The sequence below is a fragment of the Sturnira hondurensis genome, unplaced genomic scaffold, assembly GCF_014824575.4.
Source record: "Sturnira hondurensis isolate 20B ecotype Veracruz unplaced genomic scaffold, ASM1482457v3 Scaffold0013931, whole genome shotgun sequence".
NCBI classification, from domain to species: Eukaryota; Metazoa; Chordata; class Mammalia; order Chiroptera; family Phyllostomidae; genus Sturnira; species Sturnira hondurensis.
Genome location: NW_028086562.1, coordinates 3,945,919 through 4,012,069, shown reverse-complemented (window position 1 = coordinate 4,012,069; position 66,151 = coordinate 3,945,919). Strand labels below are relative to the sequence as shown.

The 66,151-nt window shown below is 65.4% G+C and overlaps 3 protein-coding genes across 6 annotated transcripts; 1 reads left to right on the top strand and 2 right to left on the bottom strand.

Moving 5' to 3' along the window:
- Positions 1-9,085: 9,085 nt before the first annotated feature.
- MORN1 (MORN repeat containing 1) lies at positions 9,086-38,723 on the bottom strand. 3 transcript variants are annotated; one of them, XM_037062153.1, is made up of 14 exons: positions 38,544-38,723; positions 37,486-37,557; positions 36,075-36,173; positions 35,510-35,620; positions 34,326-34,416; positions 33,786-33,873; positions 31,295-31,391; positions 30,226-30,336; positions 26,111-26,234; positions 25,718-25,866; positions 18,784-18,917; positions 18,583-18,659; positions 11,670-11,716; positions 9,086-9,697 (listed from the first exon to the last, which is right to left on the bottom strand). In XM_037062153.1, exons 1-14 carry the CDS (start codon positions 38,605-38,607, stop codon positions 9,549-9,551), a joined length of 1,413 nt encoding a protein of 470 aa, XP_036918048.1. In that variant the 5' UTR covers positions 38,608-38,723; the 3' UTR covers positions 9,086-9,548. The 3 variants fall into 3 exon arrangements, with proteins under 3 accessions (XP_036918048.1, XP_036918046.1, XP_036918047.1); XM_037062151.1 differs by having other exon boundaries at positions 18,583-18,662; positions 38,544-38,722; XM_037062152.1 differs by having other exon boundaries at positions 9,087-9,697; positions 18,583-18,662; positions 18,784-18,914; positions 38,544-38,722.
- A 208-nt stretch (positions 38,724-38,931) lies between these two features.
- On the top strand, positions 38,932-49,014 carry RER1 (retention in endoplasmic reticulum sorting receptor 1). Of its 2 annotated transcripts, none has more exons than XM_037062157.1 (7): positions 38,932-39,014; positions 42,011-42,098; positions 43,378-43,482; positions 44,975-45,074; positions 46,205-46,283; positions 47,597-47,732; positions 48,177-49,013. In XM_037062157.1, exons 2-7 carry the CDS (start codon positions 42,018-42,020, stop codon positions 48,264-48,266), a joined length of 591 nt encoding a protein of 196 aa, XP_036918052.1. In that variant the 5' UTR covers positions 38,932-39,014; positions 42,011-42,017; the 3' UTR covers positions 48,267-49,013. The 2 variants fall into 2 exon arrangements, with proteins under 2 accessions (XP_036918052.1, XP_036918051.1); XM_037062156.1 differs by lacking the exon at positions 38,932-39,014 and having other exon boundaries at positions 48,177-48,303; positions 48,469-49,014.
- On the bottom strand, positions 48,969-54,684 carry PEX10 (peroxisomal biogenesis factor 10). The gene is made up of 6 exons (XM_037062155.1): positions 54,515-54,684; positions 53,593-53,673; positions 52,787-53,193; positions 51,473-51,648; positions 51,222-51,357; positions 48,969-50,359 (listed from the first exon to the last, which is right to left on the bottom strand). The coding sequence occupies exons 1-6, from the start codon at positions 54,624-54,626 to the stop codon at positions 50,291-50,293; spliced, it is 981 nt and encodes a 326-aa protein (XP_036918050.1). The 5' UTR covers positions 54,627-54,684; the 3' UTR covers positions 48,969-50,290.
- Between the last annotated feature and the right edge of the window lie 11,467 nt (positions 54,685-66,151).

The following is a 66,151-nucleotide window of genomic DNA, read 5'->3' as shown; positions in this document are numbered from 1 at the left end:
TCTCCCTGCCTGTCACAGGGCCACCTGTTCTTGCTGGCCAGGAGGAGACAGGCCAGAGGGCCTGCGGGCAGGCCTGGGCCAGACCTGGGGCTCAGTAAGAGTGCCAGGCTCTGCCTGACAGGTCTCCAGCCCTGCCCGGACTTGGGTGACCTGGGTGACCGTTGCCTGCAGAGAGGACAGGACCCTGTAGGGGAAATGGGGGCTGGCCCACCGCTCTAGCCTGTCCCTGAGGACAGTCTGTTCCCTCACTCGAGGGTGGGGTGGGTTCTTGCCCTGCTGGCCCTGTAGGATGTGAAACCAGGGGCTTGGGTGGGACCCTGTCCCCCCCCCACAGGTGCCCACTGCACTCTTGGGGGGGCAGTTCCACACCCTCCTGCCCGCCCTGCCCATGCCAGGCCCCAGAAGGGTGGGAACAGAACTTTGGGGGCATGGATGCCCGCCAGCCCCTGCCCCCCCCCCCGGATGACGTGAACCCTGCAGGCGCCACACACAGCCATCTGCACCCAGGCGTGTGCCAGGGGCTGGGGGCCTTGGGGGCTGAGACTCCCTGCCCTGGAGCAGGTGGCCCCACTGCGGGGGGCGGACAGGCAGGTGGGGCTGGCCCAGCTTGTCCTTGGAGCGTCCTGTGCTGGGATGGCGTCCGGTGCACAGGGTGGGGCCTTCCCGTGGCACACCGGCCTGGCAGCACTCACGGGCAGGAAGCTTGGCCCCGGCTCTCTCTCAGATCTCTCCTGCTGCCACAGAGGTCTGTTCCAGAAACCTCCAGGGACGGGGTACCTTGTGCAGGGGACAGCTTGGGGCTCGGGTCCCCATCCCCACGATCCCCTGATCAGAGGACACGTGTGTGGGGTTGCTGGAGTCCAGCTCCAGACCCAGGCCTGCACGGCGACCCTGGAGCCCAGCGTAATTCCCTTGGCCTGGAGTCTCGGCCCTGGGGACAGGTCCAGAGTGGTGGGGCTTCATCCTGGTCCCATGTCCCCTGGGAGGCTGTGGACTGGCCCTGGCACCAACATGCTGACGCGCATGAGAAACCCAGGTCGGCTTGCACAGAAGCCTGCGAGCATAGGTGTACCGTCCCCTGCCTCTGCCCTCCCCTGCTCCCCCACCCTCTCCATGACATCCTCCTGTCCCCTCCTCCCTGCCACAGGTCCCCCTCCCTTGCACGCAGAACTCTCTGGCCCCTCCTGCCAGTTGGCCCTGGCCAGGCTCCTTGGGGACGGGGACAAAGGAGCCCCAGCTCCCTGGCCAGCCCACCCCACAGGTCCTCCGGGCTCCACCCCCCATCTCAGCAGGGCCCGCAGGCCCACAGCAGGGGTGGGAGTGGGTGGCGGCACCATCCAAGACCCCATACGGAAGGCTGTACTTCATACCCTCCAAAGCCAAACCTGTCAGGCTCTGGCCAGGCGGGCACAGCGGGGTGACAGGGTGGGCCGGGCCTGGCACAAGGGCCTGGGAGGTGGTCAGGCGCTGCTCCTGTGCCCAAGTTCACACTCTGGTCTGTGTCAACAGGCACAGCTGCCGGCCCATGAGCATGAGAGGGCAGCACATTCGGGGCAGGAGCTGAGCAGGGTCCACACCCTCACCCTGCCCAGTGAGCGGGTGCAGGGACAGGGGCTCTGATGGACAGGAGGGAGGGGCCGAACCACGAGAGCCAGGAGGGGGCTCAGAAGGTCGGGGGCGGGGGCTGGCAGGAGGGGGCGGGCAGCCCAGGCACGGCCAGGCGAAGCCCCACCAAGGCAGACAAATGTCCTTCCCCACTCTGCTTTGGCACTGGGGGCTGCAGGGGGCTGCAGGGGACTGCACAGGGCGAGCTCCCACGGATCCCTGCCCTGCCCTCCGAGGGGCCTTGACCAGGTGGGCATGGGGCGTACCCCTGACCTCCTGTTTCTAGGTAGGAAGTCCCAGAAAGGGCCCTGCGGGTTTGGGGAGGAGGCTCCCTGCCCCGGAGTCTGGGCCTAGGTGGGCTGGGAGGGGCCGCTTCCAGAGGCCCTGGAAGAGAAGGGCTGTGGTGGGTGTGGCCAGCTGCTTCCCAGGCAGGAGGGCAGTGAGTAGCTCGCAGGGACAGGCCTGAGTGTTGGCCACCCGGACCCAGCTGGTTGGGGCTCCTCTGCTGTGCCCGGCCGACCTGGACCCAGTCTTCACAAGACTCCCTGGTGCTCTCCCCCCGGGCGTCTCCTCAGCAGGGAACCTGCCCCCGCCCCATCCTGCATACCCGTGCTTGGGGCTGGCAGTGGGCAAGGATGCCCAGAGCAGAGGCTCCGTGAGGCCCTGCCTGCCTCGCCCCCCCCCCCCGCCCCCCCGATCTCCGGGCGAAGGGCGGGGGCAGCCAGCCTCCAGGGAGTCACAGTGCTGGTTCGAAAACTTTCCAAATTCCTGCTCCTTCCGGCTTGGCTACAAGCCGGGCCAGGGCAGGAGAGGGCGTTTGGCCCCTTGCGGGCCCCGCAGGCCCGAGGGACCTCCCGGCAGCGCTTCTTTGGGGACCCTGAGCCCCTGTGCTACCCAGGACAGCGGAGCCCACACGCGTGCCCATGGGCTCGGGGCTGGCGCCTGAGTCTAGGGGAGAATGGGCGTCGCCGGGCGGTGAGTCACCGGACGCGGCCCTGCCCTCCGTGGGGGGCAGGGCAGCCCCTCTTCCCACGTCCGCCTCCGGGACCGCGGACCAGCCCGGCGAGTGGGGAGAGTCCCTCGAGGGGGGCTGGAGAGTCGTGTAGCTGCCGCCCTCGCTGCGCCCCTCGGAAAGCACGACTCAGCCTCACACCCCCGCCGCCCAGTTTCAGTTCCCCGCCCGCGCCAGGCCTCGGCCGTGGGGCTCCGTCCGAACACCCAGTCGCCCAGACCTCGACGGCCGGGCCCGCGGCTTCCGGCCGGGTAGCCTTAAGGGCCTGGGGCCGCCCCTCCGAGAGGGCCTGCCGCGCCCCACCGGGCCTCGGGTTCCACGCCTGCGCGGGCCGGACTAACAGCCACCTCCCCCGCGCGGGGCGGGGCCAGGGGACAGGGAGGGACCAGCCCGGGCTCCGGGACGGCGCCGCGGGGACCCAGCGCTGGGCACTCCGGAGGGAAGGGGGCACCTGAGCGCGGTGACCCCTTCTCACCGGGGTGCGGGCTGTGGGGCGGGGGACCCTGCAGTCAGGGCAGGGCCTGGGGAGCGCGTGGAGCTGGAGGCCCCGCCCCAGCCCTGCCGGTGGCTGGGCTCCGGGGGTCCCAGAGCTCTCCGAGAGCTTGCCCCTGTGGGCGGCGGGCACTGACGTGTCCAGATGTTCCTAGTCCGAGCGCCCCGATGCCTGGGATGGGGGGCCCGGTGCAATGCTCTGCGGCAGCAGAGGCGAGAACTGCAACTCTCGGCGATCGCGGGAAGGAGCGCGCGTCCCCAAGGCTCAGAAGGAGGCCTCGATCGGATCCTCTCTTCCCAGAACGTTCCCACTTGGCCTGTTTGGGTGCCCTTTATCTGGGGTCCTGCCCCCGTTTTATGCCATTGCCCGAGAAAAGCTCCAACCTCTAAGACCCTGGTCCCCGCTGCTCCCTGAGCCCTGGGAAGCCCGTTCCTGCTGGTGTCAAATAGCGCCCCCACGCCCAGATCCCTGCCAGGTTCCACGGGTGGCGCTGGGCCCAGCCCCTTCCTAGGGGCCCTCTTGTCCAGGTCGCCCTGGGCTCAGATCCAAGCCCAGTGGCTCCGAGGCCTCCAGGCCTCCTTGGGAACTCCAGGCCGGGAGCGGGAATGGGGGACGGCCCTTTGCGGCCACCGTGATCCCCAGCTGCTCTCTCTGAGCCCCATGGCCCTCCATCCCCCCCGTCTAGCTCCTGGGGATGCCAGCGGGTCCCTGTCTGGAAAGTGGGGTGGGGCCCTTGTAGGACGCAGCCACTGGAGACCCCAAGGCCACAGAATGCCTGGTGCCGCTGCTCTTCCTGTGCAGATGTCCTCCTCCAGGCCGTCCTCCGGGTGGTACCCCCTTCTCCCCCATTCACTGCTAGTGCCCACCCCCACCCTTGAGAACCCAGTGGCCCCACCACAGCCCACCTCCAAGTTTGGCCCTGCCTTGCCTCTGGCTCCTCCTGTGGGGCCCAGGCCTTCCCCACACCCCAACCACGCCCCAATCCCAGCCCCGGCTGCCTGGCTGCCTCCCTTCTGCTCTCTGGCTCTCCAGCAGGTGCTTTCCTGGGGCCCCAGCCAGGGCATCTGCCCGCAGCCTCCTGCCCGCAGCCTCCTGCCCTCCTCCCTGCTGGGGTCTTTGAGAGGCGCTCACGGAACCTTTGCAGCCGGGATGAGACACACCCTCAGGGCCAGGGCCCTGGGCCTGGCGCTCCGTCCCGGTGCCGCCGTGGCCTTTGGCCGGCACCTGTGCATGTGCTGGCCAAGGAGGGCTGAGGGTGTGTGGCACAACTCTCGTGCCCCTTCCCAGGCCACCCAGGAGCGGGGCCCACCAGCTGGGCTCCACCCCGCTCACCAGGCTCTGGAGTGTTTGTAGGGGCCCCTGTCCTGGTGTCTGGCTCTGCTTATAAGGTGGGGAGACAGCTCTCTGAGCCCCTGGGAGGAGTTCCAGGGAGGAGGGAGGTCCGGAGTTTGGGGAGTGTCGCTGTCTCGGGGCCACATGGGTGAGAGGGGCTGGCCTGGTGGCTGAGTCCCGCACACCTGGCAGGTGCTGTCCGGCTGGACGATGACAGTCCTGCTTCTCATCTCCATTGGCATGGCAGTGGGGAGGCCTGCCCACTCCCTCAGACCCGGGGCCTTGAGCCAGGAGCTGCAGCGTGGCTCACTGCCTGGCCCCTTGGCTCCGTGGCTGCTCCCAAGCTGGCCGAGGGACTGCAGCAGTACTGGGCCCGGGGCTTCGGGCCCCTGGGCTCCTCAGGGCCAATGGGATAGGGGCCCAGAGCAGCCCCTCCCCACCAGCTCGCCACCCCCCTCCGCTCCCAAGGTCCCCTGCGCCTGCCCAGGCTGGGTCTCTTCCATCGGAGACGGGGCAGGGACAAGAAGGGGCAGCCCTGGCGGCTGTGCCCGTGCCCGGTGCTGAGAGCCGTCAGCCCTGCAGCGGTCTTCCTGGACGGAACAGGCCTGGCCACCCGCCCCGACACCCCCAGGACTGAGGGCAGCCCAGCAGTGAGCAGTCGGCCACAGGAACCGGTCTGACGGGCTGGTCACCAGGACAGCCTCCAGGAAGCCCTGCCTGGGGGCTGCGCCACACAGCTGGCCTTCCCAGCCGCCTGGCACTGAGACCAGGCGGCCCACCCAGGCTGCGGGGAAGGGGGCCTCCGGGTGGCCTGTCCTGGGTGACCCGCCTGCCGGGAGGGGCTGCCTGTGCCAGGCAGGCTGGTGGGAGGTGGCCCAGACAGACAGGGCTCTGTGTGGTGCTGACCACAGGGTGGCCGCTGGGCAGTCTGGGAGGCCGTGCTCACCAAGGCCCTGGCCCTGCTGGGAGGGGGGCTGGGTGGAGGGCAGGTGGGCCGGCCTCGCTGTCGTCTTGTGTGTCTGTCTCTCCGGCACGCAGACTCCGCGTGAGGGGTTGGGGTGTCTCTCATCTGGGCAGCGCCTGCCAGGGGCTCCACGTGTGGCAGGGGCGCGGTGGGAACCTGCTGAGTGGACTGTCCCCTGGGCCGCCAGGACCAGTGGCCCCCTTCAGAGGTCAGGGAGCAGGGGGAGGCGCACAGGGAGCCAGGGCCGGGGCCTGGAGCCCCTCCCGAGCCTCCTCGGGGCTCGGTCGGTAGCTTCCCGTTGTGGAAGCTTTGCGGGGGTGGGGGCGGGGCAGCCTGATGCTGCCCCCTCTACCAGCCACTGCCCACTGGCCCCTCCTCAGCAGGCGGGGAGGGTGGCTTTGGGGCCTCAGGACCCGCCCGCCCTTCTGGTTCCCAGAGACTCCAGGAAGCCTGCCTTCCATCTGCAGGCCACAGGTGGACGTAGCATCACCGGGCAGGCCTGCTGGAGCCCCTGCCTGGCCTGGGAGGAGGGGTGGCCCCGAGCTGCCTGCCGCCCCCAGGCTCAGTGATCAAGACAAGGTCATCCCCTTCCCGGCCATGTAGCCCCACCTACCAGATGGGGGTGGGTGGGCAGGAGCCACAACAGGCCTCTGCCCTTCTGCCTGGCCCCTGGCCCAGGCTCTGGGCCACCCCTCACCCGTGAAGGGCCCTCTGCGACTGGTCACTGTGCCTCACCATTGTACCCCAGAGGCTGGCGGGACCAGAGGGCTGGACTTGTGCTCTGAGCCTTCTGGGGCCTCAGGGGCAGCCGCTGGCCAGGGGCTGAGCCCTGCTGCCTCTTGGTGGCAGTGGACCCGGAAGCCAGGCTGGGGGGACCACTTGGTCCTGTGGAGAGCCTGGGGCCACGCTGGGGAGCGCTGTGTGCCGACCGGGCCAGGGCCTGGCCCCGAGCCACCGGCTACTCTGGCTCCTCCTGTCTGGACGCTTCCCGGTAGACTTGGCCAGGCCAGCGACGGTGGCCGCTCAGGCCTCCGCTGATCCTTTTTTCTAAGAATTCAAATTTCTTAGGGGAGCATTTGAGATGTTGCTTCCTGGTATGTGTTGTTCGTTTGGTTCAGATGAACTCTCAGAAAATGTATCCAAAAAGTCTGTGAATGGATTTGCCTGTGGGACACAGTGTGCAGAGTGGGGTCCAGTGTAGGGGCCCTCTGGGTCCAGCGCTCCTGCAGTAGAAGTCCAGGCAAGTCCTGGGGCTGTGGCCTGCAAAAGGCCGGCTGTCCATCCACTGCGGTGCACTGGCCTGGGGAGCCCGCCATCTCTCTTCGTCCCTCAGGGGCCTGGCAGAGGCCGGGCAGCAGCTGGGGCAGGGGACCCAGTCCTGCCCAAACACAGCCCCCTGGGGTCTGAGCAGCCCTGCCCACACGGCTGCAGGGAACTGCCTGGTCAGCTCCTTGGGTTTCGGGTGCCAGGAGGCCCTGGACTGGCATCAGAGACGGGGGTTTCCCGTCACGTCTGCAGAGACTGCGCGGCCCCCAGCGCCCAGGGTGGCGGCCCCTGCCCCGAGCCGTGGCCGTGTGGGCCCACCACGGCGCTTCCTGTGGCCCTGGGTTTCGTGACTCAGAATTGGACGCCCAGGACCCCTCCCGACACTGAGAGACGCGCAGCTGCTTCTGTGCCCAGCGCTCCGTCTTTCCTCAGTGGAAACACCACGTCCGCTGCTTCTTTGGGCAGAAACATGGCCGCGTCTCCAGGAGACGGGAGGCTGCTGCTGCTGGGCTGGGTCTCAGGGCAGCTGCAGCACACGAGCGTTCGAGGGGCCTGTGGCCCGTCTGCCGGGGCCTCTGGTGGCTTCCCCTGCTGCTCCTCCACCACACCTTTGCAGGCGGCCTGTCCCGCCGCAGGCCCCTCGGCCCCCACCCGCTTCGGGCGGGACGGACACTCCGGTGCCCTTGGGCCCCGGAGTTGGCGGCTCCCACTGAGGCTGGGACGCAGCCCCTGGCCACTCCGCACGGAGCCACATAGAGGCCGGCAGATGCAGGGGCCCCAGCGGCCACCCCATGCCTCAGGCCCAGAATCACAGCACTGCCCCAGACACCTGTGGAAGCCCTGCAGAGGCTCCGGGCCGGAGTGGGATGGAGTCACCCAGGCCCGCAGCCCAGCTCCTCGGGTCCTGTGAGGGTGGGCCCCATCCCAGTGGCCCCGTCCACCAGCGGTCAGTTGGCTTTGAGGGAAAATTGGGTGAGAAACCTGCCCACATAAAAGCAGGAAGTCCGAGTGATGGGCTGGCTGTCAGGGCACGTGGGGAAGGGTGCTCTGGCGTCGGCTGGATGTTGGGCCCTGCCTTGCCTCCCGCCCTCCAAGCCAGAACAGCTGTTCCGTGGGGACCTGTCCTCTGAAGACAGATGAACCTCTACCCCACCTATAAGCACAGCCATCACCCATCCACCCAGTCACGCGACCCTCTGCCCGTCCTTTAACCCGTGCTTCTATCCACCCACCCACTCAGGCCCTCTGCCCCCTTCCATCTGCTCACCTGTGCCTCCACCGCCCCTCCGTCTCCCCGTCTGTCAGTCCTTCCTGCCTCGCCTCATCCGCCTTGTCATCTCCAGTGCCTCTTGGACTGCCTGGCACGGTCAGGCGCTGCAGGCCCACGTGGCCCCGGCACCGGTGTGCCGCGGCTGGCTCTCCGGCAGGCAGCACGCTGCGCTGGGTGCTGAGGCCTCGCTGGTGAGCAAAGCTGCCCAAACACCTCCCTTCGGCAGGCGGTGAACAACACGTGAGGGAAGTGTGGGGCCCACGCGTCTCCTGCTGGCCCGCAGTGCGGTGAAGGAGGGAAGAAGGACCCCGGGGTGAGTGGGAGGTGTCTCGGGGGTGGGTGAGGAGACCCCTGGGAGATGGTGGGCAGGCGCAGGGCAGGCGTGCAGACCGAAGCAGCGTGGCTGGACGGAGAGAACCAGTGCCAGGAGACGGGGCTGCAGCTCTGGGGGCCTTGCGATGCCGGGCATGGGTGCAGCCTGGCAGCACCTGCTGGGCTGGGGCGGGCTGGGCCTGGGCTTGGAAGACAGGGCCGGACTTGCTGGCCACAGAGCAGGAGAGAAGGCAGACGGTGCCACTGTCGGGGCTGGAGCTGGTCTGCGGGACCCACGGGGACTTCGTTTGGGATGTGTGTGGTCTGACGTGCCTTTGACGCTGCATGGAGTCCACCCCGTGTTGCTGGACCGGGCGTCTCACAGCCTGCGGTCCGGGTCTGGAGCTGGGGAGGGGCCCAGGCTGCAGAAAGGACCAGGAGGTAGGTGAGCAAGTGGGGACCAAGCCCGGCCCCAGTGCGGGGCAGCTGGGGAAGGCGAGGGAGCACCACGGCAGCCGTGGCCGCTGCAGCCACGTGGGGGGTTGTTGGGGAGACAGGCACGGACCGTGCACTCAGGCCAGAGGTGACTGTGCCAATGACCTGGGGGGCCGGTGCGGGGCCGTCCCTCCCCACTCCCGTTGCTCTGTGAAGGCCAGAGCAGGCGGTCAGCTGAGAGGATGGGGGGCAGGGCTTTCAGGGCAGGGAGAGTGGGGAGGAGGCCAAGGGCACAGGCCCTCTGGGCAGTCCCGCCTGCTCATCCCGAGTGCATTTTCGGCAGCTGAGGCCCAAAACCTGGAGAAGTGGCTCCTGCAGACGACAGCCGGTTCCCAGAAAACCAGTCGCCTGCTCAGCGCCTCCATCTCTTGCTCTCTCGTCTGGGAGCGGGTTCTGACTCCCCAGCCACTCACAGGGCCCTGCATCCCCACTGGGCAGGGGGCGTGGGGAGGAGGCCAAGGGCACAGACGCAGGGCTTCACCGTGGGACTGGGGGGAGTTGGGGGAGCACACGTGCCAGTCCGTGGGGGTGACTGGTGACCCCCACGGCGGCCCTGGGATGCCCCAAGGAGCCGCACGTGTCCAGGGTGTGGGGAGGGGCCATGCCACTCAGCAGTCAACGTTGAGTACTTTATTAAAGCCAGTGGCCCTGGGGTGGGTGTGGGGCTCGTTAGCCCCCAATTTGACCCACTACAGAGGGAGGCGGAAGGGGCAGTGCCCAGGGAAGCAGAGGCAGCCTCTGTCCTCCCAAAAAGGAGGGGTCTCCTGCAGGAATGCCATCCTCGTGGCTGGTGGCCCTCCTAGTTCTGGGCTTTGGGGCCTTCTCCAGGGACGGGGGACTGCTGACCAGGCCCCTTCGCAGAGACCCGAAGGTGCTGGAAGGCAGTGGGCAGCGTGTGGCCCAGGAACGGTGGAGCGGTGACATCTTGGACCATGATGACATACTCTCCTGCAGGAGAGGGAACTCTCTCACACTGGCCCCCGGGGTCTCCGACTGCGAGGCTGCCACCCACCCTCCACGAGAAACCCTCGGGTCTGCCCCTCCCTGCCCCCCCAACCTGGCTACCGTCTCTGCCCCAGCTGCTTGGGGCACAGCGAGCCCTCAGGGCACAGGCCTAGCTACAGCCCCGGGCTCTGGGGGGCAGAGTCGGGGTGGAGTGGGGTGGGGGGCAGCCTGGTGAGGTGGGCCGGACAAGGCTGGGGGGGGCGGGCAGGCGCAGAGCCCCCTTCTCATTGAGGGGCCGTGTGCCTGGGTGCCGGGACCCTTTTGAAAAGACTTTCCCATCTTTTAGGAGAAAAAAATTCGTTTCCTCTAAAATGTTTTTTTTTTGAATAATTAAGACGCGGAAGCCCTGCTTGTCTATTATGAAGCCCCTGCCTGCCCCAGTACTGCGGGGGGGGGGCTGTGGGGGGCTGTGGGGGGCTGTGGGGGGCTGTGCGGGCTGCTCTGCTGGGGACCCCGCTGGGGAGGAAAAGCACTTTTCCTCTTTGCTGTCTGTAAACTGTCTGGAGAGCTTCGAAGTGGGAGAAACCGTAAAAAAGAAAATAAGAAATAACAGAAAGTGAGGTTGCCATGGAAACCACCCTCCCCCTCCCCCGAGCCGCTGGGGCTGGCACCGGAGCGTGGAAAAAGCTCGCGAGCTGGCCTGGGCTCACACCAGGAATGCGGCCGCAGCTGCACCGGGGCGCGGGAGCCGGCTGCACCCCGGGGACGTTCCAGCGCCCTGTCTGGAAGACAGGCCGGGCAGCGACCCTCCCTCAGGCCAAGGAGCTGCCACGCTGCGTTCCTGGGGCAGCGCTGGAGGGGGCCTGCCGCGGGGTGCGGGGGGGCCGGGGGGGGGGGGGCTTGGCTTGAGTCAGCTCCTTCGGAAAACTGCCGCTGGGGGCTGGGCCGGGCGCCTGGGAGGGGCCGCATTCCGCAGCCGGGGGCACCGGGGCCTCCCTGGCCGCGGAGGAGCAGGCACACAGGGCAACACCCGCGTCTCCAAGCAGCCGGTCTCCAGGTGTTCCCGGGAACTCGGCTGCCCCGCCCGCGGCCAAGGGCGCTGCGGGGGCTGCGGGGGCTCCGCTGCGGGGGCTCCACGGCAGTGGCCCCGGAACCAGCCCCAGCCCTCGAATGACCCCGTCCTGAGGCCTCCCTCGGGCGGATGGGAAGGAGCCTGTGGAGGGCCACATTGGTGGCCTCAGAAACACCCGAGGCCCGACCCCGGCCGCCACGTGGTCCTGTCCCGGGCCTTTTCCCCAGTGTCCCCGCAGAGCCCAGCCCACCCCTCAGGGGTCAGGCTACCCATGGGCTTTGCCCCTAAAAGCCTGGAAGTTGCTTCTCTTCAGGGGCCCGTGAAGTCCAGGCGACCCCCTGCCCACCCCTCCACCCACCCACACTACTTCCGCTTCAGTCACACGTGGGGGTCCCGAGGGGGGTGACCATTGTCTCTGCCCTGGGGGCCGGTCAGCAGGCATGCTGTGCTTGAGGACAGGCCGTCTTGGCCCAGAGGGCAGGCGGGCGCTGCCCCGCACAGGGGCCTTTTGGGCTGTGCTGCCAGCGGCAAGGGGGCATGCCGTGGAGACAGGAGGCAGTGATGGTCACTGGGCTGAGGCGACGGAGAGGCTCCCAGGGCTGGCCAGCACCCTCCACTGCACGCCCTGCCTGGTGCCCACAGCCTTTAGCAGGGGCCAGGCCTCGGGGAGGGCCCTGGGACAGTCCACGGCCCTCCCTGCCCAGGGCCCTGAGGGCTGGCCTCCAGGCCGTCTGGAGAGCTTGTGTGGGGGCCGGCGGCCAGGCACCTGCCTGATCCGGGCCCGCCTGCAGCCACGCTCAGAGGGAGGGGGCCAGCACCCCTCCAGAGGTGATGGAGATGATCTATTCCGATCTGACCCCTGGAGAAGGTGCACCTGGTGGTGTCTTCCCACTGCCCGCCTACCTGGGAAGGCCGCCGTCCCTGGCACTGCCCCAGTTGCCCCGTCGGGCCTGCAGGGAGGAGAGAAGGATGGACCCTAATGTGCCTCCCAGGGAGCCAAGTGTTTGGTCCCCCCCCCCGAGCCACCCCCCAACAAGGAGCCATGCCAGAGGGCATGGGCGTGACTGTCCTGACCTTGGAGGCCCCTCCTCAGCATTGGGAGGCAGTATGTGCCACCCCCACCGCCACTCGGCCTGCACCTAGCGGAGAAGGTCACAAGCGGTGACCCAGCTCTGTCTCCAGCCCCGGCGTCTCCCTGCCCAGACCAAATGGAGACTGACCACAGCTGACCGCCACCCACCACTGCCTTGGCAGGGGCGCGTCCAGGAGCCTGGCCTGGCCAGCAGCAAGGCCGCTCGGAGAACAGCTGAGGCCCGGAGCCCGCCAGGAGGGACACTGTCAACCTAGTAAGAAGTGACAGGCAGCTGGAGCCTGGGGCTCAGTGAGGGGCTGGGGCCACAGGGCACCGCATCGCCTCCTAACAGCCAAAGGGTGTTTTCACCTCGCAGAGCGAGAGAGAGGAGGCAGCAGCAGGTGAGGACCAAGACCAGGCAGGTGGGGTCCCCGGGGCCAGGCCCTGTGTCCGAGGGACGGGGACCTGCCCTTCTGGCCAGCACTGTCCGGGCTTTTGGATGGGTGGGGGAGGAGGGGATGATCTATCTCAGCATTTCTTAGCATTTCTGGCCCTCAGGGGGCCCACCAGCCACTCGGGTCCCACTCCACAGTGGGTGATAGACCCACCCGCCTACCCCAGGGAAGGGCAGGGTCACATGTCCTGGAGGACCTGGCTGTGCCCCGGGCAGGGCACCCGATCCAGTGCCCCTGCCAAGCTCCGGAGTCAAACTGTCAGCCTTCTACTTGCGTCCTTAGGGGAGAGGCGCTGTGTGGCCTGGATGCCGAGTCCTCCAGCTCCGGGCGGCTCAGAGGCCCCAGGGTCGACCGGCCGGGCTGTGCCCTGAATGATCCAACCAAAGGGACTGGGGGGGCAGGAAGACCCCCAGCCGCCCCCACCCGGCAGAGTGTTCCCTGTGACCAGAGGGTGGGAGTGTGGCGCTCCCTGGCTGGGGCTCGGAGACCCGACAGGTTCTGGCCCTTCGACAAGTAAATACCACATGCCTGGCTTGGGTGATAAAAATTTAAAGACAAAAGGTTTTAAAATGACTTCATTTTGAGTCGGGGGGACGGGCCTTGGCTGGCCCCCAGAGCCACGTCAAGGTCTCTGAAGTACGGGGAGGAGGGAGGCAGAGAAATAACCTGGTGCTAAGAATAAACTGTATCGGCTGGGCTGCCGGCTTCAAGAGAAGTAAAGGGGCATAAGGAGCCGGGGCCCTTCTGCAGAACCCCAGGGCTGTGAGCAGGCCTGGCCGAGCTGGCGGGAGGCTGGGGACCCTGCGTGGGAGCCGCCAGAGGCACCGGCTGGCTGGCGTGCCCGCAAACCCACGGGTTGGACCTGGCACCCCTAGAGATCTCAGACGTGTCCCCCAGAGACTGCGCCCAGGGCCTGTCGGAGCCCTGGGCGGCAGCATGACCCCAGAAGCGCCGATCGGGCACTGGCTGGGTACAGCGGCCCGGCCTCCGGGAGTCGGAGGCAGCGGGGCCTCTGGCTGAGACCCAGAGATGCGGGCTGGGGCCGGCCCCTCCGCCCTGCGTTTCCGCCTCTGCGATCTCCCCTTGCCCACCTGGGCCTGCGCTCCTCCAGTTCACGTGCCTGGGGTCTGTGGGTTAGGGTTTTCATCGAAACCGAAAATGCTTTGAACACTTCGTCTCCTCCCCCCTCCACTTGGGAGCCTCCCGTTTCCGGTGGGTCTGGCGGCCGGAAGTCGTCCCACAGACCGGGACGCTGTCCCCCAACCGTCAGTGCTGTCCCCGCGGTTCTGTTCCCCAGCCCCCATGCCCTTCCGGCGTGTCTGCTCTGCCGCTGGCCCTCCCTCGAGTGCTGCCCGGGGCGACCACCCCCGTGCCCCCCCCGACTCCTTCCACTCCTTCCCGCTCCACTCGCCGTGGGACCACTATGAGTTCGTTCTTCCAGCTGCGTTGTCCCCATGTCGGGTTTGATGGATCGGTGTTTCTCGTGGCCGGTCCGACTGCCCGACGTGTTTTGTGCCCGGCGACTGGCGATCAGGTGCCAGACGCTGTGGATTTCACCCGTGGGGGCACGACCGTCTTCTCATGTCTCGGTGCTGTTACTTGGAAACGGTGTGATCCCTTGGGTCTTGCTGTTCAGCTTTGCTCCGTGGGTTCCAGAGGTGCAGGCATTGCCCCGGACGGAGGCCGCCACGTCTGGGAGCGCTACCGGCAGGCCACTGAGTCTGGAAGCTTCCAGCCTGACTGCTGGAAGAAGCCCTTTCTGCAGCCCGTGTGAGCCCTGCACACGGCTGCCTTCGGTCTGCCTGGCGGTTCTTCCCTTAAGTGTGCACACGCAAGCACACGCAAGCACACGCACACCCGAGCGCTGGTCCATGCTCTCCACAGACCCTGGGGCTCTCCCCTGCGACCTTAACCCACCTTGGTTCTGGGATTCCCAACTCCGTCTCTGCCCAGGGCACCCTGAACCCACCCGGGTGCCCTCCCTCGCCACAGCCTGGAGGTAGCAGGCTGGGTGGCTGCAGGGCTCATGGTGACTGTCGCTGCCTCTTGGGGCTCCCATCCCCTGTCACCTGCATCCAGGTTCCTACCGGTTCTTTGAGAGAGGGCAAACCCAGCCCCTTGCACGCCATCCGACAGCGCAAACTGAGACAAGGCGCCCAGACGGCACTGGCTCCCATCTGCGATCTATTCCAGAGGGGCAGCCTCTCGCCCCTGCCCTGCCCACCTCTGAGCCTGTGGCACGGGGCTGCCCTCCAGGCAGGAAGTGGCATCTCGCCCTCACTATGTCCCTGGCTGTGCCGGGCACGGATCCCTCTGCTCCCGTGGTGAGCCCATCCCGAGTCCCCACAAGGCCCACTAGGCTGAGCTACCTGCCTGCCGCAACGGGGCACATGGCCAAGCTGAGGCCGGGAGAGGCAAACACTTTCCAATGGGAGAGGGCGTGGCAGCCCCCTGCAAGGGTGACCCTGCTGGTTCCCACTAGGTGATAAGCTTCCCAAGTGACTCCGCAGCCCAGTTGGCTGCTTGTCAGTACAGCAGTCCTGGTGTCCCCACGGCCGCACCCTCCCCTTTCCTGGGGCCCGAAAGCATCCCATGGGGACTGCGCACCCTGGATAGGCCCTCCCGACGCCACCTCTCCCAGGGCCGGTGCGTGGCAGGGCTGCCCTGAGAAGCCCCCAAATGTGCCCTGGGCCTCATCCTCTGGAGTCTCCGCGAGCATACCTGGCCCACGCAGAGCCGTTGCCAAGGTGATGGCCACTGCAGCCAAGCTCCATAGCAGGAGGCCTGGGTCAGGGGAGCCAGTGGGCAGAGCTGGGGAAATGGCCGAAGGCGGAGAGGAGCCCAGCACCCTGTGCGCGCCCGTGCTCTTGCTGTGGCTGCCGAGCCCAGTGAGGCACCGGGAGCGGGTACTGGGCCCCTCGGCCAAGCACACAAATGGTGGAGAGAGGGAGGGGTTCCTGTTCTGGAGTGACTGTTCCCTAGTGACCGGAGCCTGTACCCCTCAAGGCCCACTGAGAGATCCTTGGGGCTGTGGGCTTGGCGGCCCCGGGGTCAGAGCAGGCCCTTGGCCACAACGCGGGCCTCCATGAGGCCTGGCCCTGGTCATTGTCTTCCCAGTCTGTGAAATGGGCGCACAGGCACGGAACGGGGTGTGGGCACCTGAGACCTGACCCAGGCACGGGGCCCCGTTTGTGGACCCGAGGAAGGGCTGTGGCCACCTAGGAGTCTCACCTACTGAGACAGACCCACAACCCACTGGGCCACCGCCTGGGTGCAGGACCGCCCACGGCCAGGCAGTGCTCAGGACACTCCCATGATGGGGACAGCCTCCCAGCTGAGGGGCCAGCAGGTGTCCAACGCCGGGGGCGCTGCACAGGACCCAGGCCGGGCGCCAGCGAGCTGGAGGTGGGGGCCTTGGACTTCACCCTGGACCTCACGTGAGATTTCTTGGGGCAAACCTGGGCTGGGCCTGGTGGGGGACTCAAGAGTGGCAGAACATCCAGGACCTGTCCTCGGAGGTGACTGGACTGCAGTCGGAGGCCACGGGGTCCCGGACAAGGTGGCAGCCCCTGGGCTGCGGCTCCCGTTCAGAGCCTCTCTGAGTCCCCGCAGGGCTGGTCTGCACTCAGCGGATGAGGGTGCGGTGGGTGGTCTTGGGGCTGGGGTAGCTGAGGAGCTCGGCCACCGGGAGGGGCCACCTTTCAAGGGGACAAAGGCCTATGGCTGACTCGATGTTCAGGGGTCACCCATGGCCCAGGCGGAGGGGCTGTGAGGACCAACTACGTATTTAAGTAAAAAAATTAATTGGCGCCATCTGTGTTGGCCTAATGACTGATTAAATGACTAATCATGGAAGTCTTAATTAAACCCATTTTTCTCTGAGCCGGCTGGGGGAGGGCTCCGGCATCTTTGCCCAGCCGTCAGTGAGCCATCATGGGCAAGGTCGTGCCGTGCACTTCCCACCCGCCAACTGGTTGGGGGCTCAGCGGGGCTGCAGGCGCTGGCTCCGTCCCAAAGCACGACTTCGGGTTTTTAGGGAAGGTGGATGGGGAGCCATGCTCCCTTCTGTGGGAATCCTCCGGGCGGCTGGCTGACTGCTGGCCACACTCGGGAACTGAGTCTGTGTTTTGCAGCTGACACTGCGTCACCTCTCTCAGGAACTGACTGGTTCTGTGTCCCATTGTGGAGCTGCGTCACGTGCCGGGAATGTCTCCGCCGGAACGCGGGAGGCCGCCACGGGAGCCCCCTTTCCCGGGGAGGCAGACCCGCAGCGTGGGCTGGCCTGGCACTGGGGCGCAGGTGACCTGGGGTGGCTCACCTGGCCGCGGTGAGGCAGCAGCTTGGCAGCCAGATGCAGAAGCCACTCACGCAGCAGCAGGGGGAGGCCAGAGCCCTACCCATGGGTGTGGGCCTGGGGGGCCGGGGCTGAACGGCCACACCCCTCCGTGACCAAGCAGGCCCTCCTTGTCAGGTCACCAGGACACTGAGGGTGGGTGCGAACCCCTCACTCCATGCGGCGGGGCTCGAGCTCCGTCCCTGGCGCCCCCTTCCCAGAGCGGCTGGCTGCCTGAGAGCCTGCGTGGGGGGCATGCCCATGAGGCCGGGGGCGGCAGGTGCTGAGGGGTAGGGGCGACAAGAACAGAGGGCCAGGAAGCGCCAAGGTCGTGCGTCGGCAGGAGCCCACGAGTCCCTCTACCCCGTGTGGGTCTGTCTGTGGTTCACAGGCTCCTGCCCTCCTGCCGGGACAGCTGGGCATCAGGGGCCTCCCCGTCCCCGTCCCCAGTCCTGTGGCCGAGTCCTGGCAAATGTCCTGCCTCTGGGACATTCTGATCACAACTGTGGCTGCTGATCACAACTCTGTCTCAGACATGGGGGCACTGGGGCCCTCAGCGGCGTCGGGGGGCCGGGGTCCGAGCTGCACGCTGGCGCCTCCGCAGATACTGCGCAAGCCCGCCCCGCCTTTAGGCCACACCGAGGCGCAGGCGCAGACGGACGGCTCTGCACGGGTCCGAGACTCTTCAGCTCGGAGACACTGCGCGGGCCACGAGTGTTCCTGGCTCGTGGCCTGTCCCTGGCGGCACCAACGCGTCCTCTCATTGCAGGTGGACCTGCAGCCGCTGCTCCCTTCCTCCGAATTTCTTGTCTTCCTGGAGTGTGTTGGCTGGGTCTGTGCCTGAGGCCTCTGTCCCTTTCTGTGGCTATTTCGACGCCCCCCACCCCCCGCCTCTGCTGGCGGCATCGAGAAAGGTACGCTGGTCTCAGAAAGTGCGAGGGTCCCTGGAGAGCCAGCCTTGGCTTCTGGCGAGCCCCACGCAGGGTCGGAGCCCTCCCATTCCCCCAGCCCCGAGGCTCTTCTGCGTCCCCTGGGGAGGCCGTGTGTCTGTCAAGGGCGGCGGTTTCTCTTGGGGCCTGGGGGCTGCATTTCCAGGACTTCTGCCTCCGTGTCCCAGGACCCCCCACCGTGCCTGCAGGGAGGCACAGGTGGCCGGCGGCAGTGCTGGCCACTGCAGTGTCAATCCCCACCGCTCCCGGGTGTTGGGATCCGGTGGGGGGGGCGGGGGGAAGGCCAGGTCCAGTCCCACCTGAGTGTCCTTGGCCCATGTGTGTCGGCAGAGGACACGCTGCCCCTGAGAGCCGAGGCCGGGGGAGGCTTTCCAGGGAGCGCGCCTCCCTGGGCTGGAAAGGGCGTCACCGGAAGCAGACACAAGCACAGAGTGGCGGGGCCACGCCTCCCCACAGGCCAATGTCGCCCCTCCAGCCTGTCCGGTGGGAATCCGAACTGATTCTGGACAAGCCTCAGTCTCCTCTACAGGACGGGTGGGCTCGGCCCCTGGCCTGCGACAGCCAGCTGAGCCCCCAGCACTGCGGACCGGCGCATCTCGCAGTGCCCCCTGGCCCACCCACCCGAGAAGAGTGTCCCTTGGGCAAGTGGCTGCTCTGCTCTGCCTGTCTCAACCTGTCTCAACCTGTCTGAGCAAGTCCCCGAGGGGCTGGCAGCTGCAGGGACACCGCTGGGGCCACCTTACGCTGCTCCTGCTGCCGGGCGAGTCTCCTTGGTGCCAGACCTGGCCTTGGGCCCCCACCCAGGAGGCAAGCCCCGAGTCCCCACTTTCTAGGCCATGGAAACCATTGCCACACACCCCTGGACCTATGGTGGCCCACAGTATCTGTGGTGTCGAAGGCTGGGGGAAACCAAGGCAGGCGTGCGGAGAAGGTGCACAGCTGTGGCCCAGGGGCAGGGGCGACAGACCACCCCCCAAACGTCCATGAGTGGGACAGCCTCTCCTACCTGCTGCCTCCGGGTGGGTCCTGCACAGTGGGCGCCCCTGTTCTGGGGCCCAGGTCGCCCCCGGGCCTGCTGCTCACCTGCACAGAGCAGCAGGGAGGCGCTCAGGGGGTCCCTGGTTGCTCCCCTCCGTGTACCCCGACATGCTGGCTGCAGGGTTGAGCAGTGTGTGCACTCAGTGCTGGGGGCGGCCCATGCCCCTACCTCACACAGGCTGTCCAGGAACGGGATGGGGTGGTACCCGGGTGGAGGGGGCCCAAGGCGGATGTCCAGGAACTCGGCACGGCCGAGCTCCACCCGCCGGCAGTCGTCTGGGCAGCAGGCACTGCGCTCCCCTGCAGAGGGTAGAGAGGTTTTCTCAGAAAAATGGACAAAAGGCCCTTCCAGCGTCACAAAGCACAGACCCGAGAGAGGCGTCCACGTGGGCAGCAGGGCTTGGGCAGGACGGCCACGGGGCCGGGGGCTGGGTACCCTGCCCCTGCTTCACCTTGGGTCCCGTTCCGCCTTCCAAGTGCTCTCCCCCTGCCCCCCAGCCACGTGGCCCCAGCACTTCCTCCTGACGACGCGCTGCCCTTCGTGGGACTCCCGCAGCCTCCCTCACCTGGTGGCCTCTTGGGAAGCCAGGCCCACCCCCTCTGTGACCCCAGGCATGACCAGCGGGCCGGGCCCCTGCCACCTCAGGCCCAGCATGCTGACCGGCCCTCTCTGACGCCCTCCCTGCCGCCTCCTGTCTGTCCAGCCAGTCCCCCTGCAGGGTGACCTGGCTCGGGTGCAGACGGTGGCAGGGAATATCGGGGGTGGATCAGGAGCCCAGGGGCCGTGTGTAGCCTGCAGCCCCCTAGGGGAAGTGACAGCTCTTGGGACTCTAGTCCTTTACCACCCGTTCCACAGGTGCCTGCCCAGGGGTGGGGGTGGGGCGGTCGGCACGAGGCTTCTCTCCATTTGCTGACGGTCACATGTCCCACATCCCGGCCTGGTGTCCCCACTCTGGCATCAGCCCTCAGAGCCCCACTTGCTCCCCGGCTCATTGGCTGCGGTGACCTTTCCTGCTGCCTCCCTCCCAACTCTGTCACGAAGCCACTGTGCCCCAACCCGATTCCCACCTCTGCTGCCGCTGTCTCCCCCTCTCGGCGAGAGAGCACCCCCGTCCTGTTACTCGGCCAGGAACCTGGCGACACCCTGCGCCCTGCCTCTAGTCCTGGCCTATCCACAGCCCCGCTGTGGGTTCCAGGCCACCAGCTGGCCCCCGCCTCCATCTCTCACGCTCCAGCATGGGGCCCACGTCGCCCCGTTTCTCCTGCACCCTGGGCACACACTCGAATCACACCCCTGGGTGCCTATGCTCACCCCCCGACCCGGGGTGCTCACCCCCCTTGCTCCTGCACACAGAGACCCCGGGGGCCACACCACTGAAGGGAAGGCTGAGGTCTGCTGGCAGGTTTCACCCAGAGGAAGTCAGGCCTGGCTGAGCCCCCGCCGGCCCTTGGGGCCGAGCTGCAGGCCCCGCAGACCCTGGGCCGCTGGCCACAAGAATGGGGAGTCCCACCCGGCCTGTGGGGCCGAAGTGGCTCCTGCTCGTCTCTGGGGGCCTCCCAGCCAGGACACCCCCAGGCTGGGCCCGTGAGCAGAGGCCCAGCTCCAGCGTTCGGAGACAACGAAGGGTCGTAAAGGCGGTTGTAGCTCATCCATGAGAGAGAGGTCACCGCGCTGCCCCACGGAGGGGACGCTGCGGACGGAGGCTGGGCTGCCAGGGGGATCGGGCGGCCTGACCTCGCCGGGAGGGAAACGTCTGTTAATTATCTCTTAACAGCCGACGCAATTAGGCTCCCCAGTCACCTGTGTAGGACGGGAAACCACCGGAATAAACAGGGCTCCGGGGGCCGGCTGTTACCGCCCAGCGGCCGCAGGGCCAGGGCCTCCAGCCTAAACGCTCGCTCCAGCCAAGTGAGTCAAAAAGCTGAGACACACCCCGTTGGTTCTGAGGGCACACGTGCCCCGCCAAGGGCCTCACTGCACAGGGGGCAGCGCAGCCTGCCACCACAGGGACACGCAGGGCTAGGCCCCCAGGACCCAAGGCAGGGGGAGGTGGCCCGAGGGCCCCCAGGGGCACGCTCCCCTCAGTGCCCCACCCTCTGCACCTGGTCCCTCCTCACCTGGCAGCGCGTGCTGGGGCCTGTCTTCCTCTGCCTGAGTGCCCTACATGGGTGTGCATGCATGTGCAGACACGCCTGCGCCCCCGAGGAGCCCCCTCCCACCACGATCTTCCCAGGCTGAGGGCCCAGTCTGCCCTCTGGGCCCCGCAGTCTGTGGAGACCCTAGGGGATGGGCAGGGAGACAGCTTCGGAGTCCTAACAGGGGCGGCCTCTGCGTTTACTGGGGGACCAGGCAGGAGAGCTCTGGGCGTTGGGACGAGCTTCTGCCCCTCCGTCCCTCAGGGCCAGCCAGGTGGGCCCCGTGGGGAGGGTCTCCCAGCAGCAGGGCCCAGGAGGCGTGTGCCCTGGGCACACAGATGACAGTGGCACAGAAATGCTGCAGCCTGGGGTGTGCACCTCTGGGCCCTTGACAGCTGGTGGCGGGGGAGGCTGTCCTGGTGGCCAATGAGGGGAGTGGGGGGAAGGCGGCCGAGCCCCGCAGGGACGGAGGTGGAGCAGGGACCCCTCCAGCCCCGCCCTGCTGGCCCTTGCTTCAGCTGCAGGCTGCCACCTGGGCACCGTGAGGCCCCAGGAGAGGGACCAGGCAGGGAAGAGGTGGGAAAGGCTGGCAGTCTGGTCACCGTGGCCGAGGCTGCCGCAGCGACACCCGCAGGCCCTTCCCACGAAGGGCTGAGCATGAAGAGCCGCTGCCCCCCAGGAGCACCTGACACCCCACGGCATCTTGCGTGAGAGGCAGGCCAGCGAGGGGGCAGGTGGCTCAGCTGGGCCCGGAGAGGCGGGCGTGTGGGTGTCTGTGGTGGGCAGTTGTGGGTCAGCGGCCCCGGGGTGGGGGTGAGGTTCCACGTCCACTGGCTCTGGTCACCCCGACTGTGCCCGGCCACGCAGCCACCCCCACAGGTGCTGGGCCACAGTTTGGAGGACCTCCCCCGCCCGTTCTGAAGCACGGAGAGAGTTTGACACAAAGTGGATGTCCCCACGGGCCCCTGTGTGGTTGGAGGAGCGAGGACGCAGTGTGTGCGCCTGGAGCCGCGGCCTCCAGTGGCCACACTGTCCCTGTTGCCAAAGTTTCTCCACGAGCAGCTGTCTGTCTTGCTGGCCCCAAGCTGGCTGCCAGGCCCCTCTTGAACACAGCGCTGTGCCCCCCACCTTGGGGCACACCTGTTTTTGCTTTTGGGTGCCCCGAGGTGCCAGAATCCAAAATGGAACTTGAAAGGGGGCATGTTTCACCGGCCAGCTGCCAAGACCCGGGGCTGGTGGGGGTTCTTTCCCAGTCTGCTTCTGCCGCCTGACCCCGTTTGCACGGGCTGTTCGCACGGTGGAGGGGCAGGTTCTGGAGCTGGGGTACCCGTCCGGCACGGTGGGGGCGAGGTGGGCGAACACCCCACAGGCTCCCTGAGGTGCCCACTGACCCACTGTGCCCTGGCCCCTGGCTGCAGACTGGACGCAGGCAACTGGCTGGCAGCTGGCCCTGCGTTTTCCCTGCGTGTCTGGTGGAGGTGGCTCAGCCACAAAGCTGCAGGGCGTCCCGGGTGGCGGAGGAGCAGGAGGCGCAGGTGACCGGCCCTCATGAGGACAGTGGGAGGGGTGACAGGGACGCAGCCAGGTGCTGTGACCCCTGGGCCCTGGGCCCTGCGCCCCTACTCTGGCGCCTGGCTCCAGGCGGGCGGCCCCTCGCCCCCAGCATCTGAGGCTGTCCCTGCTGTCTCAGCCACTCGCCTGTGCAGCGTCCTCTCGTCCTTCTCTGGGACAGTCCCGTGGGGGGGGGGGGTCCAGGATTAGCAGCTCAGGCACAGGTTTTCCTTGAAATACACAGACCCCCATGCGTCTCTGCTCCACAGGCTGCAGACGGCAGCCCCACGAGAGGCAGCGAGGTCGCCTCCACTTCTCCGCGACACGGCCCGTCAGTTTTAGTGGTGCGATGGGTTTAGCGGCCAAAGGCACCTTGGTTTTTACAACTGTCTCACAATGACGGGCACTTCTTCTGAGACCCCGTCCGATGAATGCCCAGAGCCGCAAGCTCAGCACACGGAAAAGGGAGCCACGCAGCTCCACTGGAAACACTTCCTGGGAGGGCTTTGGACGTTAGAAACAAAAAAGGAAAAAAAGAGAAAAAGCAGTCGGAGGTTCTCTCTGCCGGCTGCAGCTTGTCGGGTTTCCAGATACAATCTGCGGGGGCATTGTGTGCGCCGCTGGGGCTCCGCCAGCCCGACCCGGCCCCTCGGCCCCCGTGGGCCCCCGCGTCGACTCAGTGGGCCTGAGGGACTGGGGTCGGAGGCAGACGGTGACAGTGGTGACAAAAATGGGTTCCCCCGTTCAGAGCTGTGGGCGGGGCTACAAAAGGTTGACAGGCTACATACAAAAATCTTTCTGAATGTAAAATCAACGCGCTTTGTCACCGAATTCTAGGTGCCGGAACTAAACTGCGTTCAGATTGTCTGGCCATCGTCCACGTGTAGGAAATCGCCTTTTCTCCTCAATGAGCGTCGGAAACAAGCAAGCCACCGGAACGTTTCACATCAACGGGGCAGTGGCACACGGGGCAGTGGCGCACAGGGCAGTGGCACACAGGGCTGTGGCACACAGGGCTGTGGTCGCTGTTACTGACGGCACGCCTCTGGGAAGTTTCTCTCCTCCCTGTGCTTCCTCGTATAATTGGAAGCCATGTTTGTAGAGGGTTTATCTTCTTAATTGCCTGTCTTGGGCCAAGAGCTTGGTCCCACTGGGCGTGGAGGTGGCCAGCTGCAGGGTGGGTGCTGGGTGGGTCCTGCACGGTGAGGGTGGGGCTAAGACCCAGTGGCCTTGCCCAGTGGGCAGTGGACTCCAGGGCTCCTCTCCCCTGTGTGCTAAGCGCCAGGCTCCTCGGCTTCAAGTTGTGAAGCCCATAGGGGATGGGGGGAGATGCTTCCTTCCATCGGAGAGACCCGGGCTGCCCAGGGAAGGGACGTGATGTCAGGGGCAGGTCCCTGCGGCTGTGCCCACCTCCTGGGGATGAGCTCCACGCACCCCCAGCTGCGGGCATGTGCCTGAGTTCTAGAACTCCGTGGAACATGGACCATCACTTTAAACGTGCAACGAGAGACGTGCCCGCTCTCCTCGTGAGTCCGTGCCGAGCATCCGCCCCTCCGTGCTCTCCCCCAGCGCTGAGGACACCCCTTGAGGCTCCCAGGTGTGGGCCCGGATGTCAGCTGGAACGTTCTGCTCAACGGAGGTGTCTCTTCCAGGTGGTGCTCACAGCGGCGGGCAGGCTGCCGCGCGCCCCCTGCTGACCGCTGGAGTCCAACCAGGACACTGAGGGCGGTTGCATGGAGGACAGACCCGCAGCTCCGCCTCCACCCACCGGAGGCCCGTGCTCAGGACCTGGGGGTCACCCATCCAGGACGGTGGTGGCCGCAGGGCCCTGCTGCTGGGCTGCGACAGGGTGTGGGGTGTCAGCTCCTCACTCACTGCACTCGCCCGGCAGCCCGCCCCTCCGGGGGCCCCCTGCTCCCCGAGACCCTCCTGAGCTGGAGATGCCGTCAGCAGGCCCGGCGCTGCCCCCCCGCACTCCCTGCTGGTTGGACGGACATGCACTGTCTGCAGGTCGTCACCACCGGGGGGTCTTTGTCCCTCACTGCCTGACGTCCTTGGTGGGACAAGAGGGAGGGGTCGCAGTGCAGGGTGGGCACCTGCTTCCTGGGCAGGTGCAGGTCGGGCAGGTGCTGAGGGCACACTGGCCTCGGCTGCCTGGGCTCGGCCCTGAGTGGCAGCAGGCAGCCAGGGCCCTGCCATGTGACCCTGAGGGCTGTGCACCCAGTGGGGCCCAGGGGTGGCGGCTGACGGCGGGTCTCTCATTTGAGTTTCCGGAGCATTTGGCAAAGACGGCCGCCTGACACGGGGTAAACGCTCTCCCCTGCCGCTCAGTCACAGACCCGGGTGTTGGCTGGCAGGCTGAGCTTCCTGCCTCCCTGTGCCTGGCGAGGTGCGGCGCCCAGAGGCTTCTGTGGGCCCCAAGCTTCCCCTCCTGCTAGCTGGAACAGGGGCGTGATGGCTGGTGCTTGTGCAGTCCTCCGGAGCCTGGTGATCGGGGGCCGGCCCCCAGCTCGGAATCGCAAGGTGAGGAGTAAAGGTGGGCAGAGTGGCCCCCTTGTTGTGGCCACTGCCATTTCTGGTTCTCTCCTGGCCATTGTCCTCCCAATGGCAGAACTGAAATTCACCGCTAGGTCATTTCCTCCCAAGAATCCACCAGGGGGACAGCAGATGGCCAGCATGGCCGTGACCCAGAGCAGACAGGCCCCTGTGTGAAGGGCTTGAGTGCGGGCAGGGCGAAGGGCTGAGTGTCTCATGCGGCGCCTCTGGTGGCCGCAGGAAGGTCGGTCCTGCTGAGGGTCAGGGGTGAGCTGTCCCGAGAGGGAAATGCCGGCTGTAAGGGACTAAAGAGCAGAAAGGGCCCCTCCCTGCGCCTGTGCTGGGGACTCGGGGGCAGCATGGTGGGGCCTGGTCAGCCGTCCTGGAGGCAGACGTGGCTGTGGCCTCACTTTGCAGAAGAGGGAAACTGAGGCACAGGGACGTTCGGGTAGAAGAGGGTGGAGAAATAGCCCGGCCTGTCATCCCCACTTGGTCCCAGATGCACGTCGGGCGGGGGACCCAGGGCGCCTGAGGCAGCCTCCACACGGTCGTGATTTCAACAGGAGCTGAGCCACCCGCAGCTCCAGCCGAGCGGGTCTCAGCTGGACAGAAACATGGGGCCCTGAGCTGCCTGCGGGCGGTGGGGCAGCCACCCCCCAAGTGGGCATCGGGGGCAGGGTTGGGGCAGGAGCCGCATTCCAGGTGTCCCTGCCGCGTGGGGACTGTCCCAAGGGTGGTGTCCTGTCTGCTGTCCCTCGAGGCCTGTGGGTCAGGCATGATCCCCTGGGACAGCCTGTCCCCAGGTCCACTGTGCCCAGGTCTGGGCAGCTGCTGTCACCAACACACTACCCACTGCTGACCACGTGGCCACCTCCACTCACCAGGCAGGTCACCAGGGGTGTCCCCCTGGCCATGCAAGGTGTCTGATGTCAGCACCGCCTCCAGGTCTCTGGCGCTTTCCGGGGCGCCTCTGGGCTCCAGGCTGCCAGGCGAGGGGCTGGACAGTGGGTAGGCGATGCACTGGAACCCACTGCGGAGGGACGGTGGCGGGCTCAGCTCCACATGGGGGCCGGGTCACCTGGCCCAAATTGTGGCCCAGCTCCTGTGGGGAGCCAGCACCCACTGGGTGCCTGTGTTTCCCTCCCTCTTGTAGCTGGTGCCTGCTGGGCCCCCAGTGCTGGGGGGAGCCTCGTGGGTCCCCCAGGGGCTCCCACTCAGCCCCCTCCTCCTTGACCCCTGCCCCCCATAGGGGTTTCCCAGGCACCCCGACTCACAACGGGGTCTGGATGGGCGCCTCCCGCCTGTCCTGGTCCACGTGGAAGAAGCAGACCTCCGAGTGGGCCGGGAGCTGCACGTGTCTGACGCCCGCGGAGACCCTCAGCACCCGGCCATTCTCACCTTCCAGAAGAAGACAGAAGCACAGTGTGCTGGGGGGCAGGGGAACAGCCCCAGGGGCTGGGGCTCCTCCCCCAGGGCTCTGGGAGCTGGCGGGGGCTTCACAACACAGCCCCAGCTGCAACCACGTGCAACCTTCGCTGCACCTCCCCCCCTTCAGCAGAGCCGTCCACGCTGCTCATTCCCCCACCGGTTCTGGGTCCAGGGCGCCCACCGTGCTTCTGGCGCTGGCCAGTCCCTGTGGGAGGGCGTCTGCTGGCTGTACAGTGGCACAGGCAGACACATGGAGGCTTGCCTCCCTCGTGGGCCTGGCCACCTGGGGCACACGGCCCCCCATTACCCGTCTCCCGCCCTGACCCAGGGACGAGCTGCCCCACCCGCTTGCCCCTCCACGATGCCCAGCACAGGGCTGGTCCCAAGGGTTCTGGGGCTCAGGGTCCGATGGAGAAGGAGGGGTGGCGGCAGCCGCTGACCAGTGCCAGTGAGGCCTGCCACCCAGGCCCCCGGTGCTGAGACCTGGGGAAGGCGCAGCTGGGCAAACCCGGGAAGGACCCGGACTTGGGAAGACGTGGAGCCACGTGTGGCACGAAAAAACAGCCGCGGTCTGATCGGCTCTGACAGTTTTAGGTCAAGAGGGAGCTGCCGGTCTGGTTCGCCCTCCTGCTTCCGGCAGCCAAGATGCACAGGACACACGGAGAGCCACCAGGTCCCGGGGCCTGGGCACCAGGCAGGACGGGTGGCCCCGAAAGGCAGGGAACGGGGTGTGTGGCCCCGTCGCCGGCCGCTGGCTCATCAGATGTGGGCGCCGCACGGGCACCTGGGGGGAGCCCGCCCTCAGGCCAGGGCACAAGGAAAAATAAAGTAAAAAATGAAAGTAAATGCAAGACATTCACAGACCTTCAAAAGCTGGAAGAACCCGTCACTAGAAAACCTATGTGACAAGAAATGTCAGAGGCTAAGTCCTTTGGGCAGAAGGGCAACTGTCCCTGAGGGGGCCTGGGGGCCCCTGCGAGGACGGAGCAGAGCCAGGGTGTGGCCACGTGGGTGAGGCTCCCCCCTCTGCGTTACACGCTCTTTCTACGTTTTTGTGTGTTTATTCGTTTATTAGAGAGAGAGGAAAAGAGGGGGAAGGAGAAGTTTGTTGGAGAGAAACATCGATTGGGTGCCTCCTGTACTCACCCCCCGCCCCGCCCCCAGGGGCCCGCCCACAACCCAGGCCTGTGCGCCGACCAGAAATCGAGCTTGTGACCTTTGGCTTGGCCGGATGACGCCCAACCCACCCAGCCACACGGGTCAGGGAAGTTGAACACTCCAAGAGGCAAGTGGCCGTCTAAACAAAAGCAGTGGCAATGCGTCAGGAAGTGGTGGGTCGTGGGGACGCCAGCTGCAGGGAGACGGCTGGGGTGACTCGCGTGCCCTGCCGTCCTGCCCCAGGCGGAGAGGCCTGGCCGTGGGTGGGTGAGACGCACGGGTTGTTCGTTCTCAGCCCCTAAACTAACAAAAGGGACAGCAGCGAAGACTAAGCCAACGGTAAAGGAGGCACAATGAGAAGCACTCAGGCCAGAGGTAGCAGTTGAGTGCCGGGGGAAGGCAGTGCTGAGGAAAGTGGAAAACAAATAGAGAGCGAGACCGGACGTTTGAACCTGTCGTGTCCCCCATCACAGGGGGCGCGGAGGTGCGAGCACCTCGGCTGAAAGGTGGAGACGCCGGCGTCAGCTGGGGAGGGCACACCCGCCTGCAGGCCGCCCACGCGACTCCCCGCGAAGCCACGGTGAGTCGCAGCGGAAAGGTGGGGATCCTGACCGACAGCGGTCGCAACAGCTGGGGCACGGAGCACCACGTCATGGAGGGCGGAGGGTGGGCAGAGGCCGTCACCAGGGGTGACTATGGCCAGGGCGCCCCAAGGAGGAGTCAGGGAATTCAGTGGCCTAAAGATGCCCCACGTCGATGTCCCTAGCAACAGAGCATCAAAAGGAGGCCGTGGAAGTTGACGGAAATGGAAGCACAATGGACGCGCCCAGAGGAGCGGAATCCACGCCCCCGCCACGTGCTGGCAAACGTGCACCAGGAGAGGCCGTTTTCTGGGCCGTCAGCAAGTCCCGGGAAACATGAAGGGACCCAAGACACACGACGTCTGGCCCTCAGCACAGGGAAGTGAGTGAGAAATTATGAACAGAGGGACCTCTGGGGAACCCGCCACGCGTCGGAAAAGGCAACGACACCCGTCTAACCCACTCCCGGGCCCGGTAGGAAATCACTGGAGCCGAGTGCAAGCGAAGGCACCTCTCGGGACAGTCTTGGGTGGCAGCTACAGCGGTGCCCGGAGGGGGATGCATGGCGCTGAGCCCCGCACTGGACAGGGTCCGAACCGACCTCAGTTTCCCCCCAAGGACTAGAGGAGGGACGTTAAATTACACCCAGAGCACAGAGATGTGAGGAGGCGACCGAACCAGGGATGGATGCACTAGACAGCAGAGCTCCAGGGGTTAGGGACTGGCTGTTTTCAGTGAACTCCATCTGCTCTCACGGGGACTGGTCAGGGAGGGATGAGGAGAGGCACGGTGACCGATGCGCACGGGAGGAGCCCGTGGACCAGCTCGAGTGACGGACCAGGTGACTTGCGTGATGTGGACCAGCACTCGAGAGGAAAGAGATGACCGAGCAGCCCCGTGTCACACACAGACCGGGTTTGGTGCCGCCTGACGCCCTCGGGTGGCGCCTGGGGGGAGGGAGCACCGGGTGGTGGGGGCAGAGTCGGTGGGATGGGAAACCCATTCAGCCCCTCGGGAGACCTTGGGCAGCTTAAAAGTTCAGAGGCAAACCCCCGTGGGCTCCAGCGCTCCTGGCGAGCGAGTGAAGACCTGCATTCCTGCAGAAGCGTGAGCACAGGTGCCCCCAGCAGCGCCACACGCCAGCATCCATCGGCGGGTGACAAGCAACCGTGGGGCAGGAGAGGAAAGCAGCTGCATCGGCGAGGCCGTGCGGCGCCCTGGGACTCAGTGCCAGCAGACGCTGCAGGGCAGGAGGCACAGCCGACAGGATGCTCCCAGGGGAGCAAATCCACCAGGGTGGGGTGGTGTCCAGTGGGGCCCTGGCTGCATGGGGCTGCAGGCAGGGATGGCGGTGCCTGGGGAGGGTCCCCCTCAGTGAGGAAAGGGCCCTGCAATCAGCGCTGCGGGGCGGGGAGGGCTCCCCGGCTGCCAAATCCACGGAAAATCGTGCAATGGCCAACGGGGGCGAATTTTTTTTAAATGTGGTTTCTTTCTTTTTTAAAACAATATTTTATTTATTTAGTTTTAGAGAGAGGGGAAGGGAAGGAGAGAGAGAGAGAGAGAAACATCAGTGTGTGGTTGCCTCTTACCTACCCCCACTGGGGACCTGGCTTGCAACCCAGGCGTGTGCCCTGACTGGGAATGGAACCAGCGACTGTTTGATTCACGGGCCTGCACTCAATCCACTGAGCCACACCAGCCAGGGCCCAACGTGGGTGAATTTGATGGTACGCTGCACAGAGGTGGGTCCGTGTGCAGGGCCCTTGGGCGTTCCCTGGTAGGCGAGCCGGCCCCAGCGGTGTCTTGGGTGGAGGCCTCTCTGGGGGCTCACTCACCCTCCGCTGAGAAGGGCTGCGGGATGTCAGTGTGTCCGCCCCCCCCGCCCCCAGCACCACAGGGCTGGCTGGGTCCCGTGAGAGAGCAGCCCCGAGGGCCGGGAACGTGTCCCTGCTGGATTACCCCAGAGCACAGGGGCCTCTCCCCGTGTGGGGCGGAGCTGGGCCTGTGCTGACACACACGGGGCAGCAGCCACTGTCCGCTCGCTCCACGAGGTAGGTGACAACTACGGGCACACACATGTGCTCCTGCTCCCACCCAGGCACACAGAGCACGCGTGTCCGCACACACCCACACATGCGCTGCCATACACGTGGCTTCTTGTCCGAGAACCCAGCACCTGGCCGTTGTTCTGAAAAGGTCGCCACCCCCGTGGGGACACTCACTCTCGGCCACGGCCCCATCCTCCTGCTGCAGCTGAACGCACACCGGGAACGGGGAGCTGGCCCCCACGTGCCTCACCTCCGGGCCCAGAATCACGATCCTCGTGGCTCGTGCTGGGAGAAAGTAGAGGCGGTGCTGCTGGGTGCTGGGTGCTGGGTGCTGCCCGCCCGGGGTTGGGTCCCACCTCCCTGCAGGGCCTCTCTCTCCCCTAATGGGCGGGACGCCCCGTGGAACCGAGAGGGGCCCTGCCGGCAGGTCTGAGCATGCAGATGACGTCCCTCCCTCTGAGGAGTGGCCCAGGCGTCAGTGAGACTGAGATGGGGCGGCCACCCAGGGGCCAGCTGCTGTCCCCCGAAGCAGCGGTTTCGGGGCGGACTGGACTGGATTAAAGGGGCTGCAGAGCGTCCACCAGGTGTGCGTGGGGGCTGCGGGGTGGGCCGGCCGGCAGGGACTCCGATCGGGGAAGCGAGGCTGTGTCCTGCCCAGGGGTTCTGATGGGACGCCGAGTCTGAGGAAGGGGGGACCTGGACTCTTTCCCAGGGCAATGCTGCTATGAGGAGGACCCAGAGCCTGAGGCTGGGGGGCTGGGGGGGGTCCATGTATCCCGGAGGTGTGCCTTGGGGGCCAGGGCTCCTTCCCCCGAGCCCTGGCCCCTTCCCCTCCTGGGACCTTGGCCCCTACCCAGGAGTCCATCTGGCTCAGTGGGCACCCTCATGGGCTGGGGCAGTTGACGTTGGTGCCCCTGGGGCCTTTCCCTGAAAAGGGTGCTGGAGTGGCATCCTGTCCTGGAGACGAGCAGGGTGGGGCCCCCCTTTAATGCCAGGGGTACAGAGGCACAGGCCCTGTGGGTGGGGGACCCTGTGACTGGGGGCCTTGCCCCCAGCAGGGCCCCCTTCAGAACCACACTGAAATGTGCTTCTCGTGAAGGACTTCGGATTCCATTCACCCCAGCCCCACCGCCCCCATCCCTGCCTCTGGGTCCAACGCCTCCCACGTGACTTGAGAAGACCCAGGCCCAGAGGCGACCTCACTCAAGGCCCTCAAGTGGCCTGGGAGGCAGGGGACACCTACCCACTGGGTGGCCCTGGATCCACATCCCGCGGTAGACGACCCCGGAGCAGTGGGCCATGCTGCCCAGGCCACTGAAGACATCGCTGTGCCACTGTCCCTGCAGAGAGAACCTTGGGGCTCAGACAGGCCCCACGCCGCCCAGGGTGTGGGACACTGGTGGGGGGGTGGCGGGGGGCAGCCTGCGTGCATCCCCCTCCCTGGGCTGCTCGGTCCCTGGGGACCACGCGGTCCTGGGGGTGGGAACTCGCTCTGCCTGTGAATGCGACGTGTGCGGCCCACATGGAATGTCACGAAGCCAGGAGGTTGGGGAGCCGCGGACCGTGCACCAAACTTGGACACGGTACGGTGCGGAAGGACCCACTTTTCCGCAGGAAGAGCCTTCTAGCAAGACATGGCACCGGTGCCGGGTGGGGCCGGGCAGGGACCCCTGTGTGGCTGGCCAGCGTGGGACTGAGGGAACAGGGGGGCCCTGCGTGGGGCATATTCTCGTGGCAGCCATGAGGGGGGCCAGGCCTGTGTCCCCGCCGGCCAAGCCTCGGGGCACTCCAGGCTGAGTGTTAGGCCCCGTGCCCACCTCCCTGATGGCACTTGGCCTCCACAGGCCAAATGCTTTGGAAGAGACTGTCGGGATTAAGTACTGCCCCGCCCCCCATTTCAGGAAGCACTTTCCAGCCACCTGAGGCTGGTTCTCCGAGGAAAGTCCTCGAGCCTTAACCCGGGGCTGCTTCTGCGCCTGCTGTGCCCAGGCAGACCTGGGGCTGCCTCGCGGGAAGCCCGGCACCGCTCGGGCTGGGTCGAGGCCCCGGGGTGGAGTGTCCAGGCCTCAGGCCGTAGCGGGCATCCCTCGTACAGGAGGGTCCACAAGGCGGGGACACCACTGAGCAGCGTGGCAGGCAGGCGGGCAGTGTCTGAACCCTGGGGACGCTCAGCGAACACCGGGCTCCCGAATGGGAGGGGCGTGTGCGCATCCGCCCGGTGCTCTAAGTCGGTGACACTGCTACCTCCCTTGAGCGCTTGCTGGGATCCTGGCATCTGCAGGCTGGGCCAGGGCGACCGGGGACTCGGAGGGGCCACTGTCCAGGCAGCTGCGGGCTCCTCACCCTTCCAACAAAGCCGCAGCCCAGGCCGTCCCGCCCCTGACCAAGCCCAGCTCTGAACCAGTGGGGAGCTGCGGGCGGCCGGCGGGGCTGGGGCGCCCCCTGGTGGTGAACAGGCAGGCGGCAGCCTAAGGCCTGAGTGGGGCCCGACGGTGTCCAGACCTCGATGCCCAAGTGGCAGCCGTGACCCATGGAGAGGCCCACGGGGCCGAGGGACAGACCAGCCTCTGGGATAAAGCCATTGCCATCCCTGGAAGGACGGGAAGCTCTCTGCCAGCCCCACCTGGCCTGCACACCCATGCTGCCTGCGTCCTGGGGGGCCTGTGGGCCCAGGTCTGGAGGGCGTGGGGGCGGGGCTCAAGGCGGCTCTGCCACTCCCTGGTCCGGGAGGCCTCCTCTGCGCCTCCGTTTCTGCCTCTACAGAGCGGCAGAGGGTCCTTCCTTTGGGGTGTCAGGAGGCGTGAGGAGCTGAGAATGTGAAACCTGACACTGCAAGTGACTGACTCCAGGCTGGCGGAGGGCGGAAGAGGGTCCCACCCAGGTCTCCCTGCAGTTCCCTGGAAGCTCTGGGGTTTGTGACGGGCCCTGAGGCTGGTCCCAGGAGGCTGGACGGACACCCTGCAGACAGAGTTTCCATGGGCCACAGCAGCATTTGCACAGGGGCTCAGGCACAGATTGGCACCTGCAACTGCCGAGGCCCACGAGGTGGGGCGAAGTGGACACAGACGCTCAGGAGCACAGAGGACGCTGGCCTGGCCAGCGGAGCTGCAGCCCAGCAGTGGCCCAGGGCTGGTTCCCCTGGGGCAGGGCCTCTGCTACTCAGTGGGGCTGCTTGGGCTCAGAAGCCAGCTCAGCTCTCTGTCGGTGAGGCCAGGGCCTTCACCTGCCAGCGCCCTACAGGTGCTGCGTGCTCCACGTGGGCCCCGTCACCTGTCCTGTGACGGCAGGATCCCCCGAGTGACCAGCAGTTTTTAACGGTCCGGTAGGGCTGCCTGTCCACACCCAGGCTCCCACGCTGACCGGGCACGGGTGAGAGCGCACCAACACCCACCCTGGCTCCTGCTCGTTTTTCATCCATCTGGCACCCGGCCAGTATCCAGGGGAAGAAAGAAGGGTGGGCCCTGGGTCCCAAGAGGGCTCCGGCACCCCTGAACCTCCTCACCTACGTGCAGCCTCAACCTGAGGGGTGGCCCCCGCTGCAGCGACCAGGGGGGTGGTGCAGAGTGGGACACAGGGCCTGGCCCCTGCGGAGCAGACAGGCACCCACACTGCCTCCCCTGAGCCTCGGTTTTGTCACCAGTGAAGTGGGGACAGTTGCTGTCGCCCCACCCCCCACTGAGTGCAGGGTGGTGGAGGCCACACGGGCACAGTGCCCTGAGAGGAGACCCAGGTACCTCGTAGGTGGAGCCGTCCACGCATCGCAGCACCCCGTGGCCCTGACGCTGGCCCCGGACCCAGTCACCGTCATACGTGTCACCGTTCCTGAGGGGCACATGCAGAGGCCTCTCTCAGGCAGGGTGGCCAGGTGGCAGTGTTGACTCGGGCTGGCTCCGCCAACCGTGCTCAGTGTGCGCTGTGGGACCCAGGCAGAAATAGGCCCAGAACAGATGGCCGGAGCCGCCGGGGCACCAGGCGCCCGTCCTGACGGGCACACAGCCACTGGCCCCCAACCCTGTGTGCGGGGCTTGGGGAAGACGGCAGCGGAGGAAAAAGGAAGGTGGGTTCCGAAGGCAGGATGTCGGCCGAGGAGCCGGTCCAGGGTGTCACGGGCCCGATGTCCAGCCCGGGACCCCTGCCGGCCCTTCCACCCTCCCGACCTCCCGAGTGTGCTGTGGGGGGCGGGGCCCGTGCTCCCCCACCCGGACACCCAGCTTCAGCCGGGCCCAAACCAGCGAGCCCTGGGACCAGGGGCCCATGTCAGGCCACACGCTCACCGAAAGGCCACGTGCCCTTGGCCGTGCCGCTTGTTGTTGTGAAAGGACCCTCGGTACACGTTCCCGTCCTGGTCCACCAGGCACCCGAGTCCTGGGGTGGAGCCGAGGCACCAGTGTCACTTTCCTCCAGTGGCAGGAGGACCCTCCCCAGAGCAGAAAGGCGGCGTCTGCAGGACAAGGCAGGACCCACAGGACACAGCACCCTGGCCCCAGGGGCCGGCTGCCCTGGGTGGGGGGCGCGGTTGTCCGGCAAGACGCGAGCAGCCTCAACGCCAGGGCAGGAGCCTCACAGGCCCTGAGGGAGGGGCAGGCCAGCACCGAGGGGCCCAGACCCATGTGCAGGCTGGAGCCCCCTGCTGTCTGGCAGGCGTGACTCGGCACTGGGTCTGACCCGTGTGCGGGTGTGTTCACGGGAAGCCATGTGTGGGTGGCGGGAAGACCGGGTCCACAGACAGGACACTCGCGAGAACGGCCTGCAGTGCCGTGTTCGGGCATTTCTGGTTCCAGGTGGTGGGAAGTGCGGCCCACGTCTAGTGTGAGTGGACACTCAGATGACTGACCAGCCTGCTTGCCTCTGGGGGCAGCTCAGGCTCCAGCAACCACGAGCCTCTGGCCTGTGTGCTGCGCCCATGGCCCACCTCCCTCCTGAAGCACGGTCCCCGCCCCCGTTCCCAGGTGCAGCCTCCAGTCTCGCTGTCCAGCAGGGTGAGGAGGACCTGAGCCAGCTGAGGCCCCTGGGAGCCCTGAGGCAATGGAGATGACCCCGGGGGCCACGGGCCCAGCCGGGCTGCTGTGGTTGCAGCCGCACGGTGACCCACACCAGGCCAGCAGACCTGTTCCCCTGCGCCAAGGCCACAGGGGAACCCCAGAATCGTGAGCAAGAAGTCAAATGGCGGTTTCTTCCAGCCCCTAGGTTCTGGGTGGCTGTCACGCAGTGGGGGCTAACATTGCTGTCACGGCCCCGCACACAAGGCACTGACCAGACATGGCTCTGGGGGCAGCGAGGAGCGCATGCCCACGCCCTGCCCACACAGCCAGGCAGGGGCTGGGCTCCTGGCCCCATGAGGCACCTGGTGCCCCGGTCAGGTGCACGTCCCTGAGCCCACCCAGCCCACCACTTCCGCACGTCGGGCGGGGGTGCTGACAAACTGCCAACGTGCCCCGAGTTCCGGTGGACGTCAGACCTTCTCTCATGCCGTGGGACATCGCTCCCTCGTAATAGCCCCCGGCTCCGTACTTCATGATACCGTGGCCCTGCGGCTCTCCCAGGACAAAGTGACCAGAGTAGGTGTTCCCTGGGGGTCAAGGAGGAAGGGAGACACATGCTCCGGGTCAGAGGGGCTTCCTGTGTCCCTGCCCGTCCCCCAAGCCCCGATGGCAACAGGGTTATTTCAGAAAAGAGAGTCTCTTTGTCTTATTCCCAACTCTGGGTGATGAGGGGACAGAGGACGAGGGGGTCTGGACCTGCCCTCCTGGTTCCCGCAGGGTCCACCTCACGCTGATCTCAGGGGGACTGACTGCCACGCCCATCTGTGACAGTCAGAGGGTCAGCGGACAGCCCTGGCCGAGCTGTGGGCGGGGAGTCACTGCGCGGCTCCAGGCTGGCAGGTGCCATTAAGAGCCGCCTCCAGGAAATCAGGGGTCCTAGTTCATGGAGGGAAGTGCCTTCCACACCCAGAGGGAGGGGGTTCATGAGAAAGGACATCGCCGTTTGTGGACGGCACGTCACCAGGCGTCTCCGGAGCTGACCTGTCACGGCCCAGTGCCGGTGGCCTTCGCCCGAGATCTCCCCGTCTACAAACTCGCCTTCGTAGTAACTCCCGTCCTTGAACAGCAGCTTCCCACGGCCTGTGAGAGACACTCTGATGCGACATCGGACAGCAGTGGTGAGGGACCACTGGGCCTGATCGTGGCCAGCCCATTGCCCAGGGAGAAGAGCTGGGCCTCGGAGCACTCGGGCCCCTGTGCCCGGCGGGGGGTGGGGTGCGGGGGGAGTTCCCTCTGCCTCTCGTCCAGCAGGTGAGCTCCACATACTGACCCGCACACGCACTGGCCATGAAAAATGTCCTTTGAAAGATTTTTATTTACTTATTTTTAGAGAGAGGAAGGGAGGGAAAAAGAGATGGAGAGAAACATTGATGTGTGGTTGCTTCTCACGTGCCCCCTACTGGGGACCTGGCTTGCAACCCAGGCGTGTGCCCTGACTGGGAATCGAACCGGTGACTCCTTGGTTCACAGGTCGGCACTCAATCCACTGAGCCACACCAGCCAGGGCTGAAAATGTTCTTGACATAGGACTGAGCACTCTCTGCTGTCTTGGTGCAGGGGGGGGGGTACTGCAGAGCCATCACAAGTACAGAGGGGACCTGGTGTCCTATACTGCCTCAGCAGGGACACCGGTCACCTCGCCTGCCAGTGCGAGGGCAGAAGGAGAAAGCCTGTGGACACAGGGTGACGCCGAAGAATGCGTTTCAACAAGGATGACCCACGCGGGCCGGGCCAGGCTCTGAGCAGTTTCAAGTGTGGCCCTCACATGCAGCTGGAGGAAGAGCCAGAGATTCGAATAAAAGTGAGAAGTCTCTGTGTGGCAAAACCACTACATTAAAAGTCAAAAGGTCAAAAATACAGAAAATACTGGAGCCTGCAGGCACAAGCACGCATATAGGAAAGCAGCAAGAGACCGATTCTCCAGCAGAGAATGGGCAGCACTGCGAACAGACGGCAGACTGTGGGCCGAGCTCTGGACCACGAGGGCTGGGCGTCGGCAGAGGCCTCCGGCGACGTGCCCCGACTCCCTCTCCGCTGTGGCTGAGACTTTCCACAGAGGGCAGTGAGCTGCCTCTCCTCAGAGATTAGCCACCAAGGCAGCTGCCATTAACTCTCACGTGAGCAGGGATGAACTAACACCCGGGGAGGGGTTCCCAGGTGCAGCCCCTGCCTGCGCGAAGGTGGCAGGCAGGGTCATTGTGACCTTGGGGCTCGAGGCGGGGCAGCACCAGGGTGTGGTGTCCGGCGAGCCCCAACGCCCAGGGCAATAGTGACAGCGTGAGGGCCCAATCCCGCTGGCTCCTGGTGCCACCCACCGGCCCCAGCTCCCGGAGGTGATGGGCTGTGGACAGGGATGCAGCCGCTGCAGGAAGAGGCCACAGCCGCTTCTTACCGTGGGTCTTCCCTCCTTTCCACTCCCCTTCATAACGGAAGAAGGAATTCGGGAATGTGTAGATGCCATAACCTGAGTGTTGGAAAGAAGATACACAGGTGAGCACGTGACACAGATGACCTGGCTGACGTCCAACACACACTCCTGTGGGGTGACCTGGGGGCACTGAGGGGCAGTAGGCAGCCCCCCTGGGGGGCTCTCAAGGCACCTGCGCACTTCACCTCCTGAAACTCCCCAATGCTGCTGCCCAGAGCTTCAGGCTGGGGCTCAGGAGACCTGTTCACTGTCCGTCCACCCACTCCTTCGTTGGCTTATGCACGGACCCCTGAGCACCTACTCAGCGCAGAGAGGCAGGCCCAGGGGGAGGGCCTTGATAGACCCGTGGTGGGGGAGCAATTCGTAGGAGGGGACTTTTGAGCTGACCCAATTGGCCAGAGGAAGGCAGGGACACAGTGGGGGAATAAACCGCCCCTGTCACTTCTCCGCAGGGCCCTTCCTGTGGCTTCCTGTTCCCTCAGGACCAAGCCCCAACTGAGCTGCTGAGTTCACCACTCCCAACTTCCAACCCTACCTCCCAGCCACCCCCCTGTTTGTGAAGCACCACTTGGTGGGGGCGGGGGGCGGCGGTTCTAGGGAAATGTGGGCGTTGCCAGACTCCAGAATCTGCCATAACCGAGGGTCGGGTTCTACCTGAAGAGAGTGGCGTGGACTCGGAGTTCACTCCAGGCCCTCTCCTTTAAGAACAGCTCCTATCAAACCTCTGAACCACTCGTCTGGCTCGGTTCCTCTGGGGTCGATTTCCAGGCCTCGGGACTTACCCGCCCATCCGGAGTGGGACCAGCACATTCAGAGACGCGACCCCTTCCAAGGCCGAGGGCGATCAGGCCTCCGGGTGCCGACCGGGGCTCGCGGAGGCTGGTAGCGGGAGCCCGGCCGGGATCGGGGGACGCGGGTTCCAGCCCTAGGTCCCTTCCCATCGCCCTCCTACCTAGACGGAGGCCCGGTAAAGCAAGGGGCCGCCGGACGCCCTCCCTGGGGCCCGGGCCTGCAGCCGTTACCGTCCTGTGGGGGCCGCCTCGGCGGGTCCCGGCGCTGCAGGACTTCTTGCCTGACAGCTGCCATCTTCGCCACTAGAGGTTTCCCTTAGCAACCACTAAGCTCTCCTCCATTGGCTCCTTGGTCGCTAGGGGTGTGGCCACGAGGCCAGACCTTGGGCGGAAACAAGCTCTGGAACAGCAACGTCAGGCGTGGAGCCAGAGGACGAGTCTGAGCCTGCGCGACACCGCGCATTTCCTCCGTTGACGTTTTTCCGCTGGGGAAAGGCGCCCGCGCCGGAAGCGGAAATGGTTGGAGGCTCCGCGCCCCGCCCCGGAGTCCATCTTGGAGGCCCGGAGGCGGCGCCGCGCAACACGGAGCGGAAGTGCTCGGCCCCTCGTTCCGAGACCCAGCGAAGTGCCGGCGCGGCCCCTGCCTGCGTCCTCCTCCCCGCGGCCCTCGGAGACCGCGCTCGGGCGCTGCAGAGCCGCGAGGTACCGGCGGGCGGACAGGGGCCGGGGTAGGCGGGGCCAGGCGGGGGTCCGAGGCGCCGTGACGGGCGGCGGACGCTGCCGGCATAGGCGGTGCTGGGATGAACCAGGCCGGTCCTGGACCCCAGGGTCGGCGGGGTGATCGGACGCTGCGCGTGTTGGGAGGGGCCGGCTGCCAGCCCCCGTGGTGTGCGGGGGGCCGCTGTCTTGTCCTTTTCCTCGCTGTGGTGCAGGGCTTGTTGGTGTGATCGGGTGGGAAGGCGTCAAGGTGCAGTCGGGTTGCTGAAGGTGGCATGTTGGAGACAGCTTGAACTCGGTGGCGGAGTCGCCACTTCTCCCAGCCGGCCTGGCCCGGCCCGGCCCGGCGGTCCCCCACCCCCACCCCCGGCTCTGCCGCCCTCGCCGGCAGCGCCTCCGTTTGGCTTCCTGGTGTCTACAGGTCTTGTGTCTACGGGAAGTTACCCTGAGCGCGCGCGTTCTGCTCGGTTTCCTTGGTGTCTTACTGACTGACTGCCCGTGACGTGTGAGATGGCACCCCGTGAAAGGCAGGGGTCCTCCGTGCTTGGGGCTGGCTCCCGTGGACAGCGGCGGGGAAGACCGCAGTCAGATGCGGTGTGGTTAGGGCCAGGTGGACACCTCTGGAGTGCTCGCGCTCCGAGGAGGCGGGCGCCCCTGGAATGCGGCCTTGCTGGGTGAGCCGCTGCGCCTGGAAGGGCTTTTCCATGGAGGGAAGCCCAGCAGTAGAGGCTTCAGAGTGTGACAGGGTACCGCAGGGGATCTAGGAGGAGCGAAGGGACAGGGATATGAGCGGAAAGGTAGTGGGAGCCAGACTGGCCACGGCTGGAACCTTTTGTCGCGCACTTTGAGCACAGATGACCTCCCGAAACTGGGTACCGATAAGCTGTGCAGGACTCCAGGTGCGGCGCTCGGCCTCTGCTGCGTTTCCTTGTAACAGTGGAGCAATGAAGTCTTACTGATCGCTTACCGATCGCCTGCCAGGGCAGGCCTTCCTCCGCATTCGGTGCAGCCGGGCCCCAGACAGGGCCTCTGGAGGGGCTTGACTCCAGGAGGAGGAGAGAGAAACAAAGCCTGGAAAAATGACGAAGCCATGGCCACACAAACTATAAACAGGGTGCCGGGGCCCGAGGGCCTGGGAGGAGGTCTCTCTGCCCAGAGGGAAGAGTGGCTTTGGCCAGGACGTCAGTGCGGGGAGGGAGGCTGCTGGCTGCTAGATCTCCGCAGCACTGGAGCGAGCACGGAGGGGCCGGTGCCCTTCCCGGGCCGATTGGGCATGTGGAGTGGTCACCCAGGCTTCCACTAGGAAGTGACAGGACTGGGCGCTGGAAGCAACTTGTTTGACTCCAAAGTTCACATCCTTAATGTTGTTGTTGGCGGTGTGTTGAGTCCAGACGGAGGGCTGTGTGTCTGTGTGGTCGGATCTTCTGGAAGTGGCTGCTGTGCCTCTGGAAGGCTGTCCACAACCGCTTCTCCTTAGGGGGCTGCTTTGAAGGGACAGCCAGACGTTTACTCTCCGACCTCACTGCTACTGCGTTGTTGGAGCAGAAGCGCTTCAATGGTGAACACCTCGGTCGTAGAAAAGCGAGGCCCAGGAAGACCTGTAGGGAACCCGGGGCGGACTGTCGCTGATGTAGCTCCAGCTTCGGCCTGAACTGGGGGGCCGGCCGGCCTCGGTCACAAGTCTTCGTTTAGCTCTTTGGAGACACAGGGTTCTCCCCAGTGGGCTGTGCAGCTCCACCTCCTGGAGGCCGGAGGCCAGGAGTCATGGTCCTGCCCTGTCCAGCCCTGTCCAGCCCTGCGTCTCAGGTTTTCGCGTCTTCATGGGAGCGAAGGGCACTTTTCTGTCTTCTCCAAGTCACTTCCTAGAACTCTGCCCTGTGCACATGACAGCTTCAGGGAGTGGTGTTCCAAGGCCTCCGCCACACTGTGCGCACAGACTTGGTGATGTGGCACAGTGGGGCTGCCTGGGCTGCCCGGGCTGTCTCAGTGTCAGAGCTGTAGCTGGAAGGGTTTCCACTGGAGGCCACACCCCCAGCCTGCTGACCTCCCTGTCAAAACAGGGACAGCCGGGGCTTCCAGTGCAGGTGTGCCGGGGAGGTGTGGGCTCGGGCGGGGGCGAGGGTTCCGCCCCACACACTGTCTGTCTGTGGGTGGGAAGGGCTGCTGGCAGCTAGCCTTGTCCTCCAGAGGGAGAAGCCGAGGTCTCGCGGCTGCTCAGGAGCCTGGAAACAGTCTGTGGCACCAGGTTGGGGACAGCAGTGAGCTTTGTCCCAGAGTCCTCACCAGCTTAGGGACAGCCCATGCCCCCATTCTCTGGGTCCTTCTCATTCCCAGGTTTGGGCAGCAGCCTGCTCTGTTGGAGGAGGTGCTTGTGGTCTTGGACAAGTGGCTTAAACCGTTTAAGGCTCACCTCCCGCCCCCGCCCCCGTGACATGGGGCGATGTTGCCCACTTTCCTTGGTCACCGGGGTGTCACAGGTTGGTTCCCCAGGGAATCACAACAGCACGTTGCATTAGTCATGAGCAGGTAGGGTTACCCCCGCTCCCCAATGAGGAACTGGGGCACAGACAGCGGGTTGCCAGAGAGCTGGCCAGGGCATGTTTCTCTGGGTGGGGTGGGGGATGTGGCCCTCGGGGCCAGGAGAGGCCTGGCTGGCACCGACACCATGGAGAGCAGCCAGAGAGGGGAGCCTAGGGGGCGAAGGTGGGTGTGCAGCTGTGTGCAGTGGCCCCCTGAGGCAGCAGTGGTGCCTGGGGACCAGCGAGAGGGGCGTGATCCGGGTACGGTGGCAGAGACGAGAGTCGACCTGCGCTGCTGTGCACGGCTCCCGCCTTCCTGGCCCTCCTGGGCCTCGTGCCCCCCCCCCAAGGCGGAAGTGGTGCGGAGAAAGTGCTGAATACCGAATGGCCTGCCTGGCGGCAGCACAGAGGGGGTCAGACCCTCAGTGGCCCAGTCACTTAAAAGTGCTCTGTGTCTCTCAGTTACAGAATGTCCGAAGGTGACAGCGTTGGAGAGTCCGTCCATGGGAAGCCTTCTGTGGTGTATAGGTTCTTCACACGACTCGGACAGGTAGGTTTTCTGAAGACACACTGTGCAGACATTTGAACAAGAAACTGTTGACCCAGCACGTTTTCTGAAGGGCCTGAGCACACCAGTCTCCCTGGTCCCTGGGGGGCCTCACGTTCACGCCGTCGGGAATGGCTCTCCCTTTGCTGGGAGTGCCGAATCGCCAGACGGTAAGTGAATGAGGCCTTGTGGCCGCGTGTCATTTCTGCCACACATGTGTTTTCTGGGCTGTTTTCGAGTTTCAATAACGTGAAGACCGTTCTGAGCTCCTAGACGGTGTAGGTATGGCAGTGGCCCCTAGTCTGATCTCGCCATATCTTCTCCTGGCTACCCACGTCCACGCCCCTGTGGCCCCTCTCGACAAGGTCTGTGTGCGGTGGGTGGACATGGCCTGGGGGCCATGCTGGGGCCGGCAGCACGTAGCAACACACAGCCCCTGTGTGTTTTCTAGAGGAGAGGTCTGACTTGGGGAAGCGTTGCATTTAGCGCTGTATCAGTTTTTTTTTTTTTTAAGATTTTATTTATTTACCTTTAAAGGGGAAGGAGAGAGAGAGAAACATCAATGTATGGTTGCCTTTTGTGTGTCCCCTGCTGGGAGTTGGCCTGCAGGGAACTGGCCTGCAACCCAGGCATGTGCCCTGACTGGGAATCGAACCGCGATCCTCTGGTTCGCAGGCCCGTGCTCAATCCATTGAGCTATGCCAGCCAGGGCAGTGCTGTATCAGTTTTTAAAGTTAAAAAGCTTTTAAAAACTCGGTAGGTGTTATACCCGGGTGGTGGGACTGTGTGATCTCATGTATTCTCTCTACTATCAAGGCCAGTGGAAAGTTTCTGTAGTTAAAACTTAAACACTTCCAGAAGCAAAGTGGGGCACCAACACACACACACTAACTGGGTGCACATGTGCACAGACGCTGGAGTCCTCCCTGCGTGCCCTGTGGCGCTGGGGCGCCCGCCTGAGCACACGGCACTGCCGGGGTTGGGGTGGCCCCGCAGGGCACGCAGGCCGAGCCCTGCACTTAGGTGGCAACTGCAAGGGGCCTGTTCCCTGCCTCGGGCCGGGCCTCCCGGCTGCAGCAGGGCCTCCCCTCGTCGAGTGCCTGACTGAGCTTCTGCTCAGGGGTCGGGCCTGCCTCGGACCTGACTGCAAGTAAATTTGTGGTGGCCGTCATTGCTGCATTGCACAGTGACGCACAGCCTGAGGCAGGCGATCATCGGGAGGTCCCCTTTGCAGGGGGCGTGTCAAGGTCCACATGTCACGCGTGACCTCTTGTCATTGCAGATCTATCAGTCCTGGCTGGACAAGTCAACGCCGTACACGGCCATGCGGTGGGTGGTGACGCTGGGCCTGAGCTTCGTCTACATGGTCCGAGTGTACCTGCTGCAGGTAGGCGCGGCCGCGTGGGCCGCCTTCGTGTCCACGCTGCTGAAGGTGAAGGCGCTGCTGGTGTCTCTTGCGTCTCTGGGTTGGGGTGTTTGGTGAGAAAACAGCTTCTGGTCTCGGTTGGGCACCGAATGTGGGAACAGTCCCTGTGACTCTTCCAAAGAAGGACTGTTTCCCATGTGTCCAGGGCCCACTGTGCCCTGCCGGTTCCCAGGAAAGTGTCCACAGCAGCTGCAGCCCCAGATGCCCGGGGCGGGCGGAGGCTTTGGGGGCAGGATGACCTCCTTCCCTGGGTGCATGAGGACCTTGGCTCCTGAGCGTTCGGCTGTGGAAGCTGCTCCTCTGAGGCCTCGGAGGAGAGCGTGGTTGTCCCATTGAGTGGAAGGCTGGGGACCAGATGTGCTCACGAGGAACCTGTCCCTGGCTCAGGAGATGTCCTCACAGACTGAACCCGAGTGTGCGCTGGCTCTGGCAGCCACCCGGGCCTCCGGTGTGGGTGCTCTTGAGAGGGGCCGTGTGACATGTCCAGGCTCAGGCCCGTCACAGTTTTCTCTGGAGCCAGGAGGGTGTTCCCTCGTTCATGCAGACGCCTCCCCTGGGACTGCCTGGGGTTGAGGAGGACGCAGTCCACAGAGGGACACGTTTGTTCACTGGATGCTATGCTCAGAACTGGGGGGGCGTTCCCACTTAACCCGAGCGTGGAAATGTGTCTCGGATGCCATGCCTGGAAGTCGTCTCCTTGCTTGTCAGCCCCCCTGGCTCCAGGGGGAAGGGTGGTTGGCGTAGCAGGACTCTGTCTGCAGGACGTCTGCAGCTCTTGTTGAAGTCACAGTGACTGGTTTTGGGGGGGTTTTGATTTTTTTCTATTTATGCTGGAACTCAGTCCGTTCTGTAAAGATTGAGGCAGGACCCTCGACCTAAGAGCCGGGGCGGGTTGTGTGGCTGGGCCGGCCCGGCCGCACCTCGTTTCCAGTCCTCGGGCGTGGGAGCCAGTGCGGCTGCAGGGCCCCGAGCTGCGTGTTCCCGTCGTGCGGGCCCCTGCCCGCCTCTGCGGCTCCTGAGAAGGTTGGACTGTGGGACGTTTTGACCTCATTCTTGGCTCCCTGACTTTCCAGTTCTGGGTTTCTCCTGGGAGAGACGGAGACACACCTTCGGGGTGTGTGGTAGTGGGTGCGAGGCTCCGTCGGGTGGTGGCCCAGGTGCTCCGCTGGGAGGAGCCGTCCTCGCTGCCGCTGGGAGCCGGTGGCTTCGGCATTTGGTGCATCTAACTGGCCCCTGCTTGTCCCCTGGGAAGAGCTGTACACCATCTGAGAGAGCTGGCACCACGGACAGGCACTGTACTTTGTGGTCACTTGTTGTCCCTTCCCTCCTGTGAGTGATGTGTCTGCTGCTCAGATCAGCTCCACGGGTCCCGAGGTTCTGCTGGGCCACTCAAGGCCTGTCCCGGCGTATCGTGTGCTCGTGACGTCGCTGACCTTGCCCCCTTCTCTTCCAGGGCTGGTACATTGTGACCTACGCCTTGGGGATCTACCACCTGAACCTTTTCATAGCTTTCCTCTCTCCAAAAGTGGACCCTTCCTTGATGGAAGACTCAGGTAGGGGGCAGCGTCCGCCTGCTGCTGGTCTGGGAGGGGGTGGTTGTGGGTGCCTCGCAGGGTTGCTGTGTCTTCTCCAGATGTGCAGAGGTGTTCTCTTAGTGTTGAAGACACGCCCAGAACCTCAGTAATTGTGATGGGTGTGTTTTTACAATGGCCCGTTAGCCCTCTGAGCAACCGTGCCAGCCCAGTCTGCAGATGAGGGGACTGGGGCACACAGGACCATGGTGCCGGTGAAGGTCCCCCGGCAGGGTCACGTGCGGAGTGGTGGGGTGGGGACGTGGACGCCTTCCCAAGCTGCTTCCCAAACCACACGCCCGTCTCGGTGTCGTCGCCACCCTCAGCGGTCACGTTCCTTCCTCGCGGGCCTGAGGGGTGACTCCTGCAGCCACTGAGAACGCTAGCGGCCAGCTGCGCGGAAGGGCTCTGGCTTCCCAGGGCAGTGGGTGGGAGAGTTCTTGCCCCATGGCTCATGCCAAGGCCAGGTGGGACCCGCTGGGGTGGGCCTGGAGGGGCGCCGGCACCAGTGGGGCCCCATGGGACAAACCCGACGCAGCCCCGGCCCCGGAGCGCTGCCTCCTGCCGGGGGTTGGGGTGTGGGCAGCACTGTCCCCGCAGCAGCCAGCAGCCCACAGCTTCTCTGCGGGACCTGCAGTGCGAACGCTAGATGGAGCACAGCCTTTTTCTGCCGCGTTGCCGCTTGGGGGAATTGAGAAGTAAAACGGAGGACTCGTCTGTCACCTTGGCTTCTCTGCCTGGCAGGAGGTGCCCCTCTGGGGTGGGCTGAAGTCAGGGAGCGGGCCTGGCTCTCCTCTTGCCGTGGGCAGCAGGCGCTCAGCTCGGGCGGACACTCCCTCGGTTTGTGGGGCACGTCCACGTGTCCCTGAGCTGAACTCACGTGCAGGTGAATTTTTAAGCAGTTGTAAAATACATACAATTCTTCGTAAAAGAAAATCTGATGCGAATCTTTTGAAATAGTGAGGTCCCTGGCTCCCTGTCACCTCTGGGTAAGTGACAGGGTTCCACTCTGGGAGTGAGGCCTCTTCACGCAGGAGCGCCAGGGGCCTGGAGGCGGGCTGCGCAGGTGGGAAGGTGAGGCGCGCTCCCCTGATCTGCACTCTGCCTTTCAGACGACGGCCCCTCACTACCCACGAGGCAGAACGAGGAGTTCCGGCCATTCATCCGACGGCTTCCGGAGTTTAAATTTTGGTGAGTTCACTCCTAAAGATACAGCTGCTCTCGTGGGTGAGGGGGACCGTTTCCGGTCCGGTTGGTTAGCGAGTGGCGCGTTGTGAAGCTGCCTTTGTTCTGAACACCCGCTCACCCGGAACACCCGCTCACCCGGAACACCCGCTCACCCGGAACACCCGTGCTGCGCTCGCCAGCCCGGTGCTGGGCGGGGGCCCCGGGTGGGGGGAGGGCTGTGATGCCAGCAACGAGGAGGTCGCTGCAGATGCACTGTGGGGACAGCTGCTGTCGTGGGAAGTGCTGTGCTCGTGTGGAGGGTGGGCTGGTCCCAGTCTCCCTAGAGGTGGTGACGGGTGGACAGAGATGACCCCTGTCTTGGGGAATGGGGGCTCTCGTTTGTCCTGTATTCATTGGGCCAGAAAACTGAAGGGAGTGAGCCACTGTGTGTGTTCTGTGCGTTGGCATGTGAGAGACTGGCCGGCGCTCGGCCGGTCGGGGGTCGAGTCTGAAACGCTGGGGAGAAGCAGTGGGAGGCAGGTGCGGTTGGGGGCCGGGGAGCCCCCCGAGAGAGCTGGCCTTGTGGAGTACCGAGCAGCAGTTTGAGTTGGGGGCTGCCTGGCCCACGGCCGTCCCTNCCCGGAACACCCGGAACACCCGCTCACCCGGAACACCCGCTCACCCGGAACACCCGCTCACCCGGAACACCCGCTCACCCGGGACACCCGTGCTGCGCTCGCCAGCCCGGTGCTGGGCGGGGGCCCCGGGTGGGGGGGGGCTGTGATGCCAGCACCGAGGAGGTCGCTGCAGATGCACTGTGGGGACAGCTGCTGTCGTGGGGAGGGCTGTGCTCGTGTGGAGGGTGGGCTGGTCCCAGTCTCCCTAGAGGTGGTGACGGGTGGACAGAGATGACCCCTATCTCTCGTTTGTCCTGTATTCATTGGGCCAGAAAACTGAAGGGAGTGAGCCACTGTGTGTGTTCTGTGCGTTGGCATGTGAGAGACTGGCCGGCGCTCGGCCGGTCGGGGGTCGAGTCTGAAACGCTGGGGAGAAGCAGTGGGAGGCAGGTGCGGTTGGGGGCCGGGGAGCCCCCCGAGAGAGCTGGCCTTGTGGAGTACCGAGCAGCAGTTTGAGTTGGGGGCTGCCTGGCCCATGGCCGTCCCTGAGCGGGGCAGCGTCACCCCCCTTGCTGCTGTCACACTGGGTGTGACTCGGGAAGGACGCTTCGAGCTGTGTGTGGTTCCATGTGGTGCGTCGTGGAACGGGCAGCGCACACGGAGCCGTGCGCTCAGGAGCCGCGCGCTCACGCCCCCCTTCCTCACATCCCCCTCACACAGGCACGCAGCCACCAAGGGCATTCTGGTGGCCATGGTCTGCACCTTCTTTGAGGCGTTCAACGTGCCTGTGTTCTGGCCCATCCTGGTCATGTACTTCATCATGCTCTTCTGTATCACCATGAAGAGGCAGATCAAGGTAGGCACCAGAGGGCGCTGCACCCGTCCTGGCAGCGTGGGGGGTGCAGGGGGGTGCCACAGAGCAGCAGGAAGCTCCCTGCAGGCCTGGGGTTGGGGGCATGACCCCTGCCCCTTCCCCCAGCATGACCCTGTGCCAGGGCCTGGGGCGGGGACCGGGCCCGGGGTGGGGACCGGCCTGGGCAGACAGCTCCAGAGATGGGTGGGAAGGGCCCCAGGCCGTGCCCTCCTCCTGAGCACGGCGTCCGGTGGGTCAGTGGGAGTCGGGACCTGCCCGACGGCGACAGCGGGTTCTGCCACGTCACCCTCGAGCAGGCCCGGGCAGACCCGACCACACACTCACCAGGGTGTCCCCACTGTGGGTCCACCCGGTCCCCGCTGGACTGGAAGCTGCTGCGGAGTGCTGGTGTCATTGCCTGACGCGTGTCCGTCTCTCTGTCCCCAGCACATGATCAAGTACCGGTACATCCCGTTCACACACGGCAAGAGGACGTACAAGGGGAAGGAGGACGTGGGCAAGACGTTCTCCAGTTAGAGGGCCGCCGGGCCGCCGGGCCGCCGCCGGAGCCCGAGTGGGTTTGAGCCACTGTAACAGCGTCTCCTTTCTTCACATAAAGTAGTTGATGACCAGGGAGTCGGATTTTCTTTCTAAAAAGGAGCCTCAATTATTGTAACCGAAATACCAGGTTCTTGAAGACACTGGCATTTAAGCGGAGTTGCATTGATTTATTTTTCAGTGATGCAGGTGTTCAAGTGGACGGACCAGCAGGGCATAGGCTGGGCCAAGGTGGGGCGGGGGCCGCGGCCGCAAGGACCTGCCCGAGGACGCCATCACCCTGTTGCCCTGCTGGAGGCTGCGGCTGCCGGAGTCCTGCCCTGGAAGGAGCTCAGCGGTTCTCCCTGGGACAATGGTCCTCGCCACGCTCCCCACCGTCACCTTGAGGAGGGGCGGTGGCCGCCTCTTCTCTGACAGGAAACAGCTCAACTCCTGAGGCGTTCTGGGGCCTGGGGACCCAAATACACTATATTTTCACTGTTGGAGGTCACGTTGACGTATGTCTTTTGTGCGGAAAGGCCTGACTCGGTCTGCGGCAGTGCGCGTTCATACGTCAGCCCCCCAGAGGGGTGTGCAGGGGGCACAGCCCCGCCCCAGGGGCCTGACTCCGCTCCGCTTCCTGTGGGAGCCGCTGCCCAGCACGGTGACTTTTTCGATGTGATGAAGACACACACTCAAACCTTTTACTGACTTTTTAATTCAAACAATTAAAGACAGTGCCCCCTTTCTCGCGTAGTCTTTATGGGAAATGCGCCCTGCAGGGGGACCCCTTTCCTCCTGGGTCCGCGGGGACTCGGGCTGGTGGCTCCAGCGGCTCCACCTGACTCGGGTCAGGTGTCAGCTCTGTGGCTTTTCCCTGGTTGGCTCCTCTGCAGACCCCATTCTGGGGGGTGGTACCATTGCTTTGTATCCAGAGGGTGTCCCTTATCGGTGCCCGGGGGTCGCCACTGCCCTCCCCACCACCTTCCTGGCAGACAGTGGGAAGCTGTGTTTTGTGCTCCGGGGTCTCAGTTGGGGGCTTTGGGGCCAGTGGGCCCCGCTTGCTGCTGCTCAGTCTGCCCGTGGTCCTGGGCCCTGTCTGCAGCTATCTTTGCTACTGAGAAGGACAGGGCCATCTCTGAGGCTGGATGATGGCCGAGTCGCACTGCACAGAGCACCTGTGTTGGCCTCTGCCACAGCTACACCACACAGTCCCACAGGGGTGCCCCGGAGACCCCAGGGCCTGTCACCAGCCTTTGAGACACGAGTTGCATTGTGCCCTTGTGACATTACCACACCTACACTGCTGTGGGGCCTGTGTCCTAAGGACACCCGCAGCAAAGTCCTGTCTCTGGCACAAGTTAGTTTTTGAAACCTGAAAATAAAAAAAGCGGCAGGAAGGAGGCTGGACACTGAGGTGAACCTTCCCACCTGCTGGCCTCACGGGGCCTCATGGGGCTTCACAGGGCCTCACAGGCAGTTCGTGGCCGAGCCGTTAGGGCAGCAGAGCTCCCCCCGCTGCTGGCTCGGCCCTAGCAGGAGCCCTGGGTGGGGGAGATCCGGGGCGTCTGCAAGGCCCAGGGCCAGACTCCACATTCCCAGTGGGAGGCGAGCTGCACGTGTGCATGTAGAGGTAGCACTGGGCCCTCGAGTGTGCAGTGCTTTCCCCCTAGTCCCGTGAGTGGGCGTGCCTGGCCCAGCTGCTGCCTGGCACAGTTTGCAGGGAGTGGGGCTGGTGGGCTGACCACACCCCCGGAGAAAGTGCCACCTCCGCTCATCAGCACTTGCTCACCTGGGCCACGCCCTGGTGGTCCGCCAGGGGGCACCTCCTCTCACCACAGGACCGGTCAGCAAGCCCTGGCCTGTTCCTGAGACGCCGTCTGGCTCCGGGGCTGCTGGCGCAGTGTCTCATGTGACAGAAGGGTACAACTAGGGGATGTTACAATTCCCGTGTGAGTTCATCTTGAGGAGGAACTAAGCTTTCTCCTGGGGTCAGGCGGCTCCTGGGTTGCCCTGCCCTCTGGTCACCGGAAGTGCCGCAGGTAGACTAGCTTCTGGGGTGGGAACTTGTCCCTGCACAGGGGACACTCCGTCTGCAGGGGAAGGAGAGGTCGCACAGGCTGCGCCCCCTGCAAGAGCACCGCGGGCCCTCCCCCACTGGCATCTCCAGTGACACGGGGGTCCTTGTCCAGCACAGAACAGGAGGTCGTAGACCCGGAGGGGAGGCCTGAACCCTGGGCAGTTGGGAAGAGGAGACCACCACAGTCCATGCAGGGACTGGGGGTGGGGGAGGGCTCTCAGCCACCACTGACCGCTGCTGAGATGGGCCTCATAGCTGTTTGGTGACTGGCTGCCTGAGCCTCTTAAGGGGTTCTGGGATGAACAGGCCTATCCTGTCCCACTTCCCAAGCCTGGTGTCCCACTCCTAAGGACCACCCGGCTAAAGCCAGGCCAGGTCCCTCCAGCCCTGGAAGGTCTGCCAGCTGACTGCCAGGCTCCCAACAGGACCCACAAAGCCAGGACGGACCCAGAGTAGCCTGTGCTTGGGCACACAGGTGGGCACCCTGCCCCCGTCACCCTGCCTCGCCCCAGGTGGCCGCCCCACCCCCTCCAATGGATTCTGGCTGAGCTGGCAGTGGGGGTGGGCGGGGCCCAGGAGCTGGACCCCTCCCTGAAGTCAGCATGGAGATGAGGCCTTCTGTGATGACTGCCTGGCTATACACAGCCCTGTGCCCTGGGCTTTGCTTTCGGCTGAGCATCCACACAGCAACTGTGGCACCTGGACTCTCCCAAGTGGACCCTGTACCTGGCTTATGTGGGGGCTTTTAAAGACGTCTGCACCCCCCCCCACAACTGCCCAATGAGAGCGTTCAGGGGCAGGCTGCTGACTGGCAGCCACCAGCGCCACCCGCACACCTGCCCGGGAGCCTGGGCTCCAGGCCCACGGCTGCTGACCTTGGTGCCACACCACTGGGTGATGCACTCCCAGCAGAAGAGGTGGCCGCAGGGCGTGGCCGTGGGGTGCCTGCGCTCCTCCAGGCACAGGGTGCAGAGGCTGCTTCTGGTGCCCGCTCTCTCTTCCGTGTGGCTCCTGTGGGGGTGGGGAGGGTGAGCCTCAGGTCCTCACTGAGAGCAGGGTGCTGGGCCCTGGCAGCCAGCTGCACATCCGAGCCAAGAGCCCACACCCAGGGGACCGCCCTGCGCACCTGCGGTGGGACAGGCCTCGGTGCAGCTTCCACTCCCGCCGGGCACGCTGCCTCTGCCGGAGGCCGTAGAGATGCAGGCCCACGGACAGCGCCAGGTGCAGCAGGGAGACGAGGCCCAGCAACCTGTAGCTGGCGAGAGCCCTTGGGTCCTGTGCAGGGGAGCGGTGGGTGCGGAGCTGTCAAGGACCACAGGGGACGGTCAGCAGTCAGCGGCTCGGAGTGGACAGCCTGGAGGTCTGGCCTCCCCCAGCACTTGAGCCCATCAAGTCAGGCCCAACCTGCCTGCTCAGTGCAGACGGGACAGAGAGTGACCACGGGGCCCCTCAGCTGAGTGAGGGGCAGGAGCACCGGGTGGGTGGGCGATAGACATTGCTGGACAGCGCAGGGCGGCACTCCCAACAGGAGCAAAGCCCTGAGCCAAGGTGTGCTCAGAGCTGGAAGTGTGCAGGCCACTCTGGAAGCAGGTGAGGATTTGAGGGTGGGAGGACATCCAGGGACCCCCCTCTCAGATAAAGAACTGGCAAAGAAGCTGGAGAGAGAGCTCCCAGCGGGGTAGGGGGAAGCGCGGGCGGCAGATGTTGCCACCCGCTGTCTGCGGCAGAAGCTCCCTGCTGGTAGATGCCACCATGCCACGGGGGAGACAGTGTGCCAGCCTCTCCTGCAGCGAGTGGCAGGGGCGACTTCTGGTGGAGTCCCGGTCCTGTCTCCCTCCCTGAGGCTGGGGGTGGGGCAGCCACACGTGCCAGGAGGGAAAAGCCCTCTGGGTGGGGCCCTGGGTTTCCAGGCCCCTTTATCACACAGTTCAGCCACACGTACTCAAGGGTGACCGGCATGTGAGAGGCAGAGACGGGACTGACAGGGGAGCCTCGGGCGCCCAGGACAACACTAGCCAGGGCGGCGAAGGGGCAGGGCAGGCTCTCCACAGGGAGCACGACGCTGAGTGACCCAGGAGGGCGGGTGAGTGGGAGTGAGGGAACCTTGACAAGAGGGTGTGAGCAGTGGTCCCGTGGAGTGGGCGTGCAGGGACCAGGGAGGACCAGCAGGACACCGCCAGGAGTGGGGATCCTGCAGTCACAGTGGGGCCACTGTCAGGAAGGTGTAGGGCCCGGCACCCAGGGTGGCCTGCACATGGTGGCTGGGGAAGGCAGCCTCACCCTACTCTCAGGGTGTGTGCAAACTGAACGTCTCCTTCTCTTTTTAGCAGAACGTGAGCCAACAATACCCCGCTGAGTATGCTGGCCCACAAAGGCCCTGAGGGGCCGCCTATACAGGGACGACCCGGGGAGGAGCAAGTGTGGGCGGTGCCACACTTACGTAGGTGACTCCGGCGAGCCTCTTGGCCAGGTGGTAGAAGGCGCCATGCATGTAGAACCAGGCGACGTGGAGCCGCTGAAGGCAGCCCAGGCCTGGCCTGAGCACCAGCACGACCCTCAGCAGTGCCTTCTGCTGTTGCTCCGTCAGGGCAGCCACCTGCCGGTGCACCCAGCGCCTGGCTCCGGAGCGGCCCCGCACGCTGTGTGCCGGGCCGCCCTGTGAGGGCCGGCCGCTGCTGCTGTCGGTCTGCAGCTCGTGCTCCAGGTGCAGCAGGGCCTTGTCCAGCAGGTAGGGCAGGACGGTGTGCAGCGAGACCAGCACACCGCGGCGCAGCCTTGAGGGCACCTGCCTCTGGGACGGGTCCACCTGGAGGATCCCGACGTACTCCTCCCCCAGGGTCTGGTAGCCTGGGGGTCGGGGGGACACCCACGAGAGAGGCTGAGCAGCTGCTGCGTTCTACCAATCCCTGCCTTTCTTGTGCAGAAGGACGCTCAGCCAGGGCCCTGGTGGCCGTGCCAGGGCTCGTACCAGAGCCCTGGCAAGGCCCAGGACCACAGCCCCAGGGACACAAAAAGGATGAAGGAGGACACAGACATGACGGGCACATGGACATCAGAGCTTGCAGAGGCCTTCCTCTGGGGGCAGGTCCCGGGTCCTCTCCTTCCCTGAGGCCGCATCCGGGCCAGCTCCAGCCGCGCTGGGAAGCACCTCCAGGAGCTTCTCATCCTGCTGTGGCCCCCCGCCCCCTGCTGTCCTCTGGGGCTTGGCGTGGGCTGTGGGTCCCCAGGGGCCCACGGGGGTGCTACCTGCAAGTGTGGTGAGGCCAAAGTAGGCTGCATCGGACAGCAACTCAAGCTCTTTCCTCCACTCCAGCCACTTCTTCGCACCTGGGGGCAGGAACAGCACTGTCGCTATGGGGATGGTGTGAGGCCCAGCCTGAACATCGGTCCTTGAGGCTCAGAGGGCCCTAAATGCACTTCTGGCTTCCGGCCCCTGGTGTGTCTCACCTGGGCCACTGAGTCTGAGCACCTGCCCACCTGCGGCCCATCTCCCCCTTCCGAACTCACCTGGGTAAGGGATTGGTGCCCAGAAGGGCCACGAGGACAGGCAGTGTGGTGACCCCTGTCCAGCATCCTGACCCAGCTCCCCAACTGCTGGTTGTGACCTCAGGCAAGTTCCTGGGCCTCTCAATGGAATCCTCTCAAAGGAATCCCAATGTCCCAATCTGTGGGACTGGGCATGACAAGTCCTCCCTTGCAGAGATGTTTTGAGGATTACATAAGTTAAATGTTTGTAAAGCACCGACAGAAACGCCTGTCACCAGGCCAAAGTGTTTGCAGTATTAACAGACACAATGCTTACTCCGAACATGTCCCAGACCTGGGCAGCTTCGGCTGCAGACGCAAGGCTTCCCCACGCTCGCCCTCGCCCTCACCGTCCCCACACCCAACTCCACCTCGCTCCGGGCCGTCGGGGGCGACCGTGGCACTCGCTTCTTCGGTGCCAGCCGCCGTGCGGGCGTAGGCCCTAGCCGAGTTGCCCGTGGCAGCTGCGCCGGGCGGGCATGGGGGGTCGTCCGTCCGCCCGAAGGCGTGGCTCTCTGGACCACCCCCGGCCCAGACCTTCCTCTGGCGCCGATCACTCTGCCAGCCGCGCCCTCGGAAGCTCACGCGCGGAAGGGCCTGGGTTGCCCCCTGCCCCAGGGCCGCCCCCCCCCCCGGGCCTCACCCGCCAGGCTGTGCAGGACGCTGCCCGCCGCGCTGCGCAGCCCGCCGCGGTAGTAGTCGTCCTTTTGAGCCGCGCGAACCACCTCGGGGACGCTGGCGGCCGCGGGAGCCATGGCCGCAGGTACCAGGCTAGCCCCGCCCACGCGGGCGATGTCTGACGGCGGCCGCACCGGGCCTGCGGCGCACACCTCGTGCGTCACCGCCGGGGGGGGGGCCGCGCCCGGGCGAGCGGGCTCGGATTGGGCGACATGCGACCGTGGGCTGGGATTGGGCGATGAGAGGGGCGGGGCCGCGCCGAGGGGCCCCGCCTAGTGGAGGCCGGGATCCGAGAGAGCGGCTTAGTGCTGGAGCCCAGTGCGCGAGCGCGGAGGACAGAGGGGAGGGGCCCGGGGCTTGGGGCGGGTTCTGCGTCTGAAAGCTGATCCCGCTGCTTCGGGGAGCGGGGCGTGGGACGAGCCCGAGGGACAGCGAGCGGGCATTTAAGTCAGAGGCGGGTGCTGACCCTCGGGACGTGGGACGGGCATCTGAGCCAGGGGACTCAGGTGGTGCAGGCTCCCCGTCCCTGCGTTGCTCCGCCCCCACCCCCACCCATGTCCTGTCAGCTTTTGTCACCATCTTAGGTTGTGATTCTGAGGGACCTCACGGCCCCCTCCCGCCCCCGAGGTGCTCTGGGGGCCCGAGTCGAGGGAGGGGCGCGACATCTGTGAACCTCAGTGAGGAGGACAAGACAGGCTCCTCCACTTATCCACCTGGCGGGCCTGCGCCTAGCGCCGCAAGCTCACACCCTGACCCCTCCCAGCCTCCTTGCTCAACAAGGAGGGACCTAGGGAGGCCTGGGGACTTGTCAAGGCCACACACCAAAGCTGGGGGAGCCCAGTGCCCATCCTCAGGCCACAGCTGGTTGGGGGGGGGGTCTGGGAGAAGGAAAGTACGAGAAGGGGTGGTGTGTGAGGGTGGGCAGGCAGGGCCCCGAGCCAGCCTGCTAGCAGAGAAGCGCCCTGCCCTGTTGGCACCCCGGGCTCGATGGAGAGAGAGTGAGAAGGCTGAGCCCCAGGGTGAGGAGGATGGAGAGCCACAAGGCCCCCTGATCTGGGCCTGGAGGGCATGGGGCAGGACCAGCAGCAGCCCCTGGCCTCACCTCTGCTCTGATCTCCCATCTCTGAGGCCCAGCCCCCCAACACAGCACCTGGCGGTGGCCTGGCCGTGGGGGTCGCCTCAGAGCCGGTGGGGGCCCTGCTTAGAGGGTAGGAGCACGACCTGAGTGGTCTTGCAGTCTCTTCTGCCCCTCTGCCTCTTGGGAGCCTCGCCCTGGCCTGTGGACCCCATTTCTTAGACTCAGAGGCTACCTGCTGCTTTGGTGGGCGGTGTAGCCCTACATGGAGACCCTGAGGCTTCACAAGTTTCTGGCCAGGTCTCACCTAATAGTCTGAAACCCACAGATCCTTCCGGGCCTCCGAGGCACCAGGCCTGTGGGTTTGTGCAGACAGACGCCCATGGGCACCAAGTCGGACTCGGAGTCGGCTGTGTGGCCTTTCTCAGGGTCACGGCTGGGAAGGTGAGGCCTGCCCTGGGTGCCTTGCTTCGCTAGCTGGTTGTCCTACCAGCCTGGCCTGCCATCCGTCCGTCCAGGGCAAGGCCAGAATCCGTGTGTCCAGCACCTCGTTCTCTGGAGGTGGGCTCCTCCTTGTGCTCGCTGGAGCTGCGCATCCCCAGAACAGCCAGCAGGTGTCACCATCGGCTTGTCCCCTCTATCAGGTTAGCTGCAGGATTTTAGGGGATCCGGGAGTGAGGTACACTTCCAAGTGTGAACTTGGGTCAGAACCAGACAGAGCAGAGTGACTGTTCGCTGGGACTCTTACTGTAAAGGTGGGGACACAGCTGAGGGGAGTGACTGATGGTGGGTTTCAGACAAAAGTCAGGGTGGGAGGTGCAGACAGGAATCTCTTGCCCATCAATACATCAGCTCTCGTATCCCCTGGTGGCCACGACCCAGAGCCCCTTGGGCTCCCACATTCTCAGGACGGGCTGGGGGTGGGGATGAGGGCGCTTGCTAGAGGGGGAGTGCACCCCTTGTCACTGCCAGCCCTGTGTGAGGCTAAAATAGGAACCCTTTCCCCGTTGTCTTCTAAGTTCTGGCCCGGCCAACATTCAAACTCAGAGAGAGAGCAACAGGAGAAAGTCAGGCTTCAGTGCAGGCACACGGGGGCAGTGCCACCCCATCGGACACACTAGACATTTTTGGACAGAGGAGAAAGGGGTGGTGGGGCGGGGTCTTAGATTTCTGAGCTGGGGGGGTGGGGTGGTTTGCAGGTAGTTGAAGGAGAGCCAAGCACGTGGCAGGAAGTTTCTTGCCAAGCATCTCAGAGCCGGGGGTTACACCCAGGCCCCTTCCTGAAGCAGGTTTCTCTGTCTGAGTCTCTTGGGCAGGAAAGGGGGGAGGGCCAAAGGTTCTGAGTCTTGTTTCTTAATAAACAGCTTAAAATCAATATCCCAAAGGGCAGTTTCAGGCCAAACACATCCCCTCCCCCCGAGTGGCCGGGCTTGTGCCCACCTGTCTTCTGTGCCTCTGGTCAGCTTTGGCTCCTGAGGGTGAGGGTGGGAAGGGGCAGTGCCGTGTGGACTTCAGGCAGAGGAGGGTGACCCCACCCCTCCATGGCCGTCTCCCCCACCTCCAGCAGAGTAGCCTGGGCAGGGGGCCTGGGGAAGGCTTGGGCAGGACCTCAGGGCACAGCTCTCACTGGTCACTCGAAGGAACCCAGAGAACAGGACCCTGACCCTGGAGGTGCTGGGTGGTTGCAGCGGGGTGGGGCGGTGGCCTCCTGCCTGGGAGATGGAAACACAGAGGTCTCCCTGAGCCAGGCGGTAGGGAGGCCCCATGGCAGCTCCCAAAGCAGTGCCTGGTCAGGGGCTTGTTCAGCAGCGTAAGGACAAGGGACTCCATGCACAGCTGACCTGGGGCCTGGGGCTTAGGCTGGTCTGGGAAGCAATGGCGGGTGATTCCGGGGCACTGGCAGGTGGCTGGGGGCTCTGCCTGTGGCTAGGCCAGCATGTCCTGGGCTGGCCAGACAGGAGGCAGGTCCCTGGGAGAACAGTGCTTCTGCCTGGAGCAGAGCCAGCGGGGGGGGGGGGGTGCTCAGAGGGAAGGGGGCCGAGAAATGAGAAGGCCGAGGTCAGGGGGTGGTGCCTGGTCCACAGGCCTGTCTGAAAGTGCAGGGCTGGTGGGCACCGGGCCAGGCAGGGAAGGAAGCCTGAGCAGGGCAGCCGGCTGGGCAGGGGCATCGAGACAACCAGTGCGGGCCACCTCTCTGCACACCGCTCCAGCGCAGGGGAGTGGTGGCCGTTCCAGACGCTGGCCTTGGAGGGAGGGCGCAGGAGGCTGGGCCCGGACCTGGCGTCTCTTCCGGGAACACAGAACTTCTCTACAGGGCCCACTGCGCCTCTCTCTGCCTGGCCCTGGCCCCTCCTTTGCTCCCTCTCCGGGCCTCCAGGAGCTGCTCTTGGGGGATCACAGCACCCCCATGGCCGAGCTCTGGATCCGCCTCTGCCCTCAGGCCCCCGTGGCCTCCTCAGCCCCTCCCACAGTCTGCTGGACGTTAGGACCAGCTGCTCACCGCCCTCGCCCAGCAGCTACCTTCGGTCGGGATTGGTCCCGGGCATCCTGCTGCCCCCTGAGTATGGAGACCCAACACACATCCAGGAGAAAAGGAAGGGGCCACGGGTTCCCGGGCCCTGTTGATGAGGACGGGCGAGGGTGCCCCATTGACAGAGAGCCCTGAGCCACCAGCAGAGAGTAATGGGACTTCAGTCTGTTGGCCGAGCGCCAGTTTTCTCTGGGGTCAAAGGCAGGCACAGGCGTCTGGGGGGCTTCTCTGGGGTCTGAGGGAGGAAGAGGGTGAACAGGTGGGCCCCAGCCATGAAGGGGACAGTCCCCTGTGTCAATCCTTGAAGTATGTGACTGGGACTCCAAGCCAGCATTGGGCCCAGGACAAGACTGGCCCTTCCTGCCTCAGGGCCTTTACACTTGCTGCCCCTTCTGCTGGAAGTGTCCTTCTCGTCCAGAGGGTTCCACTCATAGCTGAAGCCCAAGCTGTGAACCTCAGGTCTCCTCTGAGCCCCCTTTGTACCCTCGCACACGGGCACTTTGGGGCCCCGGGACCTGCCTCCCTGCTAGCCTGCACAGTGCATGCTGGCTTAGGGACACGGCCGCACCCTGTGCCTTCCCCTCCGCAAGGACTTGGAGCTTCGGGGGCTGATGGCTCTGCTGTCCTACCTCTGGGCCCTGGAGTTGGGGGTGGGTCCATTTTAAAACCCCGCCCTGTGTGGGGTTGAGCCAACACCCACCAAACACACAGCGTCCAGCAGAAATAAGGCCTGCTTGAATGTGGTTGGTACAGTAATAAGAGAGGTGGAATAATGTGAATGTGACCATCTCACCTACAATGCCCTATGGTGTGCTTGAGTGTGACGTTGTCATGTTGCAGAATTACATGCTTGTGATTCTGTAGTAAAAGGGGCGTTATTTGTGCCACACATTGTATTTACGTTTCCACCTCGTACGGGAGGCTGGGGCCGAGGGGTGCTCATGGGCGGAGAGCGTGGGGTGCAGGCAGCACCAGGCCTCAGGGCTGCTCTTGGGTCATGGGCTTTGTTTGTGGGGGGACCCCATGGGGCCTGTTCCTGGCACAGCACAGGAGAAGGCCTTCGAGGGCCAGGGTCCCAGAGCATGAGGGCGTGGAGGGTCTGCCCACCCACCAGACTGGGCTCTTCTGGACCCAAGCTGGGGGACACTGCACCTGCCCTCTCCTGTGGGGGAGGGATCCCCTTTTGTCCCCACTTTACACAAGGGAAGCTTCCTGGCTGTGCAGGGCAGGCTCCAAGCTGCGTTCTGACCAGAGACCCCCCCCCACCTCCCAGGGTCTCCGGGCCTTGGACAGAGAGAGCTGCGAAGACTGGTCCTCACAGTCCGCCCCCCGCCCCACTGCCCGGTCTCCGCACTGGTGCGGTCGGCCCTCACCTCTCCTTTTTCCCAGAGTGCGTGCTGGTTTACGGAGACGGCTTTTGGTTGGTGTGAGCAGCGAGATGGTCTGCAGACCCCTCCCTGCTCTGTCTGACTGGGTGTTGGGACCCCAGAGCTTTTGTCAGGAGCGTCGTGTCCAGAGGCATCGGAGACGCTGGAGCCGCTGGGGCAGAGCGGGCAGCAGCAGCTGCGTGAGCTGGCTGTCAAACAGGGCCACTGTCAAAGTCCAGTCCAACCAATCACATCACGCCAAGCAGACACGGCCTAACAAACAAAGGCTGATTATGGTACCCCCTGCCCCCGGTTGCCGGCAGCAGGCCGGCGTCGGTGCCCTGGCGCAGGTGTGGCTGCGTCTGTCCTGCACGCATGTGAGGCCCCCGAGTTCCCAACTCCGAACTCAGGACCCTGCAGTCGAAGCTTGGAACCGGCCACAGCCGGAGGGGTCACACGGCTCACGCCGCCCACAGGCCCCCACCCAGGGTGCCTGTTGCCTGGACCTGACTGTGTCCCTTTGCTATTTATTTACCACGTTAGAAATGAGAACCAGTAAAAATACTCATTGGTGGCCATTAAAAATGAAATAACTTGTTACATGTTGAAGTCAATAACGGTTTATGAAAAGTAACTTTTTTTTCTTTTGTCTGGAATACAGTTTCAGCGAGAAGAGCCACATAGTGTTACATTGTTGCAAATCTCTGACACTCAGCTGCTCTCCCTCCCGTTCCATGGGCTCCTGTGCCTTGTGGGGAAAGACAAGGAACAGGCCGGTGCTTTAGATCTCAGGGTTTTCTCCTTCAGCCCACGCTGAACAAATGGGGGCTCCTGTCGGGCAGTCCCGGGGGGAGCCGGGCCGCCAGCACCGTCTGCGGTTCTGTCGTGCTAACACGCTCTCTTCTCCGCATCCGGTGGACCCTCCCTGTGGCTTTGGAAGGAATGCCAAGTTCCGGCCCGTGGAAAACACTGGTTTGCCGAATTGGGCCGACTTTCTCAATGTTGACACGTCTCATCACATCGCGTGTGTGCCCGCTGTTCCTGGGAGAAAAACCCCTCGCGCGTTTGGAGACTGTCGGGCTCACGGGGCGGGCGTGGAGTTCTCCAAAATGCTCATTCTCACCTAAGCTTGACGTTTACCCTTGGGGACAGAACCTGTCCTTCGTTGCTACTTTGCTCCTTAAGTGGCAGCTTGCCAGCTCCAGATTGGACAGGGCCTCCCCGATGTCGTGCCTATGGGCCAGTGGGGCCGGCTGGGGTGGCGGCCCCACAACTGGCCCTCATTCCTGGCCTTCTCCTCCGCTAGGCCTGGAGTGGGAGAGGCAGGAGTCCCCGGTGGCTGGTGGCTCCTGGGAGGAGAGAGGGCACAGCCACAGGGGCCTGACCGGACTGCGTGTCACATGGCTGGCTTTCCTCCCCCTCTCCAGGTGGCCCAGCCTGGAGACCGGGCTCAGAGTGGGGCCACCTGCAGAGGGGACTCCGCGGGAAGCCCTCACTCTGAGTGGGCGGGGCTGGGGACCCTGGCTGCAGCTCCCCAGGACAAGGCAGAGGCTGGGAACAGGCAATGTCAGCCCTCGGAACCTCAGGCCAGGTGTCCAGCCCGGGGACGGGGCCCAGGGGCACGCCGGGCAGCGAGTCTGGGAAAAGCCCGTTGGAGCCAGGGGAGAGCTGGGTTGGGGGGGGGTCTTGTCCTCCCTGGGCCCGTTACTCCCTTCAGAGAGCAGGATTCCCATGGTCTGGGCGGCCAGTGGGGGGGGTGGCTGGGAGGGAGAGGACGCCCCACCCAACATTTGCCCCTCCGGAGGTTGGGGCCCCCGGGTCCTGCGGAGCCAGGGTGGGTGTGGCGGCTGCACTTCCTGGGTGCTGACACAAAAGGTGGGGGCAGGAGGGAGGATGTCCAGGCACAGGCTGGGGCTTGCCGGGGGCCCCTCCGGCACGCCCTCGGCGGGCAGCCACACTCTGGGACCCAGCCAGGGGCACAGCGGGCGTCGGAAGCAGCTAGCAAGTCCCACGTGAGAGGAGCAGGTCTGGCTGGGGTCGGCCCACAGCCTGAGCAGCCAGAGCCCCTCTGATCCACAGCCCCGCCCTCCCAGCCCTGCTCCTGCTGGCCCCCATGCCATAGGAGGCTCGGCCCGGCTGCAATGGAGGGCACGGTGAGAAGGCCCGGCGTGCCCAGCGTGCCCGAGGGGCAGGGACAGGCAGCGAGGGCCCTGTCCCCCCTCAGCACACAGCAGCCGGACCCGTGCCAATGCCTGACCTCACGGTCCTCGGCAGCCTTGCTGAGGCCTGTGCTGGTGCTGTTGCCTAATTAGGTTTGACTGTGCCAGCCCCGCCGGAGCCCCACGCCCGGCCCGCACTCGGCAGGCGTGTTGGGACATGGCTCCCGGGCTCCCACTGCACCAGGAAGCCGCAGAGCCGCCCAGGAAGCCGGCAGTGGTGGCCTGGACAGTGGCTGGAGCCAACGCTGGCCTTGGGGAGCCTGGGCTGGGAGACCCCTACGTGTGGGTGAGCCTGCAGTGCGGCAGCCAGTGAGGGGCACCCTGGAGAGGAGGGTGGGTGCGTGGCAGGCACAGCCAGGCCTGGGCGGCGAGGCATGTCTGTGGGAGAGCGAGCCGTGAATCCTGGGCTCCCTGCTTTGGCCTGCCTGGTGTCCACTCCCTACAGCCGTTGGAGGCGCAGGGCCCCAGAGAAGTCCCGACCGCCAAGTCTTGCCTGCTGCCGACCTTGAAGTGGGTGGGCCAGGGGCGGGCCAGGGGGTGCAGCAAGCCAGTGTGAGGCTGGGAGAGAGGGCTGAGGGTCCTGGGCTTGAGGAAGGACCTGAGGTGGGGCCGCTGAGGGGACCCATGAGACAGGGGTGTCCCCATGTTCTGCATGGGCACAGCATGGCTCTAAGGGTTGGGAGGGCCTGGAGGCCCGGACATCCACCTGCTGGCCAGGTCTCGGATGCTCTGCCCTGGGCAGGTCCCGGCCTCCCGCCCAGGCCTCTGCAGGCTCCCTGTGGCCGCAGGGAGGAGGCTCGGAGTGGGGAGTGGCCAGCACCGAGGAGGGCTGGGGAGGCAGGAGGACTCGGGAGGGTGGAGAGAAGGGAGAATGGGGGTCCATTCAGAAGAGGGTCTGGGCAAAGTCTGGGGGAGGGCTGAGCCCCGGGGGAGACTGTGAGGAGGCCAGGCAGAGCCTGGGGCCCACTTGGGGCCGGGGTGAGCGTCAGGGGCTTGGAGCCCAGCCGAGCGGTCAAAGGCAGATGGTGGCCTGAGAGGCCAAAGTGGCCTCCGTTTACTGCACAGGCTGAGTGGGGGCCTCACCAACCCCCCATCCCCCAACCCTCCGTAGGTGTCATGAGCTTCAGACTCCATCCCAGCAGGAGACTCAGGGGCCCTGGGGACAGGGGCACCTGAGAGCAGCCCCTCCCCGCCTTCCACTGACAGCTGGCAATACAGGTGGGGGCCAGCCCGCCTCTCTCCTGCCGCCACCAGGAGAGCCCAGGATCCCTCTGTGATGCCCCCCCTGCCGGAGGACCCGGGGCGCCGCCTGGAGAGTAGACGGACTTTCTTGTGCACCAATGTCCTGCCTGTGGGTGAGTGAGGCCTCCGGGGGTGGGGCCAGTGCTGGGGGTCAGGGTTCAGCTCCCCATCGAGTTCCTTCAGGACAGCTGGGCTGTGGTGGGGAGCCCACGCCCTGACCCCGGCTGGAGGGACAGTGGGATAGGCAATTTGGGAGCACAGCTTTGGGCTGCCAGCTGCACTCCAGCCCCGTGGAGCTTGGCCAGACCCCCGGGTCCCTCCATTGACCAGAGGTCTTTCACCAGCCTTGCCGCTGCTGGCCATGTGTCCTGGGGAGGGGCTTGGTGTCTCTGGGCCTGGTCCTCGCTGTGCCGTTCTCTGCCTCCTGTGGCCTCCTGGGGTGGGTCACGCTGGTTTAGACGGTGCCATCCTCTCTCTCGACTTCAGAGGACAGGACTGTGAGCTGCACAGAGTTGCGTGCCCAGGTGACCCAGCTGAAAGAGGTTGTGCAGCCGCCACCCAGATCAGGAAGTGGGGCATCCCCCCTGCCCAGCCCTGGGACTGTCCCCTCGAGCCCCAGGGGTCACCACCATGCTGACTCTGCCACCTGGCATTCACTGGCTGCCTTTTCGCTTCCAACATTGGCATCACACAGGTGTACAGACCTACGGGTGAGCCCAGCCTGGTGTGAGAGCCCCGCGGGGAGGGTGGTGCGCAGGCCCCGCCCCCAGGAGGCTCCTGCCCTGTAATTGGCTCCCCGCCCAGCCGGGTGGAAGAATCACATACCTCTTGGGTATGAGCCACAGGCTGGGCCCGGGCTGTCTGGGGGCCGGGCCTTCCTGTCCAGTCCAGAACAATCGGCTGCTTTCTGTGCGAGCGTCTACATGGTGCGCTGAGCTGGGGCCCCCTGAGGTGTGCGGCGTGTGTCTGTCCGCTGGCCCCGGCCTCCCAGCCCTGACTCAGGGGCCACCCTCTGGGATAAGGGGGAACTCAGCCCCCTGGGGAGGGGTGGGCTCGTGGGGCCTCTCAGGAGTGACATCTTCTCTGAGGGGTGTTGAGCCTGATGACTGGGGGCTGTTGAACAGGCTGGGTGTGCAATTGGGGGCGGGGTCTGGGTTGGGATTTGTGCTCAGCAGAGCCCGGGGTTCAGGCTCCTGGTCTGCTGGGCCCTGGGCCTGCTTGTGGCTGCTGGGTGTGTGCAGGGGGGGACATGGCAGCTCAGGGACCCTGACTCAGCTGTCCTGGGGAAGGTCAAAGAGGGAGGGTCTGCATGGGGCGCAGCCAGCAGGGGCTCCGTGGGTGCGACCACAGGCCCGCCTGTCGCTGAGTGTGCGCCTGCGTGTGCGCCTGCGTACCTGCTCTTTTGCGGGCTCCCGCTGACGGCTTGGCGGCAGCCCCCCAGGAGTGTGGTGGCGGAAGTGAGAGTTGGCATGTGTGCACACGCATGTGTGCGCGTGCGTCCACGGTCCCTGCACCCCTGCACCCGGCGTCGCCAGCCCAGGTGTGCCCCTCCCACGTCCCCCAGAAGAGTCCAGGTCTGCTCAGAGGCCCACAGCCCCCGCCCGGCTCTGGGACCCTGCTCTCAGCTCAGTTGGAAGAAACACTGTGGGGGGGTGCTGACACGGGGTGGGGGGCGGGCAGCCTGCAGTCCTGGGTGTGGGACTGCAGCTCCAGCTCCAGGAGGGGGGGTGGGGGGGGTGGGGAGGTGGGGGGGGCCGCGGCGGTTGACGGGGGTGTCCAGCCAGGTCCTTCGAAGGTGCTGGGCTGAGAGCACCAGGTCCGGTCTTCCGGGTCCTCCTGGAAGGCTCCCAGAGGAGGCCTGACCGCCGACCAGTGGGAGGTGTCCAGCCCAAGAAGACGGGCCCAAAGCCTGTGAAGCAGGCCAGCGCGTCCCGGGGACGGTCGTCGTTCCGACTGTCCGGGGGCTCCTGCCTCTTTGGGGCCGAAGTTTGCCTGGGGACGGGAGAGTTGTGGCGCCCGTCCCAGCTGCAGCCACAGACAGACCCGGGGCGTGCGAGGGCGAAGGTCACAGAGGGGCGCACGAGGGGTGGGCCTGAGGCCTGTCCTGGGGCGCTCGCCCCTCAGGCCCTGGGACCCAGGTCAGGCGGCTCGCCCGGAGCCCGGTGACTTTACCAGGTGCCCGCTCCGCGCCTACACCCAAGATACGCGCGGGCGCGCCCACAGGGGGGCGTCCCCCAACGAGGCAGCGGGCGGAGCCTCGAGTCTCCAGGGGCGCTGCTGGTCTCCCGCGCCTCCGGTCCCCGACCCCGCCCCCTCCCCCGGCCGGAGGCGCCCAGCTGCGGGGTGCGCGGGGCGCGCGGGGCGTGTGGAGGGTGTGGCCAGGCTCTGGCCCCGCCCCCAGTCCCTACCCCCGCAGTGCCGCTGCTTAACCCAGTTCTCGGTATCCGTGGTAACGAAGGGGGTGTCAGAGCTACTCAATCCCGTGCAGCAAGTTCAGGAATAGGGGAGAATGCAAATGAGCTGCCCCCAGATGTTGCAGGGATCGGGGGCTGTGGCAGGGGCCCCAGTGCTGGGCGTGGCCCTCGTTGAATGGGAGTGGGGGCTCGGGGACTTCCAGCACTGGGGTGTGGCGCCAGTCCGCCACGTCCACAGCCCTGAGACACCGGGGGCCCACGCTGGGTGAGGTGAGGGCCTGAGCGCCTGGACTGGGTCCCCCCCCCTTCAGGGCGCCCCCACGAAGGCCTGCAAGCACCCATCTCCGATGCTGAGGGGCTCAGGGAGGCTGGATGGGATGGCCCGGGCTGGGAGATGTGCTGGGAGATGGGCTGGGCAGGACAGCGTGGAGGGTGTGCCCTGGGGGAGGGAGGCCCCGGTCCCTCAGGGGGTTTGGGGGCAGTGGCTGCCCACAGCCTCTGCAGGTCCTGGCCTGCCCCACCACCAGACTTTGTGGGCTGCCTGAGGTCTTGCCTCTGGGAGGGGTGGGGCCTTGTGGCCTCAGGGATGTCCATGGCATCGGAGGGGGGGGTGCGCCCAAACGGGAACCGCAGAGAGTGGGAGCCCAGGTGGTGGGATACACCCTGGTGGCCCCACCTTCTTGGGGAGCCATCATGGAGGATTCCCCGGGCAGATGGGCTGAGAGGTGCCGTTCCCACAGGTCAGGCCGGGGTGG

Coding starts and splice junctions, on each gene's coding strand:
- RER1 (XM_037062156.1), top strand. CDS start 42,018: ATGTCCGAAGGTGACAGCGTTGGAGAGTCCGTCCATGGGAAGCCTTCT. Junction 45,075..46,204: donor TTCCTTGATGGAAGACTCAG/GTAGGGGGCAGC, acceptor TCTGCCTTTCAG/ACGACGGCCCCTCACTACCC. Junction 47,733..48,176: donor CCATGAAGAGGCAGATCAAG/GTAGGCACCAGA, acceptor CTCTGTCCCCAG/CACATGATCAAGTACCGGTA.
- MORN1 (XM_037062151.1), bottom strand. CDS start 38,607: ATGGCAGCTGTCAGGCAAGAAGTCCTGCAGCGCCGGGACCCGCCGAGG. Junction 18,663..18,783: donor TCCTGGACAGCCTGTGTGAG/GTAGGGGCATGG, acceptor TGCTGCTCTGTG/CAGGTGAGCAGCAGGCCCGG. Junction 11,717..18,582: donor GACCCACCCGGAGGCAGCAG/GTAGGAGAGGCT, acceptor TCCTCCCTGCAG/GCCCGACGGGGCAACTGGGG.
- PEX10 (XM_037062155.1), bottom strand. CDS start 54,626: ATGGCTCCCGCGGCCGCCAGCGTCCCCGAGGTGGTTCGCGCGGCTCAA. Junction 53,674..54,514: donor CGTCCTGCACAGCCTGGCGG/GTGAGGCCCGGG, acceptor TCCTGCCCCCAG/GTGCGAAGAAGTGGCTGGAG. Junction 50,360..51,221: donor CCCAGTGGTGTGGCACCAAG/GTCAGCAGCCGT, acceptor CTTCCCCTGCAG/ACGGAGTGTCCCCTGTGCAG.